Genomic DNA, 65,540 nt, shown 5'->3' on the forward strand with positions numbered 1-65,540 from the left:
GATGGAATCTCAGAGTTGTTTTGATTTGCATTTCCCTAGTGACTAAGGACAGTGAGCATTTGTTTCTCCACCATTTGATATTCCTCTATTGAGAATTCTCTGTTTAGCTCTGTACCCCTATATAATATAGGCTAACCGTACTAAAATCCACAGACCTAAAGAGGCTAAAGAACAAGGACCCTAGGGTGGATGCTTAAATCTCATTCAGAAGGGCAAATAGAATAGACACCAGAAGCAGTTGAAGAGGGAACAGGAAGGGAGCCTAACATAGAGGTCCTCTGATCCCCAGCAGGGGATCAAAGCAGATACTGAGACTCACAGCCAAACTTTGGCCAGATCACAGAGACTTTTATGGAAGGAGTTGGGTGGGGGGATAGAAGGACTCAAGAGGGCACAAGAGCTTCACAGGGAGACCAACAACGCCAGCAAATCTGGGCCCAGGGCCCCTGAAAATAGTGATGCACCAACCAAGAAGAGATTGGTGAAGAGATTCATGAAGAGGACCTACACCCCCTGCTCAGATGTAGCCCATAGGCAGTTCCATCTCCACATGGGTCTTCTAGTAAGGGGAGCAGGGCTGTCTCTGACATGGTCTCTGATGCCTGCTTTTTGATCACTTCCCCTGGGTGGAGCAGGCCACGGAGGATGCAGGCAGTCCTGATGAGACTTGATAGGCTGGGGTCAGATGTAGTAGAAGAGGTCTCCCCCTTTCTGAGGACTAGGGGATGGTTTTAGGGGGGAAGAGGGAGGGAGGATGGGACAGAGAGGAGATGAGGGAGGGGGGCTACATAAAGTGAATAAGTTATAAAAACAAATTACAAAAAAGTATGTAAATGCCAGGCACAGAGGAACATTACTGTAATCTCAGCACTTACGAGCCAGAGGCAGGGGATCACAAATTTAGTGGCTAGCTTGTGGTGTGTGGGACTCCCTCGCCACCAACAAAAGAGAACTGAGAATTCCAGAAGCAAATAGGGGATCTTACTGACCATCTTAGGGTTTCTATTGCAGTGATAAAACACCATTAACCAAACACAACTCAGGGAGGAAAAGGCTTATTTCATCTTACAAGTGCATACCGTAGTCCATCTCTAAAAGATGTCGGGACAGGAATGCATCTATCTGTGTTCAAGATTTGGGTTATTGCCTAAAAGGACCATGTGCACAAATAGATTCCTTGGCGTATGATGACAAAAGATAGCAAGGCTATTGTAAACTTGTTCTCTTATCAGACAACGGAGAGTTAACCTGGGATTTTGAAGAAAAGGCTGCTGTGGTCGCTGGGAAGAGGTGTGTCCAGGAGTCACGCCTTCAGGAACGATGGGACATTTCAAAAGGTGTTGGTTCAGGTTCCTCAGAGGCTGGGTCTGGCCTGTGAAAAACTAGTCCGGCAGTTGCAGTGGCTACAGCTCCTGTGAGTCTTCTTGCTGGTCTTTTAGATCTGAACACTGAGAGCACATGATTTCAACAAGCAGCAGCTAATCCCTGTAGGCAAAGAGGTACTTCTTTTCCCTTTGACAACTACAGAAGTCCCACCTTAAGGCTTCAGAAGCTCCAGGCAGTAGCAGCAAAGAGCTGGCAAGTGTTCTCCTGCCTCAGGAGTGAGGGTTATGTAAACATCCAGGGAACGAGGCCTAGGAAACTGGTCTAACCAGATGTAGGTGCCTGATGCCACCAGGGCAACACTGCCTATTACCTTCCTGTGGTTTATGGAACATTGTCTACTCCTTGGAGTCATGGGGAAGTACACTGAACCACATGCTGGCTCGGGCCAGCCTGGCAACTGCATAGCTTGGTTACTAAACAGTTTAGCGTCCGGCCACCCTTGCTCCCGCCCAAGAAGATGGGAGCGCATCACTGGCCCAGATCTCTAGCTAAAATTCCATTATCTTCACGGGACAGGTTCTGCTTCACTTGTCTGTGCAGCAGGTATTATAACCTCCTTGTCAAATCTCAAAAGCCTGCAGTACAGGCTGAGTTGTCTGCATTGATGCAGAAATTTGGTGAAAGCCCTGGAGGACTGCCAAGGAGAAGGCCTCTTGACTCTGAGCAGAGAAGCTAAAAAGACTACAGGGGAAACTGTGCTCAGTGGGTCCAGGGAGTTTGGGCCTGCACTGTAGATACGAGTATGTGGGTCGTAACAAAGGTATATAACAGGATGCGAACAAACTACTTACCTATTCCAGATGTTACCTGGTGTAGCGCTATGTTTTCCAGGCTAGACAGGACACCATCTCTTCTTGTAGATCCCTTCTTCCCTGCTCTGTGCCTGGTTGGCTGAACATTATGGCAGTATTGAAAGCTCTGGTACTTCTCAGTTTCCATTGCTTTCTGCCAATAGCAGGCACAGCAGAAAAAAAAAAAAAAGTGAGGGCTAAATAGAGGGTTGGGCTCTTTACTCTCCAGCCTCAGTAGGCCACTTCGGAGAGCATGCACATTTTAACAGTACTCATTCAGGTGCCTGTATGTCCCCATTATAAATTCGCTTTTTACCCATGGCTTCTGCCCTGAGGACTTGACGTGATTTCCTGAGCCCTGTTGAAGGACTCATGTAGGATTGCCCTTGCCATAAATTTTTCTCTTTGGTTTTGTTATAGGAAGCCCACAAGAGAAGATCATTCAGACACAATTTTATAGTCAATTGAAAAGTCTTTATTCCAGCTAGATGGGACTTTACTCAGATATTCAGGACCCAAGTATAGCACTGAGAGTTTAGATAAGGGGTTTTTAAAAGGCAAAAACCTCTTCCTGTTAGCTCATTTAGCAGTTGTGAGGGCGGGTGTGTGTGTGTGCAAACAACCAGTTTAATAGAAGCCAAGATAAGTTAACTGGGGCGGCTTGACCTCAGATTCTAGAATAGAGTTGGGCCAATTTTCCCAGGGGCTTTCCATTAAGGAAATCAAATTCTAGTCAAGCCTCAAATGGCCTCAGCAAGAATGCAAGATGGAGGAATCTGTACTGTCTTCTCCTGTCACTGTTTTCAGAAACTATTGTCTCTCGTTGGCTCTGTGTGGTGGCTTATTTGTGTTTTAAGTTTAAATTACCATGTTTCAGAGATCTTATTAAATGCCTCCAACTTGTAAGCATCACTTGCCAAAGAACTGATGACTTCCTGGAGTGCAGGGGGCTGTTTACATGCGATAACAATCCATATGTTTTCATCTGCAGACAAGCATGGCTGCACCAATTGCACAGAATGTGTGAGTGACCACACCTAGGAAGTGTATCAAGGTGTGTGTCTGGGATTGGATAAAGGTGGGAGGTAATAGCATTGTGGGGTTTATATTTATATGTCCCTGTCTAATGTAATTTGGAGCCATACTCTGGGAATCCTGGGTATAGACCTGGCAGTATTCATGATCCTGCCCAGTATTTAATAAAGCTTGCTTCAAATTTGGCTGTTGGTATAATGTTCTTTTGAAATATATGCACCTTACCCTTGTTCATTCAAATGCTGATTTCTCTCCCCCCTGACCCCCCACTCTCTGGTTTCAATCTGGATATTGCATTGTGATGCTTATTCTAAGCATCCTGTCTCAACTGTGTTGTAAACAGGCCAAAATAAAACAACTAGCCACAGTGTTGTGCAAAGGGTGGAGCCAGAGGACAAGAAAGAGGGGAGGAGCCAGAAGGCAGGAAATGAATGGGAGGAGAAGGGGCTAGAGGAGAGCTTGGAGAGGGAGCTGGAGGAGAGATCTTGACACAGCATGGAGAGATGGACTGGACCTAATATATCACTAAAAGCAAGTATAATGTGGGAAATCTAAATGTTAGGAAACTATGAGGGCTTGGAGGTTTAGGAGGGAGTAACTATTGCCCAGCATTGTGTTCTAGGTTAACTAAATAAATTCCAGTCTCTTTGTGGTGATTTGGTTATACAGCTGTTTAGGACTAACAGCAGATTACCAGAAGATATACTAATAGTAAATATTAATAGATTCTTAAAACATCTGGCTGAAAAAAATGTGGTAGTGGTCTTATTCCTGTCTGGTGGGGTAAATATCTGTAGAACAGAAAGGGTACAGCACTCACTGTCACCAGTCCCAAGATCAATCAGGCTCCTTGGTGGTTTAGCTTACTACAAAATTTAGAAAACAGCCCTTTGATGAAACATCCCTCAATACCTCACTTGATTGTCTTCTGGTTCTAGCTGGGATCTTGCGTGTCACACAGGTGATGTCATCTGATTCTTACTTTTCTCAGAAGATCGATGTGCTATTTTCCCCATATGCACCCAGAAAAGCTCAGGGCAGTTAGAATAATTGCCTGAAATTTAATTTATATGTGAGAGAGCAGGATATAGATTGAAGTTCCTCTGACTCAGCCCCACTGTTTTCTGCTGCCTAACTTCACACTGGATTGGCTCTGAGGTTCCTAATCCTGGGGAACCTCTTCATAAAACACTGCTTCCCAAATCTCCTTGACTCCTTTGAAATGGAATCCATAGTTGTGGGTGGAATGGTAAATTTGAAACAACACATTTCTTTTTTCTCCTTTCTCTTCCTCCTTGTAAGCAAGGTCTCAGCCTGGGATGGCTTTGAATTCAATGTGTAGCAGAGGATGACCTTGAACTCTCGATTCTCCTGCCTCTTCCTCCCAACTGCTTGGATTATAGGCTTATACTGCCTAGCATTCGAGGTAAGCTTTCTACCAGCTGATCTGCCTCTAAACACCTAATTTCAAATATAAATAAATAAACAAATGAAAAGACAACTACTTTTAATAAAAGCTCAAGATTCACTATTATCCTCATTCTGGGGGTGTCTGGGCTCAGACACTTTGAAACAGAGTCTCGTTAGTTTCTGCTAATATCAACCATGAATTCCTCAGGGGCTGTCTGAGCTGAGAGGGCTTACTTAACTTAGAACAAAGCATTAACTGTGTGCATGTTATGCTAGTGATAAAAACCATGCTTTACTGATTCAATTTTACAATACCGAGTACGGTGTATCTCTATAATATACAATACAAAAGTATTATCTGTCCCTCCTGTCCCCTGTCATTTCCGTGACTCAAGATAGAGGACTCCAAGCTTGACCTACCTTTGTCTCCCTGTGGCCTTGGTCACTATAGTCTCATGTTGCCCTCCAATGTCCTCTCCTAAGGGTGCTGTCTTAGGTTCTTTTCTATTTGTGTAACAAAGCACAATGACCAAGACAACTTATAAAAGAAAGCATCTGAGGCTCACAGCTCCAGAGGGTAGTAGGATCCATGAGTGTCATGGCAGGGATCATGGCAGCAGGCAAGCAGGTATTGTGTGAGGCGGGACTACAGAGTTACACCTGATCCGCAAGCCTGAGAGAGACACTGGGAATGAGATGGTTTGTTTTTTTTGTTGTTGTTGTTGTTTTTTGTTTTTTTGAAACAGGGTACCTCTACCTGGAACTCACTGTCTCTTGAACTCACCATGAAGACCAGGCTGGCCTCAAACTCAGATCGATCCGCCCGCCTCTGCCTCCTGAGTGCTCTGAGTAAAGGTGCACACCACTATGCCCAGCTTTGGCACGGGGTTCTCAAACCACAAAGCCCATCCCCAGTCACACATCTCCAAGGCCACACCTCCTACTCCATCCTGAACAGTTCCACTGGCTGAGGACCAAGCATGCAAATATATGGGTCTGTGGGAGCCATTGTCAGATACCCTTCGAATCATTGGGTTTAGGGTCACTCTAATCTGCCACTGTATTGTTGGCTTGATGAACAACCTGATGTTTCTGAAAAGACTGACAGGAAGGTAATGTGAGTTCCAGGTGGACAGGAATCTTGAAGAGCACCTGCAGCCCACCATTTTCACAGCTCTCCTTTGTAGATTTCTTTATCTCAAAATTTCCATCTTACATGTATGTCTACAGCAAACAGTCACTCATACGTGAGTCCTGTGTCCTCCCACCCTTCTTGCCAGGAAGAAGGCAGGAAGAAGGGACTGGGCTACTCTTCCAGATTTGATGAAAGGTCTCTTGGAAACTTCCGTTTCTGCAGTTTTTTTATTATTATTATTATTTATTTTTATTTATTTTGCTCTGTGGGAGCCAGGGTCTCCTGCACACCAGGCAATCACTCTGCCGCTGAACCATATCCTCTCGTTCAGGGTTGTTCTAGCTTTCTACAGACCCACTCTATGGGACTTTTGCCTAGCACATCATACATGCTAATGTGAAGGCCAGATGTGATGGCACATGCCTGTAATCTCAGTGCTTTGGAAATGAAGCAAGAAGATGGCCACAAGGACAGCAGTGAAATCCAAGCAGGCCAGTGATACACAGGGAGGTCTTGTCTCTAAAAACAAAAACAACAAAAAACAAACGAACAAAACTGCTCAGTGAGTCTCAATAGCTCTCAAGGGGGTGTCAGTTCCAGAGTGTATAGTTCTGCAGCATTCCACTATTTTTCAGAGATCCAAGAAGTCTCCCATAGTTCCTGTGGGTCCCATGCCTTTCCAGCCTAGTCACCATGGTTGGGGATTGTCAGGGCTGGGGAAGGAAAGCAGAGAGAAGACATCTAGGCGATTCCTGACCAGCTCAGCAGGGCATCTGATACTGAAATAGTAAAGCAAAGGCTGTTGAGACCACATTCTATCAGGAACCTGGAAGATTTGGGGGAAGGTGACAGGCAGAGCTACCTGAGGCAGAGGATGCAGGGCAAGGTTTGGGTCTTGACAAGGATGCCACCGCAGTGGCTATACCTCCACCATGCTGACTGCAGTGCTGTTGGTTGAGTGACAAGACCAAACTTCTTCAGCAGGCTTTAGGAGACTACGAGGAGATAGCGGCAATGGTTAGACACCCTCTACAAAATGATTTGGCTTCATTCATATTCTTTGAAGCAGATTTGGGGATTAGAGTTCTCGAAGGACAATGGGATAGACTTCCTGGTGCTTGTAGAAGTTCACTGCTTTGTCCAGAGTCTCTGTGAGGAGAGTTTCTGAATTCACTGGGTCTTAGACTTAGGATCAAGCTCTGAGTGATGGGACATGTGGCCAGAGTCCATCCCAGTGCTCAAGTCTATTTTCAGTTTCCATCAGAATTCTCCCAAGACTTTCAGGATTTTCCAGTATGAACTAAAGACACTTTTATTATTAATAAAAGCACTCATAACTTACTGATGATTATTGTAACCCTCTCAGCAAATAGTCTACTAACCATAGCTAACACCTCATAACAACATTCCAGTCACTGAGGGGATATGTACTCAACAGTGTTCCCAGGAAATTAGGACCTTTAGGATGGTGTAGCCTTCCTAGTTGTGTTGAATCTGCTCTAATGTTTATGTGACAAAAATCCCCTAGTGCCACAGTTTCTAGAGTCCATGCCCATTGTGAACGGGTGAGCAACTGGGTACCTGAATGTAAGGCATGGTTTGTTTGTTTTTTTCATCACTCACTAAAGTCTTCCTTCAGAAAAGAGAAAATTGCACTACTTTTAAAGTCTGCTTTATTGTCATAATTATGCAATGCTCCTCATGTACTTTATTCATATCAACGTGTGTGTGTGTGTGTGTGTGTGTGTGTGCACTTGGCAATTTAACTGACAATCAGATGTGTGTACATATGAGCCTTGATTACTACTACCACCCTGCTTAGCAGACTGATTTCCCCCCCTCTGTTTCTTTCTTTCAAAATTATTGTAGCCATTTCTTTGCCTTTCCCTATAAAATCCAGAATTATACTTTGTGTATCTGGTAGAGGTTTTGCTAAAATTGCACTAAATCTGTCTGCACGGAACCTGGGAGGAGCTGGCATCTTTACTGTGTCTCATTTCCCACATAATGAACAGGCTGTACTTCCACATTTGGTTAGATATGTCTTGATTTTTTTCAGCCAACATTTTCTAGTTTTCCGCTCATGAGACCTGTGCACGTTCGACTTATACATGCTTCTTTTATTTGGGAATTCTAAGTAGTATTCTAAATTTAATGTTTAGATGGCCATTGATAGTGTACAGAAATATGACCGATTATTTTGTATATTACTCTCATATCCTTCAACTTTGCCAAACCCAAGTTAAACTAGAAGTTATAAAAACTGCACATTCTTTGGTATTTTCTACATAGACAGTTGTCACTAGCAAATGAGGACAGTCTTTTACTGATGTACGAATAACAATGGGAATTTAATAATCATGTATAACAGTAAATGTTAGATGAGTTCCAAATCACAGCATTTGGGAGGTAGAGGCAGAAGATCCGGAGTTCAAGGTCATACTCTGCATCTGGGAAGTTGGAGGCCAGCTTGGGGTTCGAGAGACCCTGTCAAAACAAAACAAAACAAAACAAAACAAAACAAAACAAGGGTCTAGACAATACTGTAGCTATGTAAAACCCAGTGGAGCTGCTGAGCGGTTAGCTAGTTCAGCAATCGTTTTAGCTCTTTGTTGCTCTTTTGGATCTATAATCGAATCAGATCTTTGTTCTCAAGATTCATCTCTTCTCCTGGCTATAGCTGAGCTCTTGGCAAAGGGCTAACAGCCTCATCCCAGGGTCTCTGCTCAGTCTCACTCTGGTCCAATGGCGTGGCTCCTCCAGGACACTTGCGGCGCTGTGGCTTCCGCGCGCCACGGCGACGCTCTTTCTCTGCCTCCTTGGTTGGGACTGAGGCTTTCGGGACCTTGGCGGAAAGATGGCGGCGCCCATGGACTGTCTTGAGTCAATAGAGGATGAAGGCTGCGCGGGGCGCAGGGCGTCCGGGGTGGAGGTGGCGCTTCCCTCGGACCCCGCGGCTCCCGCCCCGCTGTGCCCACATGGTGGGTCGGCCCAGCCTAGTAGGGTGGCGCCGATGGCGAGGCTTGGGCTTGGTGTTCTATGGGCTTTTAGGACCTGTCTCTAGAAGAGAAGGCTTTTCTCTGCCCCTCTTCCTCACCTTGTGTGATGCTTGAACGCCATCCGTTTTCAGAAAGTGCTTTTCGCTGTAGTTAAGAAACCCTTAGAGAAGTCCTGACTGTTACAGCTTTGGCTCTAGAGCTGTTAACGTCTCTACTTTCGGGTAGGGAGTAAGCAGAACGGAGAATGCACGGGACTGAAGGATACCTGTTAACAAGTTCTTACGAGAATTGAATTTGTTGATTTGCTGGGGTTTGTGTTTTTATTTGTTTTTAAGTTAAAATGAGCAAAAGAAAATCCTGGAGGTCTAATTAAAATTTCGTCTTGGAGAAAGACGTATTGTGCAACTGTACAGTCCAGATTTTTACTGAAAGACACCCCCGCTGGTAATAGCAAACTTTGCAGTTGCAATTCTCTGGATTTTTCCCTTTGGTTTATCCAAGTCTGTTCCTTTAAGCTTATTTGTATTATGGACCCAAGCTGGTGACTTTTATAACAGACAGCAAACATATTTCTTTCTGGAGAGAGCAGTTTTTAAAATCATTTATAATATTCTAATGCATCAGTGTTGCAAGTGAAGAAAGTAAAGTCTATCAAAGAGAATAGTGCATTGAATTATAAATTATGCAAAAGGCCCAAACAAGTTTTACTTAAGGCAGAGAAAGAAATGACCACCTATTTTTTTCTTCCGATTCTGGAACTAGGGCCCACTCTTCTCTTTGTAAAAGTGAGCCAAGGGAAGGAAGAAACTCGGAAGTTTTATGCCTGCTCAGCCTGTAGAGATAGAAAAGACTGTAATTTTTTTCAATGGGAAGATGAAAAGGTACAGTAACATTTTGGCTGGTTCTATTGAGAATGAAGCAATAAACATGCAATTTAAACATTATATAAATGTTATTTGTTTTAATACATTGGTATTTTTAAATGTTTTCTTTTTTCCAGACAGGGTTGCTCTCTGTAGCCTTGGCTGTCCTAGACTTACTTTGTAGACCAGGCTGCCCTCGAACTCCCAGAGATCCAGCTGCCTTTACTTCTCCAAGTGTTGGGATTACAGGTGCCCACCATGCCTGGGTGTTTTTTGTTTTTTGTTTTTTTTGTTGTTGTTGTTTGTTTTTCAAGATAGGGTTTCTCTGTATAGCCTTGGCTGTCCTAGAACTCGATCTGAAAACCAGGCTAGCCTCAAACAGATATGTCTGCCTCTGCCTCAAAGTGCTGGGGTTAAAGGCGTTCCTCACTGCCGCCCAGTTTTAAGATGTATTTTTAATTGTGTGTATGTACTAGTGCCTGTGGATGTCAGAAGAGGTCTTGAGACTGTGAGACTCTTGATGTGGGTGTTCCAAATAGAGTTGAGTTTTAGGGTGGTATATGATCTCAGCTGCTGAGCCATCTCTTCAGCCCTAAGATAAATATCTTAAGGGGGATGGAAATCCCATGCTTTGAATTTTTTTTTTTTTTTTTTTAATTTGGGGGATTGGAGTCAATACTGAACTCTGACCTTCGATATAGACTTGTTACTGTTCAAAAGAAAATTAGTTCCCTGTAAGTTGTGATGTGTTTGTATTGCGTAGTCAATTTATGTGTTTTAACTTCAATTTTATTGATTGATTGATTGATTGATTGATTGGTTCTTTTTGATTTATTTTGGTTAGTTTTCAGTTTCTTACTGTGTCTCTGGCTGTGTCACTATGCAGACCAGGTTGGCCTAGAACTCACAGAGATCTACCTGTCCCTGCCTCCCAATTGCTGGTATAAAAGGCATGCTCCATTATCCCTGGCAACTTCTACTTTTCTAACAAGAATATCACAAAAATAACAATCATTTATTTCTCAAGAGTTCTGGAGACTGGGAAGCTCCAGATTCGGGTGGTGTTAGTGGTGTGTTCTGCCCTCCTGATGATAAGTAAAGAAATGAATATTTGTTCTGTCTTTCAGTTGTCAGAAGCGAGACTTGCGGCCCGAGAGGCTCATAACCAAAGATGCCAGCCTCCTCTATCTCGAACACAATGCATAGAAAGGTACTTGTGTGATGTCTTCTTTTTCTTTATTATTTTGGCAGTAATTTGCTTTTTTCTTCTTCTGTGTTTTTAAGTTTACTTTCATTTATTTATCTTTAATACAAGGCTTTCCATTTTAATTATTTATAAGTATACAATTCACTGGCTTTGATTACTTCACAGTGTGTGCAACCATTACTGCTATTTCCTAAAAATTTTTATCTCATCAAACAAATTCTTTCACCATGTAGTAAGTCCTCATTCCACTTCCCCCCAAACCTTGGTGACCTCTTATCTACTCTTTGTTGCTATGAATTTGATTATTCTGGGTACATATGAGTGGAAAAATATATTATTTATTCTTGATACTGGTGATTTTTACATTGAGCATGTTTCCAAAGCACATGTATCAGTATTACAACATCCGACAAAGCTTTCTTTCTTTTTTGACTGCTGTTTCATTGTGTATATGAAACAGGTTGTAAACATCCGTCCATCTTTGATGGGCATTGGGTTTTCTTTAACTATTGTGAATAATGCTACACTGACACCTCTTTAAACATGCGTTTTCATTTCTAGACTCAAGGGCTTTGCATGGTCATGTGATGACTGGTTTAGTTTAGTTTTGTTTTTGAGGAGCTGCCAAACTTTTATATAGTGGATGAAAACATTATAATATCCCTGTCAGCAATAGATAGAGGTTCTCTATGTTCTTTTAAACGTTTATTTTTTTATCATTTATTTTTTTATCTTGGTTTTTTGAGACAAGGTTTCTCTGTGTAACCTTGGCTGTCCAACACTCGCTGTGTAGACCAGGCTGGCCTCTAACTTGTAGTGATCTGCCTGCCTCTGCCTCTGCCTCCCCAAGTGCTGGGACTGCAGACATGCGCCACCATGCCTGGCTATTTTTTGTTTTGTTTTGAGACAGGGTTTCTCTATGTAGCCTTGGCTGTCCTAGAACTCACTGTAGACCAGTTTGGCCTCGAACTCAGAGATCCCCCTGTCTCTGCTGGGATTAAAGGCATGTACTACCACTGCCCGGCTGACATTTACTTTTGTGTGGGGCTAGAGATCTTGTGTATTCGAGGCAAGTGATATATCTCTGAGCTACATCTTAGCCATATAATTATGATTTTTAACGTGTGTGTGTGTGTGTTCTGTGAGCGTGCGTGTGCATCACGGCATGCAGGTTGAAGTCACAGGACATCTTCAGACAGTGCTTCTCACCGTGTTTGACATGGAGACTGGCTTGCTCACTGCTGCGAGGACCAGGCTGGTCTGTCTGAGGGCTTCCAGGGATTCTCCTTTCCACACTTCTTATTTTCCCACGGGCACAGCGAGTACATGTGAGCGTGGCACCTGTGCAGCCGGTAGGCGACGTCACCGGGCGTGACGGCAAATGCTGCTCCTTTTTACTTTATTTTATTCTTTAATAACGCCATCCTAGTGGTCGGAAAGTGGTGCGTTGTGCTTTTGATTTTTATTTCCCTGATTAGTACTGATTTTGGTCATTATTTCATGTATGTAATGGCATTTGTGGTTTCTTTGGAGAAATTATCTATTCAAGTACTTTTGTGCGCTCTTTCTCTCTCTGTGTGTGAGTGTTTGTGTGTGTGTGTGTGTGTGTGTGTGTGTGTGTGTGAGAGAGAGAGAGAGAGAGAGAGAAAGATTTATTGAGGGAGAGAAGAGCAGAGTGGGCTCATTCCTTGGCCTCTAGTATGTTGCTCTATTCCTGATTTGTCCTGGCATTGATGTGTGTCCACTTGCTCTTCTTAATGAACTTGAGTGCCTCTTGCCCTTGAGTCCTTGAGGAGCCCCATAGCTGTATTGAAAAATCATGTTTAGCCCTGGGCTTAAAAACAGAATAGAGAGATTGATTTATTTTTACTTTGTGAGTGTTTTGTCTTCATGTGTGTCTGTGTACCATATTTATGCCTGGTGCCTGTGATGGCCAGAAAAGGGCATTGGATTCCCTGGAACTAGAATTAGAGATGATGGTAAGCCACCATGTTCATGATGGGTACTGGACTGAGATCCACTGGAAAAGTTGTATCTGCTCTTAATATATAAGCCATCTTTCCAGCCCCCCCCCCCCTTTATTTTAAGATAGGATTTCACTATATAGCTCTGGCTCTATTTGATCTCACAATCCTTGTGCTTCTGTCTTTCAAGTGCAGGATTATAGGTGAAATCTTTTTAAAGTTGTAAACATCTTAAAAAACCAGCATTATTAAAATGTTATTGGCTGCACTGGAATTCATAGACCTAGTTCCATAGGAAACCTGTGGCAAGAGTTCTTTCCTGCCCTGACTCTTAGGCATGGTGCTCCATGTGCTTGATGAAGCTGTCCAGGAAGCCCCATATGATTGACAGCTTGCTGATGACAGACAGGTTTTCATTTATGGTGCTTCCTTTTGCTAGCTGGGCTTTAGCATTCAGCACTGTGAGGCCTTTTTCTGGCCAAGTGAAAAGGAGGCCTGGGGCTGTTTAAAATATCTTGCCTGAGGCTGAGTGTGGTTGGGAACACTTTTAATGTCAGCACTGGGAGTCCAGGTCGGTGGTACTCTGTGAGTTTTAGGCCATCCTGGTCTATATAGAAAGTTCCAGGCCAGCCAGGGCTAAGTAGAGCAGGATCCTGCCTCAAAGAAAACAAACCCAAACTAAAATAAACGAATAAATAAATAAAATATCTTGCCTGAAGCTTCTTTAAAGCTTATGATAGAGGATGCTTTTCTAAATGTAGCTTGATTGCCGCTTCACTTCATTACTTAACCAGAGAGGGCCATTTCCTGCAGAGGAATTCAGTCAACAGTGAGAAATGTTGTGAAGGGCATGAGTATGCATGAGCACGCCTGTGAGGCTGGCTCTGTACAGTCCTGCCAAGGTGGCCAGCTTAGGTGGGAAATGGAGGCTTGGAGCAGTCAAGTCACTTAAAGTTCATCCTGTCAGAATGACTGAACTGTGACTCATGCTTTCTGCCTCTATGATTCAAAGTATCATTTTAGATATGAAAGCAGATAGTAATTAGTGATCTATAATGATTTACCGTATGTATGCAGGCGATAAAGCTATATTAAGTATGATCAGCATAACTGTAGGAAACAGTATTGATGGTTTGGGAAATGGAAATACATGCTCTGTGCTTTCTGCCCTGCAATCCCTCTGTTTGCAGTCATGTACAATTTGGTGCTGACTTTTTTTTTTTTTTCTGCTAAGAGGGCACAGTGAATCTACTGAACTGGACCACCCATGGGAAGAAAGAAAGGTGGGGATCAAACTACCAAGGCTATCTATGAGGATAGGGGAAGAGAGAAGAACAAAATGGTGGAAAAGCAAGAGGATTTTATGACAGTCAGCAGAGAGGGGGTCTTTGGACTGATTGACCAGGACTGGACAGGCCTTTAAAGGCTCAAGGTAGCTGACCTTTGGGGGCAGATTAAGAGGGTGGTTTGAGGGAGGCTCCTAGTTAAACAGAAACCCACATTTAGCCCTGTTTACCAAAGTTCTGTTTAGGACATTGTCACCAGCACAACCATTTTGGGGGGCCATGTTGGAACTGACACTAAAGTTTACTTGTTTTATGGAGTTGTAGTCATAGTATGTACTTAGTTTTGCACTCTGCCTCTTTCTTCATTCTTCCCTGATGAGTGTGCTTTATGTCACATAAGGATATTGGTGATATGATTAGACACTAAGAATATCTAGGTCATTCTTTTCTCTGTGTATTAAACCTCTAATCTGGAAGTGGAGTTCTGTTCTCATCCCCATACTGCCAGTGTGGGGGAGTTATTTTTTATACATGCCTCATATATTCAAGGCAAGCACCCACCACTTAAATATGTTTCCAGACTTGATAAAGAATATTTATTTATTTAGGTTTTTCAAGACAGGGTTTCTCTGTGTAATAGCCCTGGCTGTCCTGGAACTTGCTTTGTAGCCAGGCTGTACTTCAACTCACAGAGATTCACCTACCTCTTCCTCCCAAGTGCTGGGATTAAAGAGTATGCCAGCACACCTGATAAAGAATTCTTTTAAATCAATTTTTAGGTGTATTTTCTTTTATGTGTGTATTTTTCCTGAAAATCTGTATAGTCATCGTGTCCCTAATGCCCAGCGGGGGTCAGAAGAAGGTATTAGATCCCTTGGAACTGGAATTATGGATGGTTGTGAGCTGTCATTTGAATAATGGGAGCTGAACCCTGGTTCTCTAACAGCAATAAGTGTCCTTAACCTTGAGCCATCTCTCTAGCCCCTGTTAAATAGTTTTTAAATGCATAATTAATAAATAAAACTGGCTAACATATGGAGTATTGAATTTCCAAAAAGCTATTTTGGGGGTAGGGGTGGAAGAGTAACTTCATCTGTCTCATGCTGATTTCATGAGAGTATGTTTTGATAAAATTACAGTCAACATCAATAAACCATGTATGACCCATAACTTTGGGTTTTATTGCCAGAAGCATCTATCCTTTCTATCATTTGTTCATACAGGTTTTTGTTGAGAGTTCGAAGAGAGCATAAATCCTAGCATTGGGGCTGATGTGTATGAGTGTGCTTAAAAAAACATAGATACTTTGAAAACACTGCTAGGTAGAGTCTTTCAAATGCGCTCAGTAGACGCCTGTCATACGTTCAATGCACATCCCATCTGTCTTTCTAAATGAGGATTGATTATCTTACCCCGTGTCCGCTTTCTTGATTATCTTCTTTAGGTGTGTAGATTTCATTATGTTTATCACATCTTAGAGGTCTATATAAGTGAGTATATACCGCGTTTGTCTTTCTCCTTCTGGGATATTTCACTCAGGATGAGCAGTCCTGTTAGGCCACAGAGGAGAGCTTTGCAGCCAGTCCTGAAGATACCTGATAAAACAGGATCAGATGAATGGGGAGGAGGTCCCCCCTATTAGTGGACTTGGCAAGGAGCACGGTGGAGATGAGGGAGGGAGGGAGGGACTGGGAGGGAATGAGGGATCGGGACACGGCTGGGATACAGAGTTAATAAAATGTAACTGATAAGAAAAAAATAAAATTCAAAAAAAAATTAAAAAAAACATAGATACAAGATAAACAGACATAGATACAATATAAAGAATGTGTTGAGCTTATAGCTGAATTCATTGATAAGACTTTGGTGCTCAGGAAATGGAGAACATTGCTGCTGACTTGTGCTTTAGCTGATCCGTACACTGTTAAGGTGTGTAATCTAACAGGCTTTGGAAGATGCATAGAGGTTGATGTGATTTCACTGCATTGCTTTCTAGTCGATATTCCTACATTTTGTTATGTGCTGTGTGGAGTAAAAGTTTTCGGTAGGTCATTCTTCTAAAGTTTACCTTAAGATAAAGCCTGTTAAGGTCTTGGCATTCTTAAAGTCAAAGCTCAGTGGATTACTGTTCCCCTAATTGCCTTTATGTTGAGACTAGAAATTCATTCTTGTATGTGAATGAACCTAATGACTATATCTTCTTGAGATTGTAGTTGTTTTCTAATTTGGGTAATTTAATTATGTCAACTCATCTATACATTATCTTGTTAAAGAACTATATTGCAAGTACAAACTGTTTTTAAACTCGATACCTAGTACAGAAAGCAAACATGGGCTCATTGTAAGTAGGATGAGCCTTCTACTGTTTTGTTTTTGTTTTTGTTTTAAGAGAAGGTCTAAGTATGTAGCCCAGGCTAACCTTGAACTTGTAGTCTCAGCCTCTGAAGAGCTGGGCTTATAGCATGAACCGTGATTCCCAGCTGGCTCGTATTGTTCTGAAGTTGTTAGAAAAGAATGGCAGTAAGATTAATAGATCTTTGTTACTCAGTTTTTGTTATGAGTCTGGGAATGTTGCACAGATTTCTAGTTTATGGAACAGGATTGATAAGCAGTTTTCCTAACACGGTCTTTGAGTCATGTTGTATTTCATAGATGCTCAGCTGACAGATTTATATTTTGTGCTTCCGATTTGCTTTTCCTTTTAGTTTTTAGCTGCCTGGTATGCTTTAAAATGTGTTAATATTCTATTATATGGTGTACTTCCATCCTTATTGTGACCTATGAAGGCTGAGGGGAAGATAAATTTGAATGTGGAGATCAGTGTTAATTTATGTGCATCCAGATAATTTTGTTTGGTTGATATTTCATTTGGTTATGTTTTTTTTTCCCCAAGAACTCATTTAAACTTAGATTTTCAGGGTCTGCTGTTAGACAAATGCCATAAACATAATTTGTGTACTCCAGGAAAGGCAAATGGAACATCAAATGGAGATCAATAAAAATGACATTTCAAAATGCTAGCCTGCAATTTGTGAATCACGCTGAGCCATGCGGCAGAATGAAATTTCCTCTCCCTCAGGGCATGTGCAGTAAATAGGAGGCAGAAGCTGAGTAATCCTGAGCACTTCAGTCTCCCGGTCCGTCTTCCCTCAAACTTGAAAAGCGTGTCAGAATGCTAAATTTAAAGCCGTATAGGTGAGTGGTGGTGTGGTCATGCGATACAGAATGAACGTGAGATCTCAGGTCATCTTCCATCGAGAAGGTTGTAAGGAGCTGGCGATGGAGGCCTCTAAGGAGCAGTGTGGAAGGCCTTGAAGGAAGGAAGTAATCAGGCTTCAGGCAGTAGTGGTTTTTTGCTATTAGTTACTCTCAGGTGGCTGAGTTGCCCTGCCTGCTCACTATTGCTTTCTGTATTCATTGCTTTTCTATTGTTGGGATAAAACACCATAGCCAAGGTGACTATATAAAAGAAAGCATTTAATTGGGCTTATGTTCCAGAGAGTTAGAGTCTATAATAGCGGACCAAAGAAATGGTGGCAGGACCAAAAGTTGACTTATTGAACCACAAGGAAATAGAGAGTACTAACTCTTAACTGACATGAGTCTTTTGAAACCATAAAATGAGCCCCCAGTGACACACTTCCTGCAGCAAGGCCACACCAAATTTTCCCCAACAGCTACCAAGTGGTACTAGGCATTCAAATACCTACAGAGGGCATCCCATTCAAAGCACCACACTTACTTCCTAGAGACTTGATGGCGTCTGCCTTTAGCTAGCTGTTCCTTTGTGATAAGTAGTTGAATTGACCACTTAAGTATCAGAATTGAGTGGATGTTTTACTCTTCACCTTCCTGTACAAAAGCAACCTAAAGGAGAAAGGCTTATTTTGGCTCACAGCTTGAGGTTATAGTGTATCTTGGCAAGGATGTTCTGGAGGCAAGGACTTGAGGCAGCTGGTCACCTACGACTAGTCAGGAAACCGAGTGCTGAATGCTGGTGCTCTCTTAACCTCCTTTTATGCCATGCAGAGCACAAGCCCAGGGGAAGATGTTGCCCTGTGTTAGAGCAGCTTTTCCATCTCAGTTAACTTAATTAAGGTATTCTCAGCTCTGCCTGGAAGCCGTTTCTTTATTGCAGATGCTGTCAAGTTAAGATTGCTGCTAACCGTCTCAGGTATCTTTCTTGTTTTCTTAGGTCTTATAAAGCCTGTTGTTTCTTGTGGCTGGCAAGTGTGTTCATGTGCCTTCATACTGAGCCATGGCTTGATGGCAGACAACGCTTCATGGCGATTCCAGTAATGACTTAAATATAAGATGGCATTAGGAACTGGGACCACGCTTTCATATGAGCATACAGTAGAGTCCCACCTCTGCCAACAGCAGTTATCCATATAACTTCAATATCCTATATGCTAAAATAAAATGTGAAAATCTTCTCGGAAGTGATGAAATAACGGTCTGGATTTTGCTTTGATCCGGAGTGATATACTTTCTTTGATAGAGTGATTGGAGAAACAAGCCCCCAGCCCCATGATAATGAGGTCAAGATACTCCAACTCTTGGAAGCAGGCACTTCCTGCAGGTCCTTTTTCATCTGGGATAGTCCTGCCCCAAATTCCTCATCCTCTTGGGGCTCAAGATTCCCTCCTGATACATGGTGTCAGTCAGGTAGTAGACTGTAATTATCTGACTCTAGGATGCACTAAAAACTTACTGGTAAGCAGGTACCACCTGCTAGGGAAGACTGGTTTTGTGAGTCCTGGGGATCAAACTGAAGTTGCCCAGGCTTTTGTGGCAAGTGCTTTACTGGTTAAGTCACCTTGCTAGTCCCCCTTTGTAACTTTCTGTGTCATGCCTAAGCCTCTCTCTGACCTTTATCCATGTAAAATGAGGAATGACACCTGTTTCTTCTTTATGCTTTATCATTTTCACTTTAGTTGAAGGTTTTTTTAGATTAACTTTGATGCTTTTGAATATGTCATAGAGTTCTTTTACTTGACTTTTATAGTTTTGGGGTATATCTGTAGGCCTATATGGTATTCCACAGCGAACCTCTGTGCCTCTACTGGCTCCCACCTTCTCTTCCTTTCTGTCTCTTTTTGCATTGTGTATTATAGCTGTAGTCCCCACCTTTGTTCTGATTCTGTGAAATGGCTTCAGTGCCCATAATAGCTCTTTGGCAGGACTTGCTTTATATATCTATTTGGCTGAAAGTCAAAGCATTTTTCATTTTGAAGCAAAAGTCTTTTATTTAAAAGTTTTATATAAGAATCTGTGTGTGGCTACTCTGTGATCACATTTCATTTTACCCGTCTAGAGGAGGCAAATCCTGGAGACTAGAGCTACATTAGTGGTGGCTGGGAATGAGGAAATGAGGAGCAACAGCCAATGGGGTGAGGTTGTTTGTTTGTTTGTTTGTTTTGTGTGTGTGTGTTAATGATCTGGAATTAGCCTGTGGCAATGTAGCATGACTTTGTGAATACCCTATGCGCCAATGACTTATACACAGCATATGTACAATGATTTGTACGGCATACGAATTACATCTCAATTTAACAGATGTGTCTGAGGCAGTAGAAGCAGATTGTCCTGAGGCTTCAAAAAGAACTGCCTCCTCCCCCAGCCCTGGTCAGAAGTAGCTACTACAATCAACTCTTTTGGATCACTTCTTTTAGATTTAACCTTCTTTCTTAGTTAAGGTTTTACTGCTGTGAATAGACAGCAATAAAGTTGACCAAGGCAGCTCTTATAAAGGCATGCATCTAATTGGGACTGGTTTACAGTTCAGAGGTTTAGTCCATTTTCTTCATGTCAGAAGCATGGCAGCCTTCAGGCAGACATGGTGCTTGGAGAAGGAGCTGAGAGTTCTACATTTTGATTGAAAGGCAGCAGAAAAGGACTGCATGATACCCTGGACATAGCTGAACATCAAGGTCTCCTTGACATACTTCCTTCAACAAAGCACACTCCTGAAAGTGCCACTCTATATGGCCAGGCATTCAGACCCACGAATCTATGGGGACCATACCTATTCAAACACCACACCGTCCTACTTTTACTTCTTTTGTGTACCGTAATACAGATATTGGTTAGTTGTTTCCCTTTTATGGTATTAAGATCGATATTGGTTAGCCTGTATAGCATCTCCCAGCAGCCTTTCATCTGGTGATCTTAGCAATACTTGATGACCATCGCCTAGTGGTTAAGAAGGGTGACCGAAACTCATCATCGCTCACTGCATGCGTGAGCTGTAGAGAACACTGGATTGATCCACTGTGGGCTGACTCATTGCAGCTCGAGTGGAAAAATCAAGATATGCTTTTCATTCTTCCCCGCCTGTTCTTTTTCCTTTGTTTATTTCTTTATTTGGCTGCCCCAGAGACCAGCTCACAGCCTTGTAGTCTGTAACTGTACAATTGACTTCCTACATTAGCTTTTGCTTTGCAACTCTGCTTAAGCTTGCTTAAGCTTAGCAGCCTTTCTGAGATGTTCTTAAGACCTTATAACTATGTTGGCTGTGATTAAAGGGATTTTAATGGTCTCTGCCCCATGTATCCCCATTATTTTGTCTAATTAGGTAGGCGAGAAACTAGCAGATGCTGAGTAGAAAGGTAAGAAGAGCTTGCTTCAAGCTTGGGGTGAAGACATTGAGTCTTTGCTCAGGAAGATGTTAGCCGTGAGGTTTCCTTGGACAAGCTTTATATGGCTGTGGAAGCTGATTCCTTCTTTGTGTGTTTGTAAGGGATCTGCCTGTCTATAACGGGCAGCTATGTTCAGCTGCGCGCACAGGTGCTGGGGATTTGAACTGGGTCCTGTGCTTGCAGAGCACATGTTCTTATCTGTTGAGCCATCTTTTCAGCCCTCAGGGCTGTTTTCCCTCTCAGAGTACTGACCCCAGGATTTGTATCTATGATGGCTTCCTGCTCTGGTCTCTTCCGGGGCCTGTGTGGATGCTTCCGTCATAATCCATCACCCCTTCCAGGCAATGTTCGGCCAGCTGCCCGCTCCTTCTCCTCCCTCCTTCACTGTTTGGGGTGACCAGTTGTACAGGAGCTGAAAACTTATTTTGCATGTTTTGTCAGGCTTCTGAGTGTCAGACAGTAAGTCCGGACTCAAGGAGTCCATCTCTGGATGTGGTGTGGAAACATTTGCACTTAGCACTCAATGGGGAGGGGTAGCTGTGGGGATTTGGCATCAGTGCTGCTGAAGGCACCGCTGTCTTCCCACTGGCCATCTGTGTCTTGGGGCCCTTCATTGCTGACCTTACTGTGTCCTTACTATGCCTTACTATGAAATTCCCTCATCTCTCTTTTCTCTGTAGTCATGAATAAGGCTGTCAGAGGAGCACTCATCATGGGGCTAGATTCCTCTTTACTGCTTCCACTGTGCGGCTCCTAACGTTAGCCGGACCGAACCTGCTGACTTGTCAGACTGCAGGAACGCTGTAGTGCCTGTTTCGTGCTTGTGTTTACACACCTCTGCTTCTGTCTGTCCTCCATGGGCTCTTTTCTTTTCCCTTTGTTTCTTACTCTGATTTTGTAACTATCGTCACACATATAAAAACTATCAGGTTAGGATAATGGTTCCTTAACCTCCCTAATGCTGTGACCCTTAAATACTGTTCCTCATGTGGTTATGACCCCCAGCCATAAAATTATTTTTGCTGCTACTTCATAGCTGTAAGTTTGCATTATGAATCATAATGCAAATAACTGTGTTTTCTGATGTTCTTAGGTGAACCCTGTGAAAGAGTCATTTGATCCCCCAAAGTGGTCATGAGCCACAAGTTGAGAATCACTGCTTTAAGACATAATGAGTATATTTTCTTTCTCTAATAATCTTTGTTTGTTTGTTATCCCTAGACAGGGTTTCTCTGTATAGCGTTGGCTATTTTGCTCTCGATTTGTAGACCAGGTTGGCCTCAAACTCACAGAGATCCAGCTGCCTCTGCCTCCCCGAGTGCAGAGATTATAGGTATGTGCCACTGTGCCTGGCTCTCCAATAATCTTTAATAAAATGTAAAAAGAAAAATTGAGCTGTAGTAACTCTGAAATCAGATCTGAAAGCAAACAAATAGGGTATCCAGTATCGTCCTGCTTTTAAGACTGTTCTACTGTGTAGCCCAGGCTGGCCTGGACATGATTTCAGTTTGTGGGTGCTAGGGTCACAGACACATGTGCTGCCATGCCTGGCCCAAAATAGTCTTTTTAAAGGCTTTTGGTACTGCCCTGCTTGCTTGGGGAGGGCTTGCTTACAGCCTGTGTCAGTACTGCTAAGAGCAGAGAGCTCTGTAGGAACATCTTTCGTCTTAGGAGGTAATTTTTCTTGCTAAAAATGTCATGAGAACTTGAAGACTGATCTTGATTTCTCACTTTAAAATGACTGCCAACCGAGCCAGCCTGTTTAACATGTCAAAGTTAGAGCACATGGATTTGTCAATAAATTTAAATGTGCTAGTAGTTGCTATTACTACTAAATTGTTTGAGTAATATATTATATTCACATTTTAAATGGATATTGATCTTCATTCAGTGACTAAATTGGAGCATCTCAATTCTTATGAAATTGCTGACTCTTTTCCACTTTGTAGGTATACAGCCAGACATAAATTCTCACCAGCATTCCATAGATCCTTTTTCTCATTTTCACTTCTTTATGCAGTACTCTTTGGGAAGTAAAAATACTTTGTGGATACTAAAAATAGCAAAAGTACATTCTCTTTAAAAAAAAAAAAAAGTTAAAACACACTCCCATGTCTTTCATTGTATCTTGAAGGTACCTAAGTTTCATTCAGTTGCCCTTGACTCAAAGAAAGTTCTGTCAAAGTTGCCAACAATTGCTGTTACCTGTGGATTGGAGGGAGCACGGTGAGCATCAGCTGTCAGCTGGCATTTCCATCACCCAGCTCAGAAGGCCCAGTCAGCTCCTCTACCCCCTGGAGAACAAGAAGACGCACGCCCAGTACCTGTTTGCTGACAGGAGCTGCCAGTTTCTGGCAGGCCTCCTTGCTGCCCTGGGATTCAGAAGAGTACTGTGTGTTGGAACACCGAGGTACAGTCCACTTTAAAAAGTTCTCTCGGCACCAGTTATGGGTACAGACATTGTTATGAAGCTGTTATGTACTGTATGCAGAATGAGGCACAAAGCTCTAGACATAAGAAGAAGCGGAAGTCAGGGCCCCTCAAAGAGTTTGCAGCCCTGTCCCATGTGAGGGAAGCCTTGGTGTATGGTGGATGCTTTCTGATTGGAGAATAATTTGTGTGTGTGTGTGTGTGTGTGTTAGATTTCTCTGTTAAGTTCTGTCCTTTGAAAAACTATCTGCAAAACTAAAGTGTGCCAGATCCTCTGCACTGTTTCATTGAAATATCTGAGATGGGAGAAGAGCAGCAACATGTTTTGTTTGTTGATTGTCTGTGGCATTTGTAGTTTCTTATTAAATTTGCTTTTGTTACTCGCTTCAGGCTCCATGAGCAGATCAGGCTGACAGCACCAGGTGAGAAGTCCAACATGAAAAGCCTTTTATTGGATATTGATTTTCGGTAGGTTTATAATATCATGCTTTCTCTTCATTATCTCATTTCTTTCTGTGTTTTTCTCTTCTTAACGGTTCGTAACCTGTCATAGTCTGTACCTAACATTCAGAAGTAGTTGTAGGTTATGAACACCTTGTTGGACGTGTGAAGTCGCCACACAGCCTTCAGGAGTTCACAGAAGCTGGCAGTTGATTTCTCTTTGCTACTGTGCATCGCAGATTCTCCTTTGTGAATACACCTTCTTTATGTGGCTTAGAGTTGATTAGCCAATCGGTGGTGGCGCACACCTTTAATCCCAGCCGTTGGGAGGCAGAGACAGGCGGATCTCTATGAGTTCAAGGCCAGTCTGATCTACAGAGCAAGTTCCAGTCTCAGGGAGAAAAAAAAAAAGGAATTAAAGATGATTTTTATTAAATGTAGTCTTTCTCAGGTACTAATGCTTCCAGGTAAACTGAACTGCCCCAATTGTGGTCTGAGTTTTGGGATTTTGTTTCATCTTCAGATCTTGGTCATATGATATCATGTTTTAAAAATACCTTTTTTGGGGAGATGGAGAGATGGCTCAGAGGTTAAGAGCACTGGCTGTTCTTCCAAAGGTCCTATGTTCAATTCTCAGCACCCACATGGTGGCCCGTAACCATCTATAATGAGATCTGGTGCCCTCTTCTGGTCTGCAGGCACACATGCAGGCAGATATAATAAATAAATAAATCTTTTAAAAAATATACCATCTTTTCAGATGATGTGCACACTGCGTCCCAGGTGCAACTGGAAGTGGAGGAAGTGCTGATTTGGACTGGGTGGGCCTTAGGCTGAGGGTTAAAGCAGGTCTGTTTGTGGGGGACAGCTCAGGGTGAGAACGACACGGCTCATGTTGGGCTGCATCCTCAGAGCTAACTTGTAGCGCGCATGGCACGAGCATCCAGCCCCCGCCTGAGGCAGAGCTGAAATGTCCCTTAGTGTCTATAATACTTTGAGGGTTACCTGATGGAAACTTTTAGATATCGTTGATTACATTAAAGGGATCAGTCAGGCTTTGCATCTTTTTTCCATCTGATAGTGTCTGTTTGATCAGTGCTACAGTATTTGGTAGAACATGAGACGTTAGATATGCTTTCTCTACCTGCAAATAAGGCGGGTTTAGAAAAATTTTTCATAACTGTTTTACCTACATGTTATATGGATATCACATGTGTGCCTGTTGCCCGAGAAGTTCAGAAGAGGGCATTGGGTCCCCGGGAACTGTACTTAGGGATGGTTGTGAGCCACCGTGTGGGCGCGGGGAACTGACCCTGGGTCTCCTGTAAGTGCAACAGATATTCTTAAACACTGACAGTCTGTGCAGCCCAAAGCAGACTTTTAAAGAGTAAAATGTCACATGCAGCAGCTCAGCTTTGGGGCCGGGAAGGTGGTGCAGGGGTAAAGCCCGGGGCATGGGAGAGGGACGCAAGCACAGAGACCTGCACGCAGGTTGAAGGTGAGCGCGGCAGAATCGGCCGTCAACCCCGACGCTGGGAGGTGGAAGGGGAGCATCCCTGGAGGCAGGAAGAGACCTCATCTCAAAAAATAAAGTGGGGAAATGATTGAGGAAAACTGCCAGTGTTAACCTCTGCCTTCCTTACACACCCACATACCTGTCACCTCTAAAAGTACAAATTTTACAGTGTCTGTTTCTTTATACAACAGCATTTCTTTTCTTTCTGTGACTAATATCTATTGTATAGATACATCCATTTCTTTTTTAAAATTCTGTATTCCTTTGTTTTCTAATGTATTACTGTCAGTATAAACCCGTTGTTTTATATGTAAAGTTTACCTTTGGGGTTTTTGTCATGTAAACAGTCCCTGGTATATCTTGAGTCCTTCCCTTGTGCAGGTCCTGTGTAACTCATTCATCATGATAGCCCTGTACCATACAACAGGTGCTGCAGTAATCCTTGCTTTCCGCGCGAAAAAACTGAGGTACAAAGAAGTGAGGTAACTTAGCCAAAATCAGTTTGTAAGTGACCAAGCCAGAATCCAGAGCTAGGCAGCTTGACTCCAAGTGGAAACAACTGTGCTTCTGGATCTGTAGATGAGCTTTCCTTAGGCCCACACCCTCCCGCTTTGCCAGCCTTCCCTGTCTCTCTGTCCCTCCTGCTGTCTGAAGGGTTTCATGTGAACCAGGAACTTCTGCCAAGCCTTCAGAAGAAGGCACTCCTATTGGTTACAAGCACCTCTTCGGTGTCCCGGCCATGCGTTCGTAAGAAGGCATTTCTTGTTTTATATTACTAGAATCCAGGACACTGCCAGCTTTGCCCCAGTCCCTGGCTGGGCCTGCCACCATGGGGTTAGGCCTCCGTCTCCGTATATTGCTTTGCCTGTTATCATCAGATGCTCTTTTACCTTGCTTCGCTCTGCTGTGGACTTCGGTGGCAGCGGAGTTAAGCTATCTTGCCCCTGCTCGCCCAACGATACAAAGAGATAGTCTTTCCTGAGAGCCTCACCCGCAAAACTCCAGAGAGTGCTCTGATTGGCTTGATAAAGTCCCGTGCCAGTCCCCAGTCTAGAATCCACCACTGTGGGCAACCCCCGACCAGACAGATGGAATACACCCTGTACAGCGTTACAGTGCGACTGGGAAGGGGAGGTAGACGGGCCAGAGAGGAAGAGCGAAGTCTGTATGAATCATTGAGGACAAAGGCAGTGGGTGCCTTCCTGGGTTAGTTAGTTTTCCCTCAACAGGAGTGGGGCCGCCCGGCGCTCAGTAGCAGGGAGGCCCTGGGCTACCTTGTTGTGTAGTGACTCCGAGTCATCCTAGAGAAGCCTGGTGAAGGCGGCTGTGGGATGCTCCAGGTAGAGGAGCTGGAAAATTCACGCTGTATCTCCTGGAGAGCTGCGCAGACAGCAAGGGTTCTAGACTTGTTCTGTAAAGGAAAGGGGTTGTAGCGTGTGCTACCCCTAATCCAGATTTTTGGCTTTTCCGTTTTTAAACATTCTTTTAAACATTAAAAATAATAGGTTCACAATAGTACTTTTTCCCCATTTCCTAGATTTCAGGGTTTTTATATTTCACACATACAAAACAGTGCTCTCAGGTATGTTCATAAGATTGTGGCACCACATCACTGTCTAATTCCAGAACATTTTTATCGCCTTTGAAAAGGAACATTTTCCCAGTGAGCATTTGCTCCCTGCCTTTGGCCCCCACTTCTGTCTTCTTCATGGGTTTGCCTGTTCTGGTATTTCTGTACATGGGGTCATGGAATAGGCAGCCTTTCAAGGTCCATCCATGTGGGAGCATGTACTGGTGCACTTCTGCATGCATGAGTGGCTTGTGCCATGCTCTATTTATACTGTATTTCCTCCAGTGGCCCATGTGTTAAAGGCTTGCTTCCCAGCGTCCCCAGTTGTGGGGGACTTTTTAGTTGGGACCTACTGGGAGGCCCTCGGTGGGAGGGGATGCACTTGGCAGGTAATGCCCAGAGGTTGGTCACATTTGGTACCTCCCCCAAGTGCAAGGCACTCTGGTTTCTTTTTGCCCAATGAAAGGCCAGTCTATGGCTGCCCAAGTACCTCAGCAGCAACTCTCTGTTCGTGGGCTATAGATAGTAGGGCTGAGCGATGTGAAGTTAACATTTGCTAAGATGGTTTCTGTATGCTCTAATTTTAGCATGAAAGATGTGAGACTCTATTTGGCAAACTATTATCCAAATAAAGTTAGAGCAAAAAAATGAATTTCTTAGGTTCATTTATGAAGTAATTTTATTCAGCTCTTGATTACATTTCCTGTGGAAGAGCGTGCTTCACACTTGGTGACTGACTCTCATTTAAAAAGAATGAATGGCCAAATTAAGCGAATGTCCTTTTGAGCGGTTTTCAAGTGCATGCTTTTCTGATTGGTTTTGTTTGCCTTGTTCAGTGGAGAGAATAATTCTTTGTGGCCAATTTCATTTTAAGAGGGCAATGTTGGTTGATTTTTTTTATATAATTTAAGATATGAATAATTATGTTCTCTTGTTTATGTTTGATGGAAACTTGAACTAAAATCTTGGCCTTTCCCCTCTCTGGCTCTGTGCACTGCTGCCCAGTATGCTTTGCACAGGTGTGGTGTCCTGGAGTTTATGCATATCAGATTCTCTTTTTAATCTTTGCGACTTTGCCTTTGTGAAGCGATAAAGAGAGAGAGAGAGAGATTAAATTAAAAGAAGATTGTATTTTCCTTTTTTAAAAGACAGAACACCCTCAGATGATAGTAGACCAATAGCTGTCTGTACCAGTATTAATTAAAAACAAAAAAGTAAGGCACAGGGCCGGAGAGATGGCTCAGTGGTTAAGAACACTGACTGCTCTTCCAGGGGTCCTGAGTTCAATTCCCAGCAACCACATGGTGGCTCACAACCATCTGTAATGGGATCTGATTTTCTCTTCTGGTGTGTATAAACACAGAGAACTCATAATAAATAAATAAATAATTTTTTTTTTAAATGAGTAGAGCACAGTAGTATATATGTATAATCCTTTCACTTAGGATCCTGAAGCAGAGGACCACTGTTCCAGGCTAGCCTGGGCTAGACAGCAAGTTCCATGGCAGCTTGAGCTACAGAATGTCACCCTGTCTCAGAAAATGAAAACAAACAACAAACAAGACCCTTGTGTGGGTGGGGAACCTTGAAATTTAAATCTCTTGGAGGAGATGTTTGTTTGCTGATACTGATTGTCTTGCCCCACAGTTTAGAGTGACTGTTGAGCTCAGTATGTGGCTTGACTGTTCTAAGGTACCCAAGCCTTTATTTACTTCTTCAGTGCAAATTAATATTTTACAAAACCATCGGATATGCTGATTGTGTCTTAAAAAGCATTAAGGAATGGTGAGCAGCTGTTTTCCCCTCTCCACGGAGCAAGAAGAAATGTGTTTAGATTATGATATGGGGAATAAAAACATAATTTCTAGTATTGGTGGCATTAAGGCATAAGTCCTTACGGCTAATATGTAGTAAAGTAAATGCACACTTTAATGTGTTCTATGTAGCTGCCATTGTCTGTGAAGTCCCAGGAAACTTAGTTTTCCTGTCTTGCGGATGAAGAAAGGTTGACTGATTTACTTCCTAAGGTTAATCACAATACAAAGAGTCCCCAGAGTTTGAACCAGACCTTCTGACTACGGAGCCTGTGCTCTTACCACAGTGTAGTGAGAAGAGGCCAGGGGCCGCCCAGTGTCAGAAGCTGACCCTGGATGGCCAGTGTAGGACAGCGAGGGGCTGCGCTGCAGTGTCATGCCTTGGCCTTTCTAAGAGGTTGTAGAAGTAAGGCTGTCGTCCTGACTTTTTCTTTGTTTCTTTTTATTTTTTTGAAGTATCAAAAGTTTCTGTGTGGAAAACAAAGGAATTTAACAATGAAGACAGCAAGGTGCAAGCACACAGATGAAAAAACAGCTCAGCTGGGAAACAGAGGATTCAGTCTTCTACATAGTCAAATAAATATAAACTTATGCCATTATGTGATATGAGTGTTTCATAGCAAATTAGTAAAAAAAAAAAAAAAACAAAAAAAAAAAAGGGAAGAAATTGTAAAATGTTAATTTCCAAAGCTGGCACTCTGATTCATTTTTTTATGGCGTTTTAAAGTAGTAGTTAGAATAGAATAGTTCAGTCAGTAGATAAATATTCCTCTCTCTTGGCACAAATTTAGCAAACACTAAATGCACATGCTTTCAGTATTATATTGAGAAATATATTTTATTAAACTAATTTGCACTAGACAAGGAAAACTTTTGTATTAAGTGTGTGTATGTGTGTTTTAATCACAGGAGAAATAAGAGCAGAAATGTTGACCTAGTATTTCCTTAAAATTACTAACCCTGAGGGGCTAGAGAGACGGCGCAGGAGAATACTTCTCTTGCAGGGGATTGTCCCAGCATCCAAATCAGGCACCTCACAAACATCTATAATCCTAGCTCCAGAGGCCAGACAGCCTTCAGGCATCTTTGGTGCACAAACCCACACATACATACACACACACACACACACACACACACACACAAACCCACACATACATACACACACACACACACACAAACCCACACATACACACACACACACACACACGCACGCACACGGACACGCGTAATCAAAAATAAAAATAAGATCATAAACGATTAACCAGGAGAGACATTTAATTGTAAACACTCTGCAAACTTAAATTGCATAATATGTCTGTAGCCCAATTTATGTTTGATTGATGTTCTGGTCTGTAAGAACATGTGTCTTATGTTTGCTAGTTTAAGAGTTGACCACAGGACCTTAGGAATGTTAATAAGGCAAGTGTTCTATCATTGAACTATATTCTCAGCCCTTACTTTTTATTTGAGACACGATTTCACCAAGTTGGCCTTGAACTCACTCTGTAACCCAGGCTGGCCTTGAATTTGGCAATCTTCCTTGTACAACCTCTCAAATGACTGGGCTTATGGTCTGGTACCACCAGCCCACTTGGAATCTGTATTTTTAATATATGATTACTCGTTAGGTTTGCCACTGACCTACCTGGGGAAATAAGTTCAATATGTACTGTTACAGATTCAGTTAAGTTATTGTAAGGTATCTTTTATTTAAAAAAAAAAATACAAAGGATGATGAAATTTGTTTAATCAAAATGTGACTTTGGAGTTTAAAAATATACTTTAGTGTTTGTTTATTTACTGTATGTATGTGCCTGGGCTTGTTAATAATGAATTATTTTATAGATATTCACAGTTTTACCTGGAAGAAGGCTTTTGCCACTATAACATGTTCAACCATCATTTCTTTGATGGAAAGGTAAGACTTATGACCACCATCTCTTTTTTCTGTTATTGTTGATTAACAAATTCAAGAGTACCTTTTGTTTTGGTTTTAGTTTTTTCAAGACAGTGTTTCTCTGTGTAGCTTTGGCTGTCTTGGGCTTGCTTTGTAGACCAGGCTGGCCTCAAACTCACAGATATCCACCTGCCTCTGCCTCTCTAGTATTTTTTTCCTTTTATCCCCCTTGCTTTGTTTAATGGTAGTAGGGATTGAACTGAGGGTCTTGTGTGTGCTAGCCAAGTACTCTACCACTGAGACACATCCCTCTCCTCCACTGGTTATTTACTGAGTAACTAGAAGGGAATCCTTATTTCCTTATTGTTGTTGTTTTATTCAGACAGGGTCTCACTATATAGTCTGCCTGGCCAGGGACTCAGTATGTACAGTAGGTTAGCTTGGCCTTGGGCTTAGGGGGATCTTCCTGTCTCTGCCTTCCAATGGGCTAGAATTGTACTTGAGTGCTCCACACTGGGCAGGCCCATTGGACTCCATGTGACCTAACTTCTGTTAACATTTCCGGCTCCACCTTTCTTTATTCTCCACCTTGCTGTTTGTGTTTAAGATTCACAGCATGCTTACCTTCAGCTAGTTCGGTGACCTCGTCACAGGTCACAGGTCCTTTGCCCCTCTGGTCCCCTGGCTTCTTTGCTTTGATAACTTTCAGAGCTCTGGTTCAAATCACTTCCTCCAGCCTCTCCTGAACTCCTAACAAGGTCATATTCTCCTTTGTTGTCTATCATACTGTAATTAAATGCATATTTCAGGACAGGGGCTATATGTGAAATCTGTACCTTACTCTTCCTTTTCTTTGAACCTGAAGTTTTTTTTTTTTTTGTTTGTTTGTTTTTTTTTTAAAGTAAGAGCTGGGTGTGGTGGCTCATACCTTCAGTCCTAGCACACAGGAGGCAGGTAGGTCTCAATGAGTTTGAAACCAGTCTGACCTACATAGCAAGTTCTAGGCAGGCAAAATTATAAACCAAAATAAATAAATAAGTTTAAACAAACTCTTTAACCAAGAGGATAGTTGTTTGGGAAAAAATAAAAAGGCAAATTTTAAGGTGATGTTGGCAATGTCACATCACATCTGAGGAGAAACAGTTCATACCACCGACATGTGTGTTCATAACTGAAACTTTGTTAGTCCTTGAGTCAAATCTGGAATCAGCTAAATAGCCACAGCTGACAGGGAGGTTTATCAGCGGTATTTGGAAACTATCAAGAATGGTGTGAAGTCTACCAGAGATGTATGCATGCCTGTCAATCAATCGTTTTCAAACTGTGACCCATGCTTAACTTTGTAATGTCCTTTGAAATATTCACTATTAGTGGAGTGAAAACCAAACAAGACAAAAACAGAGCTTTCAGGAAATAAATACAAATACTTAATTATTTGGTTAGGATTGAGAAATGAGTCTTTTGATGTAGTAGACACAATTTTACACCTATTGGAATCAGTTTGCCATTGAGATGGATGTATCTCAGCCATAAGAGCCACCAAAACCAAAGATTAGGATGAACAGCGGTTTGAGTTTGGTGTATACCACTGTTTCCCAAGGGCATCATTTGGAATCACTGCATTTGAGGACTGGTTGAGTCCATGTGGAGGAGGATGAGAGCTGAAGTCACCTGATAGTGGATGAGTTAGCATTTCACAGCCAGGGTACTGGCCAGAACGAGGCAGGGGGTGACAGTGCAGCCATGCCCAGATGGAAGCCAAGGCTGACTTGTTCGTGGACTCTTCTCAAGAACAGAGGGCGGGTTGAAGAGTGAGGTCCAGAGTGCTGTGTTGGTGTGGCTGGTGGTGTACGGAGGTGGAATGATGGTCATGGCCTTTTGAAACACGGCAGGGAAAGTGTGAGGTGAGGGTAATGAGTAAAGAAGTGGGTTTGTATTCCTGATGTTGCCTTAGTGGGCTAAGTGAAGTCTAACCTTCTACTTACCTTTAAGTCTTGTGGTGTTTTGAATACTGAAGGTGTTGATTAGCAAACTACTTCCAAGTCAGTAGGCTGGTAATCCCCTGATAGCTGTACCTCCTGTTAACTGATAAATACCCTAACCATTGTTAGTTTGGCAGCTACTGGAAACACTGGCAGCCTGGTGGGGAAATGTGTTGCTGGCACAGTTTGCAGGACCAGATGGGTTTTGCCATTTGTAGACTTCCTTTATTTACTGGCTGTGCATGCACAAATATGTCTGGTGCTCGCCCAATACTCTGAAGTGTGTGCAAGCCTGCCTGCTGACATGCAGCAGTTATTAAGCCAGAGTTATGAAGTCTACCAGAGGCAGGCCTGTGGCAGTGGGCAAAGCAGACAGCAAAACCCGAAGCCCGTTCCTCCTTGTGTTCTCAGGGCTCAGCACTCCTCTGCCTCTGTTTGTTGGATTGAATGTGTAGGTTGTTTTCACGGGTGATGGCTTTCTCTTTTTTGGGTTACTAAATTTAGTTTTTTAATTTAACTATTTGAAATGTGTAGTTGTCTGATAGTGATGGTATTTGAATTTGCAATTTAAAAACCTGCTTATCGAGGAACCCAAAGATAAAATCTGACTTGAGTCACTAAGAGAGACTTTGGATGTCACTGAGGGATGCTGCAGCAGCAGGGTGACTTGGTGGCATTTGAGTCCTGAGTGAGACCAAGCTTAACGCCTCCTCCCAGTAGGATAAAGGGCTTCTCTCTGGTTCTGATTCAATGACGCTTCATTTGTTACAGGCTGCCCTTGAAGTATGCAAGGCATTCTTACAGGAAGAGGAAGGTGAAGGAGTGATTATGGTGACAGACCCTCCTTTTGGTGGCTTGGTTGAACCTCTTGCCATTACATTCAAGAAGTTAATTGCTATGTGGAAAGAAGGTCAAAGCAAAGGTGCCCTTTTCCGTTTTAATTACTGCAAAATGAGCATGTGTTTACGTGTTTGCTTCCTGTCAGTACTAGCCTAACCCATGGAAGATGCAGCTCTTGGGCTCCTCTTAAAAGCATGTTTGACTTGACGTGATCATGGGACACTTCCTCTTATCCTAGTCATGTTTTTAAAACAGCTTCTCAGTAACACGGTTGTAAGATTATATTATGAAACACAACAGTAAGCTGCTGCCATTTGTTCAAAAAATAATAAGTGAGTGGCTGCTGTGTTCAGATGCTAAGAATTTAGATGGTAAGAATAGCTTAGTGAGCTTGTGGCCCTTAGAGTCTTGCCCCTAGAGTCTTTCTATTGTTTTGATAAAGTCCATGACCAAAACCACCTTGGGCAGGAAAGGTTTATTTGGCTTACATGTCCTGAATCACATCACAATGAGGGAAGCCAGGGCAGGAACCTGAAGGTAGGAGCTGAAGCAGAGACCGTGGAGGAAAGCTGCTTATTGATTTGCAACCCATGGCTTCCTCAGCCTACATTCCTGTACAACCCAGGACCGCCGGCCCAGGAGTAGCCCACATGGGCTGAGCCCTTCCACGTCAGTCAGTAATCCAGAAAATGACCCACTGGCCAGTCTTATGGAGACATTTGCTCAATTTTGAGACTTCTAAGTGTTTCGTACAAGTATCCGTTAGTCAGTACATTCACTTTTAGGTGCAGCTTCTGGCCTGTGAGCTGAGAAATGACATGAGTGTCCAGGGTGGCCAGGCTTCCCTACTAACTGAGCTAACGTAGGTAGTGTGCTTCAAGGGTCAAAATTTAGAGGAATTCTGAAACATGGCTCATTGTTAAATATTGCTTATTTACTTATTTGCTGGTCTTAAGGTCACTAATCAGAACAAATAAAGTCAATGTTTTGTTTTAGATATGTAATATTTCCATTAGCCTTTGGAAAAGGACAATGCACTGTCGTAAGCATTCTCTTTCCATATAACAAATACATGTATTGAACAACTGAAATTTCTACTGAACATTCTAGTTTGTTTTTAGAATCACTTATTTTAATTTTCTTATTCATCCTTTTTTTTTTTTTTTTTTTTTTTCCTGTGTGATCCATTAGATGACAGTCACAAAGAACTGCCCATTTTCTGGATTTTCCCCTATTTTTTTGAGCAACGGATTTGTCAGTTTTTCCCAAGCTTCCGCATGCTGGATTACCAGGTATAGTGACACCCTTCTTCTGGCATGGTTGGAGAATGGCTTTGTTGCTGGAATATTCTGCTAAGACTAGCTGTTGATTTTAGTAACCTGTTTTGAACTGTATCAACAATTATATTGTACTATGTATAGTCTAGTCCCTGGCTCCTATTTCTGCAACTTCTAGGATACTTGCTAAAAGTACAGAGTCTAAAAATGCGCACTCAAAAACAAAAAACAAACAAAAAACCACCCATGTCAAACAAAATTAGAGAGTAAAGTTCGAAGAGAAAAGACTTCCTCAAGTGTTCCAGGTGATTGCAGGGTGCAGCAAAGTTTTTAGGTCAGCCAATCTATTCTTTCATCAGCACCAGCCCCAGGACCAGCAATGTGAGCATTGCTTTGTTCCGTTCACAGGCTATAGGAAAGTAAACCGCCTTTTCTGGTTGGTGGAAAGTCATATACCCTTTTCTCTGTGCCACTCAAGAATGCTAAAAGTTTTAAAGGAGCATGCTGCCAGCTGTGGTGTCTAAAGAGACAGAGGTGGCTGTGTGTGGGTGTGCTGGCCCCCTGGCATGAGCATCCTTCCTGGCACTGCAGTTGATGAAACATGGCCCAAAGCCCAGGAACTTCCACTCTGCCCCTCAACTTATTTCTTTCCTTGGGTTCTAAAGTTAACCCTGTTGTCACCATTACTCTGTGTGGCCACCAAGTCAGTACTGTTTCTTCAGTGTGAGAAAACATTTTCCTTCTGTGTTTTCTGAATAACTGACTGAAGATTTTCAGCCCTTAAACTGTAAACATCTTTACTAGCTGTTGCAAGACAGCACTTGTGCTGTCTGTCTGCTCTCAAAGGCATACACCATCATAAAGAATATGTTGAAGTGATGATAGTTCCCCAGCGTAATGAGAGAAGCACCTGCAATTCCACCACAGAGAGCAAACAATTTTTATTTTTCACTTTGTTTGCAGTGTTGAGAATCAAACATTTCTAGCCAGTTCAAAAGTCTTTTTAAATTCTTCTCTGTTTTCTGTAAGTACATACTTTTAGGGTAGCTACATAATCTTTATTTAATAATTTCAATTACTTCCTTAACTGGCTGTGCTGTCGTTTCCTTCTCTTATGTTTCTTCTGTCTTTAAAGTACTCTAAACAAAACTGCTCTAAGCATTTCTAATGCATAGACTTTTCCCACAGCCTCCATAGTATAGATTCTGAAAACTGGGATTCTTTTCTCAGGTGTGATGGGTGTTTTGCGAGTGTTGAACCATATTAACACTGTCCTTTCCAAAAGTGGATCGTGTAAGCCATGTTAACCTTGACTGCTAGGTAAAATATAGCCCCGTCGTGATTCCCTCCGCAGCTGTTTTCCCTCCTTTTCAAGCTTGCAGGGTTTTGTCTTGTCTGAAGGAGGGCTGCTTCTCCAGTTGGCACTTGCGCTGCAGATGCAGATGACTTTGTCGAGGCGTGAGCTAACTAAACTGGCTCCAGTCTTCAGTGGCACCTGCTGCCTTTGGAGGAAGTGGTGCCCTGGTGTGATGGTCGGCACGCAGTAGGGGATTCTGCATTTCAAATGAGTTAAATAAAAAAGAGCACAAGCTCTAGCAGTAAGAAGTTCTGGGTTTTAGTCTCGGCTCAGCTGCTTCACCTCTCTGAAGCTCTTATCTTTAAATGAATATGATGACGGTAATCATAATGATAATAGCATTGGTAACAGATATGTCTCATGGGGTAATATATGATATGATATGATATGCAATCCATGGGCGCCATTATGTTGTGGTAGACTTAAATGGTATGGCTTAATAAATATTTATTATTAGGCTATAAATATTATGACAGTATTATCTAACCTGCTATCAATCAAAATAAAGACACAGACACCTGTTGTATGTTATAAAATAGCCTTTACCTGGGGCACTGCAGATGTTAACCCTCTAAACTAACCTTACCTCCCAGCCCCAGTCTCAACCTACCTCCCATCCATGGTCCCAAAATACTTATAAATGTTCTCCATCTCCTCCATCCATGCTGATGCAGCCCTGTGCTCCTTTACCACACTAACCAATGGCTTCAGTCCGTTTTCTTCTCCTCCAATCCTCTCCTCTTTCTCTTCTTCTCCTTGTGGTCTCACAACCCCAGCCCATGATCCCCAAACTCCCCTACTCTCCCCCTCCCTTTCTTCGGCCAAATCCCAAGCTTCAGCATTTTTTTTTTTTTTTAGTCCACCAATCAGCATTAAATTATGTGGAGCAAGGAATATACAACAAAGGCAGTCATATGTGAGAATGTGCTCCTCTGAGCAGGGACAAGATCTTGGGGACCAGTAATTAACATTAAAATACATAGCACCAGGACAGCCCTCAACAATTCCCCTTTTCTGTCTAAATAAAAAGGCCATTTAAAAAATATGCAGTAAGAACAATCATGAAATAATTATAAAACAATAGGTAAGACTTATATGCATAATGTCTAGTTTAAATTTGGCAATCTATATATGAGGATCTAAGGTTTTATACCTAAGTTATTTTTGTTATATTTTGTATGTATCAACCTAAAAACATTTATCTAGACCTAAAACATCTTTTTAATTCCTAAGCAACTAACTAATGGTAAAACTATGAGTAGCTAGTCTTTGGCCCCATAAGACACTTTAGAAGGAATAAAATTCATTACTTGAGTAAGTAGGAAGTGTATGCTAGCAACTTCCAAAAAATAAAAATTGACAGAGAAACTTTGCTGCCTGAATAGCCACCCAAAACACTCTATAACGTTGGAGCATCATTTTCAGCCTTTTGGCCCAGTACCTTTGATAGACATATGTGAAGCAGGAACTATTTAGGACTTGCTTACCCTGCCTTGGCAGAGCTAGGCAGTTGACTTTTAAGTTGCATTTAAGCTTGCCCATTTTAGGCAGAATCCTGTCTGTCGCAGAAGTGAGGGCATTTTTGTTGCCCAGATTGCTGTTTTGCCATATTTGAAGCCATCTCCATATGGGGGTTCCTTCTTTTCTTGTGTGTGCACCTGAGACCTTAAGATTGGCTAGCGCAGGTCTCCTGGAAGACAGTTGCATCTGCATGTAGAGAAGTGGCAAGAATTTGAAATGTGCTGGGACAAAAGAAGACAGCTCTTTTACTGGGCAGGCGAGAGCTATTAATGTATAGTCAGCACTTAATGTCACTTTCTTAGCCTGCCTGTGTCATTAAAAAAGGGCTTGGGGACAGTTGACAGCCTAAGCTTACTGGAAATAATTGTACAGTTCACTGTATCATTTAAGAAATGTTCAGGTGAGATCATGTGTGTTAGGGAGCAAAGCAAAAGCAACTGCTGAGAAGAATGAGAATAAGATCTGTGAGACAAAACATAGTATGTCTGAGGTCTCAGGTTTAATCCCCAACATTATGGACAAATCAAAATAAAACAAAACTGCATGTCTCCTGTCCTCCATTATAGATCTTTTTGCATAGCTCAAACCCCTGCCTTGAACATCATCAAAGCCACAATAAGACTCCAAGCCACAGTCTAATAAAAAAGTTAAAAATACCGTAGTCGCTGAATCTTTTTTTAGGGGTAGGGAGGATACTGTTTAGGATAGAGGAAGGCTCACAGGCTGTAAATCTTCATGAGACATAAGCCATGTGGACTTCAGTGATAACATGCTTGATAAGCAGGCAATAAAATAGTGATCAGAAACTGAGACATCCAACTGTGGCTTTATTAAGGGCAGATTAGGAAGGAGTGAAATTCCAATTTTGAGTTAGAAGTCTGAGTCCTAGCACTGCCTTTAAAGTGATGTGACCTGGGGTGACCGCCTCTTTCTAGGTCTCTGTTTGCCTCCCCTGTAAAGTAAGTGCTTGGAAGAACAGAGGAATGCCAGGGGCTTCCCTCACAGCGCTGAGCCTGAGAATCAGTCAGTGGCAACTTCCTCGAAGACTTGCTCAGAGAATGCCAGGCTCATGCGGCAAACCAACAGGATTGGTTGGTGATGCCTGCCCACGGGACAAGGGCCTGGGAGCAGGGATGAGGAGCAGCAGTGTTCATGTGCCTACCATACCCCAGTGAGATGGTCTCACATGTCACCCTCCTGCGGTGCTCTCTAGTGTCTTCTTGACATGGACCACATCTTGTGTGTTGAAAGTAGAGCTGTTTGCTCTGTCAAAGCCATCCTTTTTTTATAGTCAGCCTGTGTAGGAAACCTCTTTTAAGCTTTTTTTTTTTTTTTTTCCCGTAGAAAAGAAGATATTTTGATAGAAATTTAGGGAAATTATTGAATATTAGAAGATGACAACCAAATTCTTGAAACCTGGTGTTTCAAGAATAAAGGTTTAGTGAGTGTTGAGTAAAAAGGGGGTGTGGTCTACATGGGAATTTTAAATTTGGGTTCGAGGGACGTGAGGCTGACTGTGGCGGTAGTGGGGGCTGCTTGGTGAAGCTGAGGCGTGGTCTTGAGACCTCACTTAGTGAGACGACACAGAACACAGTCCTCAGGGTAGTGTGCAAAAGCTCGTGTGGCCTGGCATTCTGTCTGGCACATAGTAGGCACAAAATTAGCGCTCTGATACCTCGGTGTTCCAAATGACTAGTTTCAGTCTCGTGCTGCAGAAGACATTTGCGTATGGCTCAAATTAAAAGTTGGGAATTGCAGAGATTTTGTGCTTTCCCTCATTTCTATACAGTACTTCATCACATTAATCAGTTCCGTGGGAGAAATTTTCTGTTTGAAAATGCCTCTCATCATCATTGTGAGTGAGATGTCAGGGATAATGACGGGAACATGGAGGATCAGCGCTAGCACTAGCGATAGGCAATTTGCAAAATTGTGTTTGCTTTACAGCACTTCCACGGGAGGTTTATTTGTGTGGATGAAGCTATGAAATATGGATGTATGTTAGAGGTACATTAATTTACTCTAGCAGCATGCGTTTTACATACCATATGTTTATAGTTAATTAGCACAACAAACCCGCATTTAAAAATAATAATAATCTCAATTAGGTTATGCAAAATCGAGCAATCAGCCACCTTCCTGACACATGCATTCTCCAGCTCCTTGGGAAACCATAAAGAAACTGCCCCCTCCATCTGCTGTGGTAGCGCACGGAGCCCCGTGCAGCACAAGTCCTCCCACACTTAGCGCTCCAGCATTTCCACGTTTCTACCAGATTCTCTTGGGAAGAACGGTTTTCTTACGACACGCCTCAGTTTTCATGCAGAATATCTTTTGTTGAATTTAATAAAGTGCCACGTATATCCAAGTCCACGAAGACGTGTGCTAGGGAAACATTATAAATTTAAATCCCTTTAAACTACTATTTTGGGTTTTTTTTTTTTTTTTTGAAAGTAATGTCTGTTTTTGTGCCTTGCCTCTAATAGGTAACATATATTCACAGGATTTTGAAGTTGGAAAGAGACGCAGAGGTAACCTGGGCCAGCCCCCCAGCGTGGTAATGCGCTCTGCTGAATCCATGGCAAGCCCTCATCCAGCGTCACTCAAACGCTATCGGGGCACAGAGTCTGACCGCCCTACAAGGCAGCTCAGTTTGTGTAGTAGCTCTAATCGTTGGAGAATTCTCTCATATTGAGATGAAATGTGCTCCCCATTATCGTCTAACCAGTGCTCCTGGTTCTATTCTCTGAGGCAATAAAGGATCAGTCTAATTTCCAGTCCATATGATCCTGCTTCAGTTATGAACTAGCTGTCAGTTATGAACTAGCTGTCAGTTCCTCCCAGGCTTTTCTGAACAAACAATTTGTTAAACTCTAAATCCTATTCATTGCTATTATTTTCAGTGGAAATGAGCTGGTTTCATCAGTGTCTCCCTTAAAATGTGAGGACTGAACGCAGGGCTGCAAATGGGCTCTAACTTAGTCGTCTCTCGTTGGGATACTGAGCGTGTGTTGAGGGTCCAGCCTGCACGGACCAGTCAAGACATGACCGGGGATGCCCCTGCTGGCAGCCACTCAGAAGCCCTTGGGACTTTTTACTTGGCCCTTGCCCTCCCTCATCTCATCTGCTGAGTGTTTCCTCACTGCTGAAGCTTGTTAGAGTGCCTTAGTGAGCACACTTACTTGTAAATCTGGTACCACTCACTGGGTTAAACCAGAGCTGCAGAGTCGAGCAGTCTGCCATCCAAAGCCTGACTCTTGGCAGTTTGGTTAAAGTGCGGGGATTAAGTGACTGTTGAGTATTCAGCCCTACATGGAACTTTTTTGTATCAACATCCTCAAGGCTCAGGAAACGTCATGGAGGAAATGAGTAAAAAGAGTCGAGTCAGGAAGGGGGAGGAGTGCAGTGAAAGGCTGTTTTCTGGACATGCCATAAGCAAGGCATTCCTGGCCTCACAGCAGTTACCTACAGGACCTGCCCACATCCTGCCAGGGATGGGAGGGTGGCTGGTGAGGGTCCGCCCCACTGAGGGGCTGCTGGCAACTGATGGCTGCTGCAGGAGGGGGAGTCATTCTCCTTCCAGGGTGTAGTTGCTGGCCGGTTGCCCCGGCACATGCAGGTAGCTCTAACTGGACTCAGAGGGTTTTCATATATAACACACACATATATGTAAATGTGTCTGTATGAATGTGTATACATATATGTACAGTATATGTATGCATATATATGTATACCTATATTGTTTTAAAGGACATGAAAGTGGGAGGAGGAAGCATTAGGGTGTGGCCTAAGGAAATGGAATTTGGGGAGGATATGATCAAGATACTGGTTATTTCCAGCTTCCTAACTGTATCCTGGTTTCTCATCCTAATAGCTCAAGACACCTTATGTGGACCTTGGGATCCACCCATCCTGAGTTCATAGCAGTCTCATAGTATTCTTAAGGATAATCCAAAGCAGTGGGTATAAACTTGGACTTGTGAGGAGGCCTTGCTAAAACATACCCCACTCCCACACTTTTTGATATAGGAGATGTAGGTTGGGTAAGAATTTGCATTTTTTTTAATTATTTTGTTTTTTCAAGAGAGGGTTTCTCTGTGTAGCCTTGGCTTTCCTGGACTTGTAGACCAGACTGGCCTTGAACTCACAGAGGTCACCTGCTTCCGCCTCCCAGAGTGCTGGGACTAAAGGCGTGCACTTCTACACCCTGCTAGAATTTGCATTTCTAACAGGGTCCATCCCGGTGTCACTGAAACACTTTGAGTATTATTAACCTAAAGAAAGACAGGTTTTCACAACAGATCAAAAGCCAAACTGAGGATTTTTATGGTTAATAGCTGAAGGAGGACAGGGAATGTAGAAGTATAAAACAATGCTCGTTGCCTTGCTTTCAAGATAATCACTGAAATAACAAATGCAGTGTTGAGGGAGGTCAGTGTTTGAAAGAGTCACTGTGGGAATCGGAGCCACCCGTGGACTCCTCTTCGTCGCCATCTTCCTGCCTCATGCCAGACTCTGCACTAATGTTGACCATCACAGCAACTCTCAAGGTCAAGGACCCCTGACCTCCTTTTAAAGGCGAAGGTCATCTAACAAGTTAGTGACCACCATGGTCTGATCCCTAAACCTCTGTTCCATCTGAGAGTGAGAGTATAGACAGTGTAGAGGGCAGACTAGGGTGCACTACCCCAAGGAAGTGGGGGCTAGCATACATCTTCAATCAGAGGTCTGTGTTTAGCAGCAGAAATCAAGCTCTGCTGGATGGTAGCTGTGGGGGTGGTGGAGGTGGAAGTGGAGACCTCATGAGGTTGGCCATGAGTAAACTTACTTTTAGAACTTTCTTATTCACTGCTTGAGTATTTCAGCCTGTATCTTGGTTTGTTTGTTTATTGGTTAGAGGAGCTTAGTGAATGCTGACTCCTTTTAGTGAATTTTCGTTTTACTTTCTAGGTAGATTATGATAATCACGCACTTTACAAACATGGAAAGACAGGTCGAAAACAGTCTCCTGTGCGGATTTTCACCAACGTCCCAGCCAACAAAATAATCCTTCCTCCAGAAGAAGGGTACAGGTGAGACCACTTTGAACTTACCAGGTCACCTGAAAAAGCAATTCTGTGTACCTAACAATAAAATGCTTTAAATATTGAATCATGTGGCTTTTGTATTACTCTCAGATCTGGTCCATCATTTCATATTGAATTGAATTCTGATTACCTCCAATTTTTGGAGCAAGTACCATGTTCACTTTTGTCTGTTCTGTGAGTCTCAATGAACACATGCGAGTCATTTCCCCATTTCTTTCTTTAGATTTTGCTCCCTTTGTCAGAGATATGTTTCTCTTGAGAATCAGCACTGCGCGCATTGTAATTCTTGCACATCCAAGGTATATTTCTCTCATGTAATCCATTTTTATGTAAGCAATTGTTATATGATAATTTGATTACTTTTAAATTGTTTTATTAACGCTTGAATTCCTATGTAGTATCACCTCTTATTCCTATATACAGTAGTACCTTCTAATTATAGATTGAGGAGGTTTTTTAAAGTCTTTGTTTTTTGTTTGGAAGGCATATGTGTGTATATGTGTGTTGTGTGCATATACACACATATACATATAGGTGGAGGTCAGAGGGCAACTTGCAGGAGATCATTCTCTCCTTCCACCCTGTGCGTTCCGTGAATCAAACTCAAGCCATCAGGCTTGGTGATGAATGCCTCACTACTGAGCCATCTCTCCAGCCCTGAAACAGGCTTTTTAAAGTACTTAATTTCTTTCATCATTGTAAATAGCTATTTCAATCATTTTCATATGGTACTTACCAAGAGTGTTTCAAATAAGGCAGTAAGTGCTGAATTTATGTCTGTTAAGGGTAAAATTATGATATTTCAAATCAGACTTTGGACCATTAGATACCATTGCTGTTCTGATGAAGTAATGATTAGTAGCAGGTACTGTGCACGTTCTATGTGCTAGGTTTGTTCCTAAGAGCTTTGCATGGGTTAACAAACACATTTAGTCCTCAAAATAGCCCCTGAGGTAGGAGTGCTTCCCCTCTGCTCTTTTGCAGGTGCAAAAGAGAGACCTGTCTCCTGTTGATGGCTGTCCCGCCTGTGTTTTTCTTTAGAGCCTTTGTTTTTGAAAGCATTTTAGATTTGCAGCACAGTGAAGCAGAACGTATTGAGATAATGCTCTCTCCCCTGCTCCCGTGCACAGCCTTCTCATCAGTATCCTGGACTGGAGTGCACCTTGTGTGACGGTTGCTGCACCCACTAATCGGTACCCTCCAGTCCATGTTTTACTCTGAGCTTCCCTTTTGGTGCTCTGTGTTCTTTGAATTGGTTGAATATATAAGGACCTGCTTCTGCCACTGTAGGGTCACGCAGGGACTTCACTATAGACCCTGAAATGTCTATGCACTACTTGGTCCCCCTTCCCTTTCCCAACCTCAGGCAACTGATCTTACTAGCTCTATAGTTTTACCTTCTCCAGAGAGTCATAATATTGGAGTTACACAGCACATGCAACTGCTTTTCAGACTGGCTTCTCCCACTTGAAAGGGCCATTTAAAGCCCCTGCCTGCCTTTCTGTGGCTCCACGACCCAGTCCTATTAATGACTTCCCATTGTCTGGATGTATCTCAGTTTGTAACCATTCACCCACTGAAGGACATCTTGCTTGCTTCCAACTTTGGGCAGTTACGAATAAGTTTCCTGCTTACTTTTGAGAAGATAGGATGACCTTCCAGCTACTTTGTTCAGTTTTAGTAAGTCTAGTCAGAAAGAACATATGGAATTCAGCTTAACTAAACATCACAAATTATTTTCCAAAGAAAAATTTATGTTCATGTAACTATTAGTTTAGAAATGGTTGTTAGTTTAGAAATACTATGTACAGGTTGTAGGAAGTTTAAAATTGAAACAAAACTTATTTAGAAATGTGCACATGGGTGGTAAAGATAAATAAGAACAGGGGAATGAAGGTCACAAAAGATCCTAACAGCTGTTGTCCAGTGGGAAGGGGTGCTGTGGTGAGAGGCCATGCCGTGAGGTCTCTAGGGGCTCAAGGGGACGCAGTTCTTAACCAGCAGTTGCTTTAATAGTTGTGAAGTGTACACATGTATTGAATGTACTTTTGTAGGTAGGTTTTATTTCACATTTAAAAAAATTACTCAAATGATAACCTGTAATCTATCTCTAAATTACATGAAGCTCTCAAATATGAATTTCATTAAGGACTCTGTCGTATAGATAACATAAATTATGGACTCATTAATTCTCTTGAAATTTTCATTTGCGTCCTTCTTTGTGAGGATTGGGTGGCTTGGAGCAGAGTGGATTTTCAAGATCATTTGGGTAAATCTAGTTTCATAGTTAAGGAAATTGAGGCCCATCAAGGAGGCATTTGAGTTAAGTGGAGAAATGCATAAATTAAAATCTAAGTATTTAATTGTGAAGCCCAGGAAAGGAAGAAATAGGGAATGAATAATTTACACATATTTTAATAAGACATTTTAATTTTTAATTGTGGAACTTGGCTTTTACAACAAATTGAACATTTTAAAATTTGTTTTTGTAGGACGGCAGGAAATGGAGCCATTGCTTTCTCTGCAATAAGTGTGTGAAGCCGTGTAAGTGTTTGGCCGGGTGTTTGAGACCCTGGGAAAACAGTTTTGAGTTCTGTTCATAGAAATAGGATTTTTGTTATATTCATAAAGGGAAAATAATGTAAAGACCAACATTGACTTTGATAGTTACCAACAGCCTTTCATAAGAGAGCTGGCTGCTAGCCTGTGTCAGTGTGGCATTCGGCTCCTTTACTTCAGTAGGGTTGTGTGCCTCTCAGCCAGCCTCCGCTGTGGCAGCTGCTGGCAGTTCATGCCACGCTGGGCAAGGGCTGATGTGTTGCAGTATAAGTAATGGAAGTCACCAGTTTCTGTGGGATTCAAATACTGCACCTTGATCTCTTTAGCCAAATTAAAATGAGCTAAGCAGAGCAGCACAGTGTTTGAGGTGAACTTTAGTCATATAACCTCCTTCAGAAGTTAAGACAATGGGAAATCGGGGTAAATCAGCCTCTTCTGAAACTTGGTATTTCTTTTACAGCCTGGATACACTGCAGCAGCTGCAATTGCTGTGCACTCTCAGATCATTCCTGTTCCGGTCCTAAAGATGGCTGCTTTATTTGTGGTGCATCGGATCACAAACGCAGCAATTGTCCGCACATCGGCACCTCTAGGAGAGCTAACAAGTTAGTTGAATTCTTTCACCTTCTAGAAAAAAGATTGCTGGTGTCAAGCTTTCTAGGAGCAATCTACAAAAGTACAAAGCTTTCAGAGGACTCGGCAGTGCTAAATTGTTACTCTCACCATTATGTATTATTTACGTGGATTGCGGGGGAAGGCTCTAAGGCAAGTGAAGAGTGTGCTTCAGAGAGCTCAGCTGTGACAGGTTAGACACAAGATGGCCAGAATCCAAGGGGGAAGTTGCTAACTTTGCATCTCCTATGGTTCAGACCAAATTGTAAATTTAGGGTGAGAGTTCAGAGCTCACTGAAGGAAACGGTACTCAGGTCGGGCTCTGTGGGCTGGCCAGATGTGGATACTTGGTGGCAGAAGGCATTTTGGATAGAAGGGGCATGCCATTTCATAGCAGAGAAGTGTGAATTCCAAACCATTATAACAGAAAAAAGTTACTGGTTGATGTGGGATTCAAACCCTGCACCGTGGTCTCTTCAGCTGAGTTAAAATGAGCCAATCAAACCAGCCACTCCAAATTTAATATTTTTTATGTTAGTACTAGTTCTATAAATTCTGTCTGCTCTTAAGAACATTTACACATGCTTTTTACTAAATATTTAAAATACTGTTTTTTTTTTCCATGATTGTTTTCACATCTTCTACCATCATTTGGGATTGATAACTCAGAATAAAATTATTCCAGGGATTATAGCATGTTTAGAAAAAAACTACCAACTGGGCTAATGCAAATGTGCCCTCCCCCACCCCTGGATATATTTTTATTTTAACTGTGTTTGGGTGATTTGCCTGTGTGTATTTCTGTGCATCACATGAGTGCCTGGTACCTGAGGAGGTCAGAAGAGGGCATCAGATCCCCTGGTACTGGAGTTACAGATAGTTGTGAGCTTCCGTGTGGGTGCTGGGAAGTGAACCTGGGTCTTCAGAAACAAAACTTTGGTATTACACACTACCTTCAGATTACCAAATAGCTAAGCTTCACATTAAGTGAAAATTGAGATTATAATAAAAAAAATTTCCCTATCATATTATTTGTGATGAAACAGATAATATGAGAAGTATTTGAAGCTTCAGTTACTATGATTATTTTATAGTTATCTTCTGTCTTATTTATTTGTTTGTTTACCCCAGTGGGATTTTTTTTTTCTTCAGGCCAGTCAGTTGGGTTATATTTCCTATTTAGACTGTCATTTTCATAAATTTACTTTGTAATTATTTCTACTGAGTAGTTAAAGGTAGAAGAATAATTTTTTTAAATTAATTAAGTGAATTATAATTTTCCTCTTAGAAGCCTTCAGTAATAAAACACAGTCCATCTACCTGTTGGTCTAGGATGGTTGCATCATTCATTTACAGTATAATTTTGAGTACAACCAGGAGTTAACATGCTCAGCCTTTAATTCTGTGAATTAATGCATATGAAAACTGAATCTTAATTTTGGTGTGAGTTTTGGTTTTGAGACAATTTTGTTGTATGGCAGACTGGCCTGGAAATTGAGTTCCCCCAGGTGCTGGGCTTACAAGGCCCTGCAACCATACTGCGGCGATGTTTATTAATGGATTATAGGCCCTATACTGCTGTTGAAAAAGCTAGTCTAGCCTGGCATAGTGATGTATGCCTTGAATCACAGCACTGGGGAAGCAGTGGCAGGCAGGATTCCAGGCCATCCAGGGCTACACAGTAAAACTCTGCCTGTAAAAATTTAAAACAAAACAAAACAACAAAATCCTAGTCTTTTTGTTGGAGTATTTAGTAGCATTGTATTTCCTTTGGGGAAGTAGTGAGAAATCATTATGTTTCAGTATTGGATTTTGTCAACTTTTGTTCAAAGAGCAAATCCTTTGTGGTGCAGTGTACCTGGTGATGCTTTGGTAGAATTGCGTTCTTCAGACAGAGAACCCTTCTAGACTCTGTTACTGCCCCCTCCCTCAAAACACACACACACACACACACACACACACACACACACACACACACACACGCACGCACAATGAAATTGACTACCTAAAGGAAACTTTTTTTTATTTTATGTGTATGAATGTTTTGCCTCTACATATGTATGTGCACCATGTGCCTGTGTGGTGTCTGCAGAGGCCAAAAGATGCCCTGGAACTAGAGTCGCAGATAGTTACAGCTGCCACATGGGTGCTAGGACTTGAACCTGGGTCCTCTGCAGGAGCATCAAGTCCTTTTAACCACTGAGCTGCTTCTCCAGCCCTTACAAAATGGCCTTTCCTTATAAATAGCAATGCTTCCAGTCTGCATTTGGGCATTCCATGGCTTGCAATGTCTTTCAGTGCTATGCATTTTACAGTTCTCTTCTCTATTTTGTTTTTCCGTGGTAATGGTCCTTCCGCTGCGACCTGGAATGCTGCTGGCTCCCTCTTGTGGTGAAAGCTCATTCTGTCAGTTACAGAAATCCTCAGGGTTAGAGGACAAATACTAGGTCAGTGTAATTTTAAGGCAAACTAAAATGATCAGTTTTACTCCACCAGCACACCCCAGTTCATGTACTTAGCTCCTGAAGGTTTTGTTTATTTACATTACTAGTGAATGCGTTCAATTCTTTTCTTCTGCTTATTCCCTAGTGAAATCTGGTTCATTTTTAATCCTGCTTATGAGTAGATGAACCAAAGAGAAATTTAAAAATTTGAATAGAGACACATGGCTTCATTGACTTTCCTATTACAGATTATACTTTACTTCATTAAATTTGCTAAGTCCTTACTTATCAGGAAATTATCCTACGTTAAGGAAATGTCTGCTTGAAAGAAAAGGTTTATGTAACATGCAAAGAAACAATATAAAGTGAGTTTTATTTTGGGCTGGTTTAGCCCTTAGCACAAAACGTGAATGATGTAAGTTGTCAGGCAGTGTTCTGCTGAGTGGCCCGGTAAAGCTGATGTGTATCAGTGACGCTGCAGGCCCGGCATCCCACTAATTGAGCAGTCACTATCAGGTGAGCGTGAACACGGAGTCTAGCGTCAGGCTGGCCTGGCCACTCTCTCCCGGATGATTCAAGGACCTGGAAAACAAAAATTAGGAGAAAGGGAGACACCTACCTAGCACAGTTTTTCAGCTCCTTGAGTTTTTTATTCCTAACTTCTGATGCAAACTATGCTGAGCAAACAAAATATGAGGCTCAAGTTTGACTGGCTGAGGGATCGTCTACTCTTCAGGAAGCCCTTTACCCGGGGTTAGATTAAGAAGGGCCTAGCTTGTTAGGACTTATGCAAATCATGGCTTCTGACTCTCAGCAGCTGATAATGCTGGGTAGTCCGGGCCATTTCCAGGTGTGCCCAGTGCTGCGAGCCAGCCCAGCCTTTGACAGGGGAAATGGCATGATTCTGCCAGTGTGGAGAAGTGAATAAACGGTCAGGGGTCTTGCCAGCACAGGCTGCCTGGTTCAGAGACCAGCAGAGCAGAGGATCTGTTCTGTCTGCTGTGGCATGTTGTAGAGGAGAAGTTCCAGCCTATTCATTTAGAAGCTTGTTTTCAAGAAGCTTGGGACACAAAAGCTGGGCATCCTTTGAGGTGCTTGCTGGCACTTTCACACCTGTGAGAGAAGGAAGATTAGCTTTGAGGCTTTAGGAAATGAGCCCTCTTTAATGTGGTCAGTTTTTCTTTTCCTGTTGTGCTGTTTCATTTTTCTGCCCCTGCTGACTGCCGCATGTATTAATCCCTTTCTTAAAAAAAAAAAAAAATGTAATTCAGGGATTTGGAAATGGAAGTGCTGAGCTGAGCAGTATAAATGTAGCAAAGAGACAAGCCCGTTGGTGTGCTGCTGACTTCTGTGGCGTGTCTGTCCTGAATAGCTTTTCTAAATCTGTAGTAACCATCTTTTAAAAAAGTGTCTTCAGGAACATTTTGCTTGATCAGGCCTCTGTCTGTTTCCTTGTTGTCACGGTTAGGACACTGGCGATTTATGCTTACTACACAGCAAATTCTTTCGTGTCTTCTATTTTCCTATTTGGCTAGCCAGTTAATTAAACTTCAACATAATTACATAATTCACTATGCTCATTCCATAAAATAATTTAGCACCTTGCTTTTCAGAGCTGTCAGAAAGCAGAAGCAAAGAAAAAGTAATAAGATAAGAACGGAGCCACTAAAGGACAATCCATGAATCACACATCTGCTCCAAGAAGAAAGAAGAGGAGGGAAAAGGCCCATCAATATCCTCGCTCTTAAATGTCCAGTGACTTGAGAATAAGGAAGATTTATAGTCCAACCTTTGATGCCATTTTCTTCAAGTGCCACACTGGACTTAAATCCAGATGCTTTCAAAGGTGTGCCTCCTCCGAAGCCCGGCAACAGGCAGGTGGCATTTGCTGGCTGAGTCCCTTCAGCTGCCCTGCAGACCCTGGAGCCTTCTGTTCTGTCTGTATGCTTTTTCACTCTTTAAATCCCTACCGGTCTTTATTTTGGCTTCTTTTATCTGAAAAATGGGTGTACAGCATGCATTGGCATACAATACCAGACAGAAATGCAAACGAAAATCTGTAGTTTTCCTTACATCGAGCTTTTGTTTTAATTTAGATATGAGACAATTTTGTTAAATGGCCAAGCAATATGGTAAGGTACATTTGGCCATGTTCCATGGGCCTCATGTACTCCAGGACTGCTATGCATGTGGCCCAACACAGAATCATGAGCACACTTCCAATAGTATGAGGTTTTTATGTGACTTTTTTTCATAGCTTGATTGCACAGTCCTTGAGTGGACTTGACAGCTGATGTCATGTTGCAATGTCAGAAGGTTAGATGCTCCCAGATACTTTTAACAAAAAGTGTGATACATAGTTATTTATAGATTGGATCTGAAGATGACGGGGAAATTGTTATTGAAGCGCTGTTAAAATAAAATATTGTAATTATTTTTCATTAAATCTTTATTTTTTCAGTACGTTTCCAGTTGTTTTTACTATTATCATCATCATTTATTATTATTATTTTACATTTTACAGTTGATTTATTGTATGTGTGCCCACGTATATCCAGGTGCTATAGCACTCACGTGCAAGTCAGAGGACTTGTGAGAGTATGTTCTCCACCATGTGGGTTCCAGGGATTGACCTGAGGTCGACAGGCTTGGTGGCACATGCCTTTTCCCACCTCCCCAGACCACGGTTGTCTTCTGATGGCATGGAATCCCCCAGATGTTGGATGAATGTTTACGATGGTAATTGCGCTGACATTTCAGTGTCCTAACCTGTGCTATAATTTATCTCTTTGTGAGAGGAGTTGGGAGCAGAAGGCAAGATGGTGATTAACCCCTCATTCTTGTGCTGGGGAACACTTCCTGGCTGTGTGTCCTTGGTCAGATCCCCTCTATAACCCTCTGTATCTTCGGTATGGCTGTGGGAGCATCTCATTATGTCAGCTTTGCTTTGTGATTAAATAAGACACGTGCCCAGCTCTCAGTTCTCTGTGGTAAGTGAGCTGTGTAATCACAGAGGCCAGATGGCCATCTTCTTTTGGCCCAGTTGCCTAGCACTGAAGAGAATGGTTCCATCTCCTAGAATAAGCAGTTCATTGCTCCATTTTTCTGGCAGCTACCTGGCTTTATCTCTTTAAGACTGAATAGTTGTAAATGGCTTAATTTGCATAATGACTTTTCTCCTCTTTCCAAACAGCTGCTCTGGAGCTCATTGTGAAGCCTCTTGGCTCGGTGTTTGTTACTGGGGCCCTATGAGTGCTGTACCTATTCCCAGTAAGCCAGGACTGTTGGATGCCTGATGTGACATATTTAAGCTTGGTGCAGATCAAAAGGTGGTAAATATCAGGTGACATCAAAAGACAAGGGGCTTGGTGTTCAGGTGTGTTGGTCTGCATTGCATCCCTGGAACCCATGTAAAAAGCCGGTTGTGTAATCCAGTACTCCTATAGCAATATAAGAGGCAGGACAGAAGAATTGGCAGAAGCTCATGAGCTAGCCTAGGGTACCTGTGCTGTAGCAGAAATAAGAGAGACCCTCCTGATTCATGACAAGGTAGAAGGAGAGAACTGACTCTCATAAATATCTGTGGCACACATTCCCCTGCTGGCAGGTGTACATGCATGTGTGTGTACACACCACACACACACACACACACACACACACACACACACACACACACACACATTCAAGGGGGAAGTGTTCTGTCCCTGCACTTCACCCCTGTTTCATCCTGTCATTTGTTACACAGATGGCTGTGATGATAGTAGAGACATGACCTGGAGATCACTTCATTCCCCTGTCTGTTTCTAGCCTGGGTAGGGAGGGACACTGCCAGACTTTTACTGTGTTCAACTCACCCTGGTCAACTCTACTGAGTTCTCTGAAACTCGGACACCTGAGGAACCATGACCACTAAAGAGTTGGGTCCTGATAGCCAGTGGTCATTTGTATCTCCATACGCCTTAATTGTAAGCTAATGTCAGTTATGAAATACATCTTACGGCTAGGTGTTGTGGGTTATCCCTACAGACTGGCTATTCTAGAGGCTGATGAGACAGAACTACGGGAACCTGTGTTTAGGGCTAGCCCCCTCAACATGAGGAATTCCATATTGATTTTATCCTGGCTTTCCCTGGGAGAAAGGAACAGTGCTTCATTAACTGCACATACTAGTTTTTAGATTTTCTGATTTGGGGAATATTGAAATGTAGAAAAATTACATCCTAGAATTAAGGAACATGAGCCTCAGTAATAGTCAAGAGTAATGTACCATAAAATAAAATTCCATGGCATGCCATAACCCAGCTGTTTGAGAGGTTAACACCAAAAGCTCAAGATCAGCTTGGTCAACTTAGCTATACCCTACCCCAAGTAAAACCAGTAAAATAAGGGATAGGCTTAGTTTGTGGTAGAGTACTTGCTTGATATCACTAAGGCCTGGGTTTAATCCCCAGAACTGCAAAAATGAAAATAAGCTTTAAAAAGTTACTTCTAGGACTGGAGTGATTTTTCAGTAATTAAGAGTACTTGAACACGCCTCCTTAGCGCAGTAGGCAGCGCGTCAGTCTCATAATCTGAAGGTCCTGAGTTCGAACCTCAGAGGGGGCAGCCGTTTTCTTGGGGCTGGAGAGATGGCTCAGAGGTTAAGAGCAATGGATGCTCTTCCAGAGATCCTGAGTTCAATTCCCAGCAACCACATGGTGGCTCACAACCATCTATAATAAGATCTGGTGCCTTCTGGTGTGGAGGTGTACGTGCAGACAGAACAATGTATACATAATAAATAAAATAATTTAAAAAAAAAAAAGAGTACTTGATGTTCTTCTAGTTGACCTATGTTCAGTTCCCAGCATTAACTAGTCCCAGGGGATCTGACATTCTCCTCGGCTCCTGCGGACATCCTGGCATGTGTAGCACGTACACAATTAAAAAAAAAAAAGTTCTTTTTCTTTTTCTCTGTATATCTTTGGCTATTATGAAACTTACGCTGTAGACCAGGCTGGCCTCAAACTTAGAGATCTGCCTGCCTCTGCCTCCTGAATGCTGGGATCAAAGACATGTGCCACCACCACCTGACTGACAGTTATTTTCTTAGAAAAGTAAAAATAAGTGGTTTAGTAAATCTGTTCTTCCATTTAGCAAATACTAATTTTAGGGACATAGCCTGGTGTTCTCAGAATAAAGTAAGGGGAACATGTCATTTTTTGTCTCTGGGAGGTAGGAAGTGAGTTGAGAATGGGGTCAGTTATTCTGACTAGAGATTTGAGTATCTGAACATTGAAGTACACACTTAAGACAGCAACAGAAGATCTCTAAGCTTTTAAAGGGAAATTTTAAATGAATAATATCCTCACTTGCTTTCTATTGCTTTGATGAAGACCATGGCCAAAAGCAACTTGTGGATCGAACAGCTAGTATGACCTAGGTCACAGTTCTTCTTTGGTCAAGTTAGGGCAGAAACTCAAGCGGGACAGGAACTTGAAGGCAGGGACTGAAGCAGAGGCCTCCTCCATGGCCTCTGCTTACTGACTTACTCCCCATGGCTAGCTAGCTCAGTTTGCTTTCTTAGAAAATCCAGGATAGCCCATCCACAATAGGCTGGGCCCCCCAAGTCTATCATGAATCAAGAAAATGCTCCACAGACTTGCATACAGTCAATCTTAGGGTGGTATTTTTTCAACTGAAGTTAACCACCTCCAAGGTGACCCTAGCGTGTGTCCAGTTGACAAAAAACTATCCAGCACAATAATTACAGGTAAATTTCATTCTACTTCTAGTATAACATTTCTGGTAGCTGTGGTCATGGAAGTAGGTAATGACACCTGCTACCAAGCCCAAGCTTAATGGAGCCCGCATGGTGGAAAAAAGAAACAGCTTCTTACAGTTGTTCTCTGACACCCACATGTGCTTCCACAATTATACTCACACAAAAAGTAAAAAAAAAAAAAAAAAAAAAAAAAAAAAAAAAAGATAAGAAAATTCTGATGCTCATATCAATAGAGGTTACTAGAATCCAGAGTCATTTTGCAGGCCCTCTCCAATCAGATTTCAGTTTTTCCTGAATGAGTCTAATACTTAGACTCTCTCTCCAGTGTGCCTGTTTTTTCCCTCCCCTGCTGCCTTTCCTGCGTGGATTGTCTTATGGGACTGTCAGGCTTGACTCCAAGCCCGTTCCCTTTGCTGAAGTCTTCCTTGAGGCCCGGGCACTATGCCTCCTCTGAATCCTTTAGCATTCTGCACCATGCCAGGGTTACTTTGACTTAGTGTAGTATTCTGTTGGTAGATTTTATTTCTCTCTCTGGAAGATTTAGGCTTCCAGTGTCAGCACCTGTTTTATCTGCTCTTCTGTCTCGTGTTCTGTAGGTACCCAGTAAAATTTGGGTGAAAGAACCGAGTTTTTTTAAGACCTTTGAGATGGCAGATACACCTAAAATAGGCAGAGGATTTGCTCTTGTCTTTTTCAAAGGAGCAAAAAAGGGAAGATAGACACAGACAACAATGCTAGAAGGCATTTAGAGTCTGTGTAAGGACTGTAACAGGGTCTAATGGTTGTGCTGGGAGAACACTGAAGCCTTGAACTTTGTAAAATGAACAGCTGGGCTTTGGGAGTGAAAAAACAAAAACAATACCATTTTGTTGGTGTCTAGCCCATTCAGCGTAATGTAAAATTGAAATATGAAAAACAGCCTACAAAGGATCCTAATTTTTGCCTCCTCCCTACCATGTCCTCTTTGTCCTCTCCTGTGGAGCTAGAAAGCTGCAGCACATCTCGGGCCAGTGAAATAAAATTTATGTGTATGCGTGTGCGCCCATGCACACACTTTTATACTTTTTTTATAGGTATACTTTTTCAGGGAACTCACAGCCTTCCGTGTGTTAGAATAACTTGATGTGCTTGCTGAGCTCTGTACAGATGAGAAGCTCATGGCAGAAGTCTCTTGCCTTCATTGAGTTTCACCAGAGATTCCATCTGCATCACATATGACCTCCATCCATGGGAAGCTGGCATACAGAATACCATGTTTTCCTGCTGGTCAGTGCGCATGAACACCACTTAGTGAAGGAAAATGCCGTGTGATAGAATACTTTCTGAGATCCCTAACCATGTTCCATAAGAGGCTAATGCATTTGGCGCTGCATGGATGAGGAACACTTCCACCAACTGCAGAGGAAAAAATCCAGTTTCACTTATTGGATGTGATTTTAATTGGAACATTAAGACGTGGGTTAAATTACTTGAGGGCCAGCTAAGGAGGTCATTGTGATAAAGTGAAGATAAGGTCCCTACTGTTTGATGTCAGACATTTTCAGTGTAAATGTTAACTCAGCAAGATTGAAGAAGATAGCAGCAGAGTGATTGAGAAGCTCTCAGAACTCTGAGAGGTGGCTTTTACACCATTAGCCAGTCAGTTACAAGATTCTTAGTGTTTCCTTACATGTCACGCTGTTAACTAGCAGAGCTACACTGTTAGCTGTGCACTTGGAAGAACCAAGCCTGGAGCTGGGCATTGATTTGCATGCCTGGAATCCCAGCCGCTCTGGGAAACCAAGGCTGTATGGTGCGTTTGAAGCCCGCCTGGATAACCTAAGAGCCCTATTTGGAGACAAAGAGAAAGAACCCAAGGAGATGGGCCTGTTTCTTCATCAGCCCATGGAGAGAGTGAGGCTGCACAAATCCTACATGCTTACTGAGCATTCTCCACTGCTGCCTATTTCTTATCAGTAACTGCATGCAGCAGGCGTGCAGAAAGGTCAAGGCATCTCTCGTACTACACCCCAAAGAACGCCAGTTCCAACTTCCTTAATTTTTCACTTAGATTCTTTGACAAGTAAAAATAGGAAACATGCCAAAGCTACCTCCTAAAAAAACAAAACACCCCCCCCCATGATTGGAAATGCCATTTAGTGATCTATATACCTTTTCATAAATATGAAAGTCAATGTCCACAGAAGTGGAATTCTTCAGGATGGATTTACCATGTCTAAAAAACCGCCTATGGTTGGACATTTGATTTCATTATTTTCATTATTTTGAGCAACCTCATACTAACATTTTCCTTACTAAATCTGGAACTTCTTTAGGGTAGCTAAATGTGTCATGCTAATAGTTATCATGTATTACTTGCCGTGCAGTGTGCTGCTTATGTTTTCTATGTAACAATAATCATATTGCTAAGCGCATGTTTCCTATAAATGTAAATACTGTGAGTCTAGTCCGCTTGCTAGAACTTCTTCAAACTGGAATCACATGAGTTAGTCTCTGGATTTCTTCCAGGAACAGCAAGTGAAGTAGTGGGCGAGACAGTAAAAATAAAGTAGTACAATCGTGACGCCCTCTGCGTCAAGAAGGGTGCCAAGAAGGGTGCTCTCCCATCGTGCCGTGTGGGCTTTATACTTAAAACTGCCCCCCGGAATAGCGTATTGACTATCGGGGTTGCCCGGGTAGTGCATGGCTGCATTTTCTCACATAATCAATACTTGGATAGCTATAGAATAGATAAACCCTGGTTCCTCCTCCCTGTGGGGGGGTTTGCGACAAGTTGTTAAGTGATCGTTTAAATAGAGTGAGACATCAAACTGCTGGTCCCTTGTCAGGGAGGGTGTGAGCACTTTAATATTTGTCTGTAAATCGAAATTATTCAGTGTTTTGTTTTTAAATGGTCATTTCCACCCAGTGTTAATTTTCTTTTAATTTGTTAAAATGCTTCTGATAGGGAGGGGTTTTGCTGTTGTTTTTTGTGCTACTGTGCAGCCAGGGCTGAAAACTACCAAGAGAGTGCCAAAGGAGGTTCCAGTGTATGGTTTGGGACAATCAAGGGACTGTCTCCACAGCAGCAAATTTCTGAGCAAACGGAAGGGTTCCCACCGATCCGCACTTACACTGGAATGATTGCTCTGTGCTTGCTGGGCACCGAGGTAACCGGAGTAGGGGACATTCGGGACCCGGAGCGCTTTCCGCCTAAGCGACACCCTAACCACGCCCTAAGCGCCGCTCGCCCCGCCCCGCCCCGCCCCCGAAGCCACTCACTTCCTTTCGCGAGGACGTCGGCTCCGGAAGCTTGCTCGGAGGCGGAGGGAGAGGGCGGGGAGAGCGGCTGGCTAGAGAGCAGGCCGAGTTCGCGACCCTGGCAGGTACCGCTGCGTGCAGGGCTCTGCGCCAAAGCTGGTAGTCGGGTGCGCGGCGGTCTTCACCTGAGCATCGTTGCAGCCTGCCCCCATGCTGCGCTTCCCGACCTGTTTCCCATCCTTTCGGGTGGTGGGAGAGAAGCAGCTGCCACAGGAGATTGTTTTCTTGGTCTGGTCACCCAAGCGGGACCTCATCGCTTTGGCCAACACCACCGGCGAGGTAAGTGAGCGGGTGAGGGCTTGCCTGTGTTGGGACCCTCGAGCCTCAGTTTCCCTTTCGGCAGACATGGCGGATCACCTGTCTGCCCTGCCCCTAACATCTCAGCGTGCCTGATAACTTAAAGTGAAAATATAAAGGACCGTATCTGCCAAACGTGGTTTCCGTTCCATTTCCTGTATTGCTAGAACAAATTCCCTCAAAGTTCTGCACACCCAAGTCGCCGTGAATTGATCTGGCCAGGGACGCAACATCCGAGTAGACCCTCAGACTCTGCCCAAAGTTGGCTCTCAGATTAGGAGAATGAATTGTCAAGCCCAGTTGGGACTGTGTGCGTGTGCAGTTGGTACGGAGGATGTTTGATGGTTTAGAACCCCTGGCTAGAAAATGACAGAGCTGCCAGCATGGGCTAAGATTGCAGTCCGTATTATTGTTGTTATTTTACTATGTCACAGCCAGCTTTCGGTGCCGTTCGTGTTACTTTTCTTGTTGTTGTCTTGGACAGGCTTCTTTTTCTAAAAAGTAACTTTAAAAGATAGGAAAGAAGCTGAGACAAGGCTCAGCAATCAAGAGCACTTGCTGTTCTTATAGATGACCTGGGTTTGGTTCCTGGCACCCACATTGCTCCTGGTAGCTGTCTGTAACTCCACTTCCACGGAGATCTGATGCCCTCTGCTGGCCTCCTTGGGCACTGACTGCTGCCCAATGCGGTACAAATATATACATGCAGGCAAAATACTTGTACACATACTTAAAAAACAAAGATTAAAAAATAAATAAATAAAAACAAAGATAAGAAAATGTTTGTGGTGCAGGGCTAAGTTGGGCCTTCTGAGTTCACTGATTTCTTTGAAAATATCTTACATTCATTTGGATACTGTTGTTCTGTTCTTTGGATAGCTAAATACTGAAATGTAGTAATTAAAAATTTTGTCCTGTTGATCTAGGTTCATTTTATTTCCGAAAATGAGTTTGCAGCTTTCTGCTATTATATCTTTTTGTCTTAGGTTTTACTTCATCGACTTGCAAGTTTTCATCGAGTTTGGAGTTTTCCACCAAATGAAAATACAGGAAAAGAAGTGACCTGTTTGGCCTGGAGACCAGATGGCAAACGTATGACAATGCTATAAACATTTTTCATTTTCATAATGTGTATTCTAAAAAGAAACCCTGTTTTTAAAAAGAATACTTTTTTTAGTATATTTTAAAATTGTGGTTTTACTTCTGTTATACAGGTCTTACTGTAGAGCACTGACTGGCCTGGGACTCACTGTGTAAACCAGGCTGGAGTAGAAGTTACAGAGATCCACCAGCTTCTGCCTCCCAAACGCTGGGATTAAAGACAGGTTGTCATACCTGGCCCAATATTAGAATTATAAATACTAGTTTGAGATTTTTTTTTCTTTTCAGAATATTTAAAATATTTTTCATGAAAGTCTGTTGTTGGCAAAGATAACCCTTTAATGAACTCTGGCTACATGGCAGATAGAATCAAAATCTAACACATTTGCAGAACACTTGGCATTGTTCTTTCTGCTCTCTTGTGGTGGTTCACCACTCCCCATTCAGTGCCATCAGAGCCTTTTTCTTCCCCAGATTCATTTAGTGCTAATGTGAGGTTCATAAGGATTCTGTATGTGAGCAGGTTTGCCACACCCGAGAGGCCATCCCCTGTGACTGTCCGTTCCCACAGCTCTTTCCTCCTGCTGTGGCTCTCATCATTCATCGCCCATGGGTGTGTGTGTGTGTGTGTGTGTGTGGGTTTTGTCAACTCGTGGATAACAATGTGACCCAAGTCAAAATTGTTAACACGCTCAGAACATTAGGTTTTTTTGTTGCTTGTTCATTGCTAGAGGTTTTTGTTGTTGTTGTTTATTTGTATATGATTGCACAGTTCTCCAGTGTGTACTTTGTCGTTGACAGCATTGTATCACTGTGTCAAAAGGTTGAACGAGCCTGAAGATACTTTAGAAAAAAAGTTAAATTGCCTTTGTTAAATGTATATTTCCTCCTGCTTAATTTTTTGATAAATATAAATAAGTACTTAAAACTTCTTTGAAAACATAATCCCCTAGAGATAACTGTGTTTTGGTGAACAACTTTGACAACACTTCTCCATAAAATATGTACATAGATATCTGTTTGTGAACTTCCATCTGAATTCATTTGATACATACTATTTTGACAGGTTTGGTTCAGGCTCAGGATGAATAGGCTTGCCATGTTAAATGACCAGATACTAACCCACTGTGTTTGTATATTGGAATTTACATCTTTTGGTCCTGATGCTTATTTCATTGCCAGTTTCGGTTTTCCTAAGCATTATGTGAGCATGCCGAGCGTGTGAGAGAGCTTTATGTGATTAATTCCTTAGATTCCTTCCTAAACAGAATTTCCAGGAATGCTTTTAAAATCCCTCAGTCATTCACAGTCATTCTCCACTTCTTTTTCTTAGACATTGACTAGAGCCTGTAATACCAGGGGAATGTGGATGAGTGGGGCGGCTCTGTGTACGTTATAGTGCTTGCCGCCAAGCCTGAAAACCTGAGTTTGAGCTCCAGCACGCACATGGTGAAGGAGGAGAAATGACTCCTAATTCTTTGACTGTCACACATGCGCCATGGCACACCTTTGTGCCCATGAGCACTCAAAGTAATAAATGTGAAGAGGAATTTGCACCTCCCCCCATAGGGTTAAACTCAAGACCTCCTACATGCTAGGCACTTTATTGCTAACCTGTCTAAAGGCCAGCCTGGTCTAAAAAGTGAGTCCAGGACAGCCAAGGCTCCACAAAGAAACCCTGTCTTGGGATGGGGTGCGGGGGAGGGTATCTCATATAAACTGAATGTTTCATGTTTTTGTTAGAAAGCAATCATTTCAGGTGTCTTGTATTTGGAATACTGAGGCAGGATTACTGACTCTGAGTGAGTCTGAGGGATATAGCTCAGTAGTAGGATGTATAGAAGACCATAGGTTCAGTTTCCAGTACAGAAAACAAAAATGAACAAAAAGCCATAAAAGAAAAAAAAAAAAAAAAAAAAAAAAAAAAAGCAGTCCAGTCTAGCCCTTCCCCAGGCAAAGTTGCATTTAGGGGCATGAGCTGAAACTCACTGCTCTGTTTTGAGGGTCTGCAATTGTGTGTGTAGGAAGGTAATGACTTACGTAGAGGAAGTACACTAGGTAAGTCAGCCACATTTCAGAGGACAAAGATGCGTAGCATTCAGTCATTTGCTTCTTAGCATGGGATAAAATAAAGAGAAGAGGACTTCAAGAAAACAGCAAGTGGAGCCACTTTCTGTCTTGTAGGCTTGTGTATGTTTCACCAATGTTTTTTGGTAATAAAGGTATAATCTCCCAGGAACTGTTAGATATTTTCTTGTTGAAGGAAGGTCCCAGTGTAGAGACTTTTTTTGTGTAAGTTAATAAATAGAATACGTGGAAAGGTTGTATAAACAGGTCATGTGTGAACACTTGACAATAAGCTTAAATAATAGACATAACTATATGCAAAGATCTTTTTTATTTTTTAAAATACTACTTAAGCTGGGTGGTGGTGGTGCTTGCCTTTAATCTCTGAACTCAGGAGGCAGAGGCAGGCAGATCTCTGTGAGTTTGAGGCCAGTCTGGTCTACAATGTGAGTGCAGGATGGCCAAGGCTACACAGAGAAACCCTGTCTTAAGTCTAACCCCCAAAATTAGTTAGAGGAATAGACACACCCATAAAAGTTTCACCAACATGGCTGCTTTAAACAGGAGCCGAAGACGACAACAGTAGACATATTAATGTGGTCAGGGGAAAGCCTAGGAGGCCTCAGAGCCACACAAGGAACTCCAGGCAACTAAGAATGCGAGAGAAGAGAATTGGTCTTCCCCAGGGAAGAGCACACTGTTGGTTATCCAAACCCAAAGGGCCAGCCTTGAAACAGATGGACAAGTAACATTGTGCAGACTGAGCAGGTTGTATTTCCGTATTAGGATTTTGTATGTATGTAACAACAGTTAATAAAAAAAGGCCATGAATTTTGAAGAGAGCAGGGCAGATATATGGGGTGGCTTGGATGGGGAAAAGGGAAGGGGAAATTACATAATTATAATCCCCCAAAACAAGCTCCTAGGCTGAAATAAAGTTGTTTAGTTGCACTTACTTCCGGTGTACATGCAGTGCCTGTGCCATAGCACATATCTTGAATCAGGGGACTAAACTCACGGTGTTCAGGCCTAGTGACAAGCTTTTGCACCTGCTGAGCCCATTTGCTGGCCCTCAAAGAAGAATTTTTAGGTATTTAGAATATGTTTGAAGTAGTAAAACTGAACAATAAGTGAAATGCCTGTTTAATTTTCTGAAATGTTACACTGATTTATTCTTTTTGCTTGTCTGTTTTGTTTTCTTACTTTGTTGTAGTTTTGGCCTTTGCTCTGGCTGATACCAAGAAAATTATTTTGTGTGATGTGGAAAAGCCTGAAAGCTTACACTCTTTTTCTGTGGAGGCTCCAGTCTCTTGTATGCATTGGATGGAAGTGACTGTGGAAAGCAGGTAGAGTACCACGGGCGGGGGAACTTGGAACGTTTTCAGAGCTTGCTTTCATGTCATTTCTCAGACACATCCTTGCTGTGTGGCTAGGCCACCCTCAGACTGGAGGTCTTCCTGCCTCTCAGCCTTCCAAGAGTTGGAGATTATAGACATATACAGGCGCTGCCCCTGAAATTTTCTTTCTATTCAGTGGGGATGAGTGTTGGTCTTGAGTGTGTACATGTTGAAGTTTTTAGTTTAGATTGTCAAGATGGAATAGTTGGGTTTTTTTATTATTTGTGTGTGTGCTGTTTTGTGCTTTGTCCCTTGTTAATGGATATTCTTGGTGCATAAATAATGCTCAGTGGAGCAGACAGCCTGACAAGCTCCCACGGTGTCCTTGGGCTGGACCCTTCCCTTATTTCCTGGAAGAGGTTTTCCATCTTCTGTGTAGAAAAGGAATGCCTGGGTTGCAGCGAGGAAGGTGCAAAGCACCAGTGATACTGGCTCATATTGGAGACAGGAGTTTTTGAAAATGTGACTTCCTTTTTTCCCAATAGTGTTTCCTTCCTCATCTTCACAAAATTACTGTCAAATGAAGATACAAATCATGAATGGTAATCGACAGCTTTTTTAAGTGGCACCTAAAAGAAACAGGTGACAAAGATTTAGTCCAGGGTTTGAAGTTCATAATAATTAAACCAAATTAATTAACCCATCTTCAAATAACCAAGGATTGCATATAGTTATTCCTAGAAGATGAGAGAAACACAGTAAGTCATGTGATTTGAGTCCCAGCCCAGGTCACTGCTACTTAAGCAGCACATTTCTAAAGGCTTAAACATGTTCCAGGGTATTCTAGGGTCTCTCAGGCAGCATGTGTGTTCCAGGGTGAAAAACATGATTTCTAGTCACTACTTTTTCACTTTCTCAAGCATTTATTACCAACTGTATTTGGAGGTAGAGTTGAGAAACAGAAGGCAAAAATGATATTTCTGATGCATACATTGTAGTAGACACCTATAATCCCAGTTGTGAATACTGTTTCTGGAAGCTGGAGTGATGGCTCGGCAGTTAAGAACACTTGTTTCTCTTGCAGAAGATCTGAGTTTGGTTCCCAGCACCTACATGACAGCTCACAGCCTCTACAACTCCCAATCCTAATTCTTCTGGCCTCCTCAGGCATCATGCACACAATGTTTTGTACATATATTCATGCAGGCAGAACATAGATACACATAAATAAATCCAAAAGAATAAAAAAAAAATTAGAGTATTTCAGAATCAATGGTGTAGTTTCATATACCCAGAAGGCTATCACATCCCTAAATCTGCCTAAGCCGTAGAACCAGTTATTAAATAATACAATAATCTCAGTTGCTTTAAATTACTCTTAGTACTTTGTTTACTGTGGTTTCTTAGATGAGAATACAGAAATCATAAGTTCTTAGTCTATCTCAATATTGAGTACATATTAATATATTTCATATGCTGACAAAAACATTAATATTTCTCAATATGTAAAGTGACTAGGCCAGTTTGTCAGTTTGTTTTGAAAGCAAAACAAACCAAAAACCAAATTCCCCTTTATGTTCTCATATGGGATTGTTGACAATGTTTGTTTTACAAGGGTGAAATATTTTTTGCTTGTATCTATGTGCTAAAGTTAAAAAACTAGGAATCCTTTAATTGCATTTGTAATGGAAAGAGGAATAGAATCACTGCTGTTGTGTAACGCTTGGCTCCCTCTCCCTTTCAGTGTCTTAACATCATTTTATAATGCTGAGGATGAATCCAATCTTCTCTTGCCTAAGCTGCCCACGTTGCCAAAAAAGTATGTATCAGTTTTATGTCTTTGGAATGAACCTTGTCAATTTCTCTTTTGCTTTTAACAAGGTACCAGGTTCCCATGTGTTTCTCAAGAGTATATTTTATCTCTGTTTTCTCCTAGTTACAGCAACACCTCGAAAATATTTAGGTAAGAATACCTTTCTTATTTTCAAACAAGGTGGTCTTTTATTATTTGAAAGATAATATTGAAGGATGACCCAATTTATGTTTTTATTTTAGTGAAGAAAATTCTGATGAAATTATCAAGCTCTTGGGAGATGTCAGGTAAATCTTACAGATACCTTATTTGATTTCTGGAAGGTGATGTTTTCACATCTGAGCCAGTTGATTCTTCATCATGTTACTTCACTGTTGACATTGAAGTTCCTTAGTAGCACACAGATGGAAGTGTCTGTTGTGTGGCCATTGATTTTTCTAAATTTTAGTAATATTATAGTATATCTTAAGAAGATAGAAGTACTAGAGTTTCTAGATTTAAGTTTTCCAAGTTTTTAAAGCCTATTTTATGTAAGAAGTGGGAAATAGTAAGAGCTGGAGGGGACGGGAACTCCAGAAGCAGAGCAACAGAACAAGATAATTTGAACACAGGGAACTTCCCAGAGATTCACTCTCCAACCAAGGACCATTCATGGAGATAACCTAGAACCCCTGCACAGGTGTAGCCCATGGCAGTTCAGTGTCCAAGTGGGTTCCACAGTAATGGGAAGAGGGACTGCCTCTGACATAATCTGATTGGCCTGCTCTTTGATCACCTCCCCTTGAGGGGGGAGCAGCCTTACCAGGCCACGGTAGAGGACAATGCAGCCACTTTTGATGAGAACTGATAGACTAAGATCAGAAAGGAGAGGAGAACCTTCCCTATCAGTGGACTTGGGGAGTGGCATGCATGCAGAAAGGGGAGGGAGGGTGGGATCGGGTGGGGAGGAGGGAGGGGCTTATGGGGGGATACAAAATGAATAAAGTGTAATTAATAAAAAATTTAAAAAAAGAAAAAAAAAGAAGATAGAAGTACTAGAGTTTCTAGATTTAAGTTTTCCAAGTTTTTAAAGCCTATTTAATGTTTTTGTTTTCATTACCTTCGTGACAGACCTGATGGTACTGTGTATTATCTGGGAAAAGGATCATTTTGTTAGTGATTGTGCATAAGTACAGTTGATGCCGTGTAATTTTATTGTAAGCAGAATTTTGTTGTTCTTTTGGAAAAAAAAATAACAGGTTTTAGCAGTAGTGGGCTTGCTGCAGGCAGAGCTGTGTGTAGTGTAGCTGAAAGAGTAGATTAGCAGTCCTGCCTTGGTTTAATGTAGCCAGAGCTGCTGTTGGTCCTCCTCAGCTTGTTGCATTGTTCTCAATTAGGCTGAACATCCTGGTCCTTGGAGGAAGCTCTGGATTTATTGAGCTTTATGCTTACGGGATGTTCAAAATTGCCCGAGTAACAGGGGTAAGTTCTTCTTCAGAATTTTCTGTTACTCTTAGAAAATAGCAGCTGCTTACATACAGGAAGTTGAGTTTGTTTTGTTGGTGGTGTTTTGGCTTGAGTTCACATTGAAATGCTCACAGGTTAATTTTAGTAAATAGAATTTAGTGTTAGTGTGTCTGCAGCGGTCAGGAGCTATTGGTGGAACTAGTCAGGTCTCTCCTTTTACAGAACCATTGGCCGGTCCACTTGGCTGTGACTCACTGGTTCTTCAACCTGTAGTAGAAAGAGTTAAAGTGGGTGGCTGGCATGTGAGCGGTCACAAAAGCAGCCTCTAAGCTCAGTTCCAAGTCACCCAGA

General features: G+C 42.3%; 2 protein-coding genes and 1 non-coding gene across 5 annotated transcripts in view; all 3 read left to right on the plus strand.

Moving 5' to 3' along the window:
- Positions 1–8,614: 8,614 nt before the first annotated feature.
- Zcchc4 (zinc finger CCHC-type containing 4) lies at positions 8,615–50,477 on the plus strand. Of its 2 annotated transcripts, XM_055624300.1 has the most exons (14): positions 8,615–8,738; positions 9,519–9,637; positions 10,747–10,829; positions 22,852–23,127; positions 23,538–23,615; positions 30,334–30,406; positions 33,139–33,289; positions 34,399–34,499; positions 39,849–39,893; positions 42,313–42,434; positions 42,673–42,748; positions 44,942–44,993; positions 45,469–45,613; positions 49,678–50,477. In XM_055624300.1, the coding sequence occupies exons 1-14, from the start codon at positions 8,615–8,617 to the stop codon at positions 49,745–49,747; spliced, it is 1,515 nt and encodes a 504-aa protein (XP_055480275.1). In that variant the 3' UTR covers positions 49,748–50,477. The 2 variants fall into 2 exon arrangements, with proteins under 2 accessions (XP_055480275.1, XP_055480276.1); XM_055624301.1 differs by lacking the exon at positions 39,849–39,893.
- A 2,119-nt stretch (positions 50,478–52,596) lies between these two features.
- On the plus strand, positions 52,597–52,669 carry Trnam-cau (transfer RNA methionine (anticodon CAU)). The gene has a single exon. It is a non-coding gene; the product is annotated as a tRNA-Met (tRNA).
- A 4,460-nt stretch (positions 52,670–57,129) lies between these two features.
- Positions 57,130–65,540, plus strand: part of Anapc4 (anaphase promoting complex subunit 4) — a 31,022-nt gene continuing 22,611 nt past the window's right edge. For both annotated transcript variants that reach the window (XM_055624114.1, XM_055624115.1), the window contains exons 1-7: positions 57,130–57,407; positions 58,412–58,517; positions 61,807–61,939; positions 63,675–63,749; positions 63,867–63,893; positions 63,986–64,030; positions 65,120–65,204. In XM_055624114.1, the coding sequence (XP_055480089.1) occupies positions 57,279–57,407; positions 58,412–58,517; positions 61,807–61,939; positions 63,675–63,749; positions 63,867–63,893; positions 63,986–64,030; positions 65,120–65,204 (600 nt within the window). In that variant the 5' untranslated portion in view covers positions 57,130–57,278. The remainder of the gene's footprint in view (positions 57,408–58,411; positions 58,518–61,806; positions 61,940–63,674; positions 63,750–63,866; positions 63,894–63,985; positions 64,031–65,119; positions 65,205–65,540) is intronic.

The sequence above is a fragment of the Psammomys obesus genome, unplaced genomic scaffold (genome assembly GCF_907164565.1).
Source record: "Psammomys obesus unplaced genomic scaffold, mPsaObe1.curated_primary_1811, whole genome shotgun sequence".
NCBI lineage: Eukaryota > Metazoa > Chordata > Mammalia > Rodentia > Muridae > Psammomys > Psammomys obesus.

What these genes read in the sequence shown, in the direction of transcription:
- Zcchc4 (XM_055624300.1), top strand. Translation starts at nt 8,615, where the DNA reads ATGGCGGCGCCCATGGACTGTCTTGAGTCAATAGAGGATGAAGGCTGC. An exon ending in TCCGCATGCTGGATTACCAG is followed by an intron (nt 34,500 to 39,848) that starts GTATAGTGACAC and finishes TGCCTCTAATAG; the next exon opens with GTAACATATATTCACAGGAT. An exon ending in CAATAAGTGTGTGAAGCCGT is followed by an intron (nt 44,994 to 45,468) that starts GTAAGTGTTTGG and finishes TTTCTTTTACAG; the next exon opens with CCTGGATACACTGCAGCAGC.